The sequence below is a fragment of the Leucopleurus acutus genome (genome assembly GCF_964270905.1).
Source record: "Leucopleurus acutus genome assembly, chromosome: 17".
Classification (NCBI taxonomy): domain Eukaryota; kingdom Metazoa; phylum Chordata; class Mammalia; order Artiodactyla; family Delphinidae; genus Leucopleurus; species Leucopleurus acutus.
This window is the reverse complement of record NC_139159.1, coordinates 5,393,289-5,465,377: the sequence shown is the minus strand read 5'-3', so window position 1 is coordinate 5,465,377 and position 72,089 is coordinate 5,393,289. Positions and strand designations below refer to the sequence as shown.

Below are 72,089 nucleotides of genomic sequence, written 5' to 3'. Positions count from 1 at the left end.
CTGGACAACAGAAACACAGTCTAGGGATAAGCAGAAAAGGGGAGGAGGTGTTCAAAGGAAGGAGAAATCAAGCAAGGTCAGGGGAGGCTTGGGGGTCAGGGCTGTGAGTGGGCACTGCCGCTGACCCGTGGACAGCCCGAAGGTGATGGGAGGAGCCCGTGTGGCCAGAGCTAGCACGATGCTGTCATTATCTATAATTCTGAGTCCTGGTAACTGGAGGGTCCTCGTTTCCTCAGTGCCCAGAGGGTGGAGGCATGCAGGTTTGAATGTAGAAGCTAGCTGATTGTCAGGGATGGAGGGATGTCACACAGAGTGTGTCCCAAGACAGGAAGCAGGGAGGAGAGTGATGGCAGTGTGGGTTTTAAGAGCGTGTCCCAGTATATATTATTCATCTCCCTCATGTATCTCCCCTATAAAATATACATGTGTTTCTAATGCTGAACTCTTTCGGAGTAGTCCAGGATGCAAACCGTGGCAGCAGATGGGAGCGCCAGCTTCTGGTCATGCTATGAGGCTCTTGTCTGGGACCCTTGGATTACATTCTGGGTCCCAGCACCATCCTGGTCCCCAGCCAGGCATTCTGGTGACTGTCAGTGTGCTGGACATCACTACAGGGAAGCAGACGTACACTGAGGAGCTGTGACCATCCTTACACTGTCGCCCCAAAGGCAGAGTGAGGTTACAGTAACTGAGAGCCCTCATCCAGGCCACATCGTGCTCTCAAAGCCCACGTTTTCCCCATCAAACCACCTGGTACAGGGCAGGAATTAGTGACACAGTGTCGTGGGGAGGGCATGTCTGTAAATCACAGTGGATGCCTGAGAGTGGGCAGGGAGAGGATGGGTCAGAGCCCAGGGCACCCAGCAGGGGCACCAGGAGGAAGGAGCGTGAGAAGGAAGCTGGCAGGTGGCAATACTGAGACTTCCAGCCTCCGGCTGACACAGGCTCTCTCCCTCCAGCTTCCTTCCTGCTCGTCTGCCCTTGGAGAGCTGAGTTAAAGGACATTCAAGTTCTCATTAAGGTCATACTTTTATCCAAGCAGGGATATTGACATCTTCAAATACCTAAAAATCCCTCTTCCAGGTCACAGGTGATGTCAGTGACAAAACAAAACTGAGGACCCTCGACTCCCAGGGTCATACATCCATCTCCAACCATATTTCCCCTGAAGATTCTAAAGGGTCATCATTCATCAGAACAGTGAACTCACTGAGGGTAATTTGTTATATCGTTCACCAAGTCAGAGGCCAAGTGTGTTAATACTTTTTTAAAAAATTGAAATATAGTTAATTTACAATGTTGTGTTAGTTTCAGGTGTACATCAAAGTGGTTCCGTTATATACACATATATTTTCAGATTCTCTTCCATTATAAGTTATTACAAGATACTGAGTATAGTTCCCTGTGCTATACAGTAGGTCCTTGTTGTTTATCTATTTTATATATAGTAGTGCGTACCTGGTTTTCTTTTTAATATTTATTTATTTATTTTATTTGTGGGTTGCACCAGGTCTTAGTTGCGGCACGCAGGATCTTTCACTGCAGCACACAGGCTCTCTAGTTGTGGTGCACAGGCTCAGTAGATGCGGTGTGTAGGCTTATTTGCCTCGAGGCATGTGGGATCTTAGTTCCCCGATCAAGGATTGAACCAGTGTCCCCTGCATTGCAAGATGGAGTCTCAACCACTGGACCACCAGGGGAGTCCCTGTATCTGTTAATCCCAAACTCCTAATTTATACCTCCCCCCCACTCTTTCCCCTTTGGTAACCATAAGTTGGTTTTCTATGTCTGTGAGTCTATTTCTGTTTTGTAAATAAGTTTATTAGTACCATTTTTTTAGATTCCACATATAAGGGATATCATATGATATTTGTCTTTCTCTGTCTGGCTTACTTCACTTAGTATGATACTGTCTAGGTCCATCCATTTTGCTGCAAATATTTTTTTCAAGGCTGAATAAATCCCTGTTGGCTTTTTGAAGTGAAGATAAGAATGCAAACCCAGTAGTGAGGGAAAATTTAAGACCGAGGCAATATTAATAAATCTTAATTGTTTTATTATTCATATTGATAAAGCAAGCGAAGGCCATAAGGAAAAATACTGCAGGAGCCATTGTGCTGTTTTGTGCCAGTCTGTGTAAAAGTTGTCGCTTTGGGCTTTCTGGTCGCTTTCAGTATTTAGCTACACATCCGTGATGTCTCAACAAAACCAATGTCTGCCTCAGACTTGGCCTTTAAAGTGATTTTCCAGGTTATTTCAATGTGTCTCTCAGGAGGAGTGTAATGGTGCCTAACCCGAGGTTATCCTTCAGTTCATCAGTGCAAGTTTTTAAATTCAATTCCTCTCTCCCCTTCACTCCCTACCCCACAAACTCCTGACCAGTGTTTTCAAAATATATAGGATTTTTCCTGGAGGAGAAGCAACGTTCTTGGAATGTAAATGAGAACTAAATGTCAAGCTTTAAAAATGACAGTATGTCTTCTCAAATATGAAACAAGGGGCATTTCCAACAGAACATTTTTCTTCTCTTGACCTTCAGTTCCACGACCTACTGGAGGTCATTTCATTTAAAGCCCTCGGAAGAGAAAGTGGTTACATTTTTGCAGACCTGCATGCCCAGGAGCTAGAGAGGGAGACAGGCAACTCACCTAATCTTCTCCTCAGAAACTGCTCCAAAGAGCTCTTGAATGATTGTGAAGACAACTTAACAGGAGATTATGCTTAAAGAATGTGTATACATGTATAATTGAATCACTTTCCTGTACAGCAGTAATTAACACGACATTGTAAATCAACTATGCATCAATTAAAAAATTAAACAGTAGATTATGCTTCCTTACAATGAAGTACAGTAATAACTGCTCAATTCTTAGAATTCCAGTCCTCATATTTTTCCTGAAGGAGAGCATACAAAATACAAAAATGAGGAATAATGATGCAGTTTTAATAAAACAACAAATAGATCTCTCTCCTAATTTGACTACTTAAAATTATAAATTGGATATTATATGTAATCACAAGAGAAAACGTATACTGCTTGGTGTTAGTTTTGTCATATTATATGACAAAATTTCATTGTCAGTTACTCACTTGGCATTTTGCCCTGACCAATTAAAGCAATCACTTCATTAAAGAATATACTGTTAAAGAAACAAACGATAAGGGCAGGGTGGTCATTTTTCATTTTTCTAGTGTTTATTCTTGGTTAAATCTACTAGTTTTACTGAATGAGCCACTTAAAATGACCAAAAGAGAGAAGCAGTATTTATTTTACCAACTACTCATAGATCATTTGAGTTTTAAAAGATACTCATTAAAAGGTGTATATGGTGCGTGTGCATGTGTGTGCTCGTAGGCGGCTGTGCGTGTGTGCATGTGTGTATGTGTGTTTGCATGTGTGTGTATACACAACTTGGGGGTAGTGTCTGATTAGTGGTTGCACTTCTAAATATAGGAAGCTCTCCAAGTTCTCCTGGGACCCTTCTAGTCTCCACAGACAGAGAGATTGCTTACCACTTGGCCTAAACCAGGTATAAGAATGATTTGCTCTACAGTGGGCAAATGATCTGCAGTAAAATAAAAATAACAGTATCGACTATTAAGACAGTTGTCATAGGTCGTGTATATTTAAAAGTTAGTTTCTGGACACATACTAACAGCAGTAATATTAGCTACTCACCCAGGGTGAACATATTTCAATAAACAGCAATGATGATAAGACAGTATCATAATTATGTACAAGGAATGAATGGGTGAACAAGGCAACTAAAATCCTGCACTCTTATTTGTTGTAAATTCTCTGAAAATAAGGACAGGGTCAGTCTCAACTCCGGGCCAAGTCTCAACTCCTACCCCAAACTGAAGTACCGAAACATTTTGGTAGCAGTAGGAGATCATTGGTTATCTTTAAGGAAATGTTAACTCCTCGCCAGATACAATTCCTTACAAGGTCTGAGAGCACATTCCAGAAGGCTATGATTGTAAGAGGATCTCTTTATGACCAAGACCACCTTAGCTGTCATCACAGCTCTTTCTGTGAAGGTCTGAGCATGGGCCGTGTCTGGTGGTGGTCAAGCATTCTTGTGGGCTTTACTGAGCACGTAAATCTCTCACACTATCTTCCTGCACTTGGCAATGAGAAAAGAACACCTCAAATGTCCTCTTCTGTCACAGCTCTACTCACTGTTCTATGAACTGCCAAGAGGACGTGTAATTACCCAAGCTTAGCAGATGCTGACTGATGGCAAAAAGGGCAGGAGCCCATCTCAGATAATGTTGGCTTAGCTGCTACTCTGCTATCTTATACCAGGAACACTTCAGAATTTTTTTCCCTATCCTTCTCTTTGTTTGGGTAACCCAGTTTTGCTCTAACTGTTGTAACTTGACAAGAGCCAGGAAGAGAGCTACCGCAAAGACTACAACAGAACAGAAATGTGAGCGTTTTGGTCTTCATCCTAGAGAAAGAGTAACTGCACAGATTCACTTGTTGCCTCTACAGAGAAACGAGTTATTTCACTGCTATGAAATGTGAGTAACCGTAACTAACACAGTATTAACCTGGCTACTACAGAACTGCAGAACTGCAATGCAGAACTGCAGTTTAGGTGTGGTTTGTTATACAGCAAAAGCTAATTGATAAAAGCAGTAGCATTTTCTTCAGGTAAAATGCTTGAAGGTAAATATACTGCCATATGCTAAATTATATTCTTCATAAACTGCTTAACTTCTCACTAGTGTAACTCGTTCATAAATTTTAGTAATAAACTTTCCTGAGAATATAGAATATATATGCATGTTAAATGTGAAGAGGGTAGAATATTGGGAATTCAGATGAGATACATTTCTGAAAAGCCAACGTGATAAGATACATAGAAGTTGAAATTTATTAATATAAAATATGATGTCCTATATCTTTGGCTATATTTACAGCACAGATATAACATGTCTTCTTGTGTCTTGACTGAAGCATTTGAGGATAAACATTTAGGCCAATTTTTCCCCTCAGTGCAGAGGAGATAAGGGAAAAACACAAGGACATGTCAAGGTCACCTTGAGGACACCATTGGATACTATATCAGTGAAAGCTGCCTAACTGGGCAAGGCTGGGAAGGTGAGCAGACTGACAGAGTGGCCCTCTTGCCCACAATCTGTAGGGAATCCAGGCTGACAGAACTCTGTCATCTCCAGCATGTGGTATCATTATCCCTTGCCCCTAACATCCAATTCAGTCCTACATCCCTTGTCTATTTCACTGGGCTAGAGGGGGAAGGAGCGTGAAGGATCTTGTGTAGGAGATACTCATGTAGCTTTGAACTAGCTCAGACAACAGCTTGTACTCAGTTACCTGGCTATCCAACTTTAACGGAGGCTGGGAACTCTAGTCTGACTATGTGTTAGGAAGAAAGAAACGTGGAACTTGTCAAGTAGTCAGCCTTTCCCACCGCAGCATCTCATAGGTGTGCACACTTGCCCAGCACTCCTTCCCATCCTCATCTTCTGAGGACCCACTGCTTTCCCTGCTCCAATCTTTCACTTTATTTATTTTTTATTTTTGCGGCACGCGGGCCCCTCACCGCTGCGGCCTCTCCTGTTGCAGAGCACAGGCTCCAGACGCGCAGGCCCAGCAGCCATGGCTCACGGGCCCAGCCGCTCCGCGGCACGCGGGAACCTCCCAGACCAGGGCACGAACCTGCATCCCCTGCATCGGCAGGCGGACCCTCAACCACTGCTCCACCAGGGGAGCGCCAATCTTTCACTTTGAGTGAGTCACTGCCATTAGCGTGCAGGAGGCTGCATTACTCAGTTGCAGAGAAAACTGTTGCAGATTAGAAATTGTTCAGGTCCATTAACTCAGAGAGTTTTATTCAGTGCAAATCAATAGTGGATATGACTGCAAACAAGCAAAAAAAAATCATTGATATCAACATGACATCCAGAATGAGAGAGATGTGACACTTGTTCTTCACCGATTATCTCAAACATAAAATATTTCATTCAGTTGTTTGTATCACATTTGCAAAAGGATAAGGTGGATCACAGAACAAAGCCATAGGAGAAGAGATAAAAGAACTGGAGTTATTCAGGTAGAAGAGCAAAGAAGGATGAAGGAAGAGGCTATCATTGCCTTTAAATGCATATTTTCAAAAATCAGCTTTTTCTGACTACAAAACTACCAAAGAGAGAAAAGAAACTTCATCCATATTCCCACCACCCCAAGACAAGCACTATTAACATTACTTTTTATATCAATCCTTCTGGACTATTTTCCATGCATAATCTCTGAAGATATTCTTGCATTTTATCTATTTCTCTAACTTTCGCATGCTTTGGTCAATTATACGGGCATAGCGTTTGACCATGGTTTTAAAAAGTCTTCACAAACACGTTTTCTAAGAACACATACTGTTTCACTGTGAAGATATTTTATAGACACTTACTGCTGAAGACTTAGATTGCTTCCAAGTTTTCACTATTTTAAATATCACCTGAATGCATCTTCGTGTGCAGAAGCCTTTTTCCAATCCAGTTAATCAAAGTACTGTCTAAAAAGTTTCTTCCTACATATGCTATATTGTTTTTTAATATTTTTCTCCCACTGGTAAATGGGAGGCTAGGAACCCATGTGTCATCAAACCTTCTCTAGCATTTGGTGTTGTCTAAAAAGTATTTTCCGATGGAGAGAGAAAATTCATATCTTATTTTGTTTAATCTGCCCGGGTCCCTGCATCCCCTCCACAGCTTGATGAATGCTCGTGGGGCTGAGCATATGCTTGTAAACTTCCCCTAAAGAGCTCCCCTGTAACAGATACTGTGCTGCCTTCTTCTACTAACACGCCCTACCTGGTGCCCAGCGTGAGGCAAACACAACTTGTCTTGGTTGTGGACCCTCCCAAGGTGGAGGAGGTGGGAGACATCCCCACTGAGGATGGTGACAAGTTATCTGTATGGCGCTGGCTTGTTGATAGCCATGAGAGGTATGTGGCCTGAAGTCCATAGACTGTGGAAACCCTGGTAAGGGATACAAAGTCCCCTGCAATTCTATCCCCTGCAATTCTATCCCTTGACTCGATTCAGAGTTGGTAAATCCTTCTGAGCCCTAAGGATAAAAAGGAAGAGAAAAAAGAATTTCCATATCATTCCCAGGCAACCTTTGGAGTGGCTAGAGCAGTCTAACCACTTAGACCTGAAGCCTTACGTTAGGCAGTGTAACCCAAGGACCTTCTGCGGGAAAACAAGTATGAGTAGAGTGAGACAGCACATAGAAAGAGAACTGCACTCCTCTGAGTGTATTATACCCAATACCTGGAGGAATTGAAGATAGTTCGTTTTAATGATGAAGTACTTAGATCAATGCAGTTGATGGAGACCCCATATTAGAAAATAGGAGGTGATAAATGCAGGACCCTCAGTTGCTGAAAGAATTTTCTAAACTGACTAATAAAATAATTAGGGGCTCTGGGGAATCTTGTTCACATTATCAATCCGAGGATACTTCTCCAAGTATCCAACCTACAGAATCTAATGGGTTTAACATGCAAATTTTGATCATTTGCAGTTCACTGGGAGCCCATTAGCTCTTTAGGGAAGCTGCTTTTTAAGCAGTGACACAGGGATCCAGGCTGAGTTTACCTGAGGCTGTAGCTTCTCAACTGTGGCCAAGCCAATCAACATGGAAGGGAAAGTGGGAGACAGAGGAGGCACAGGGCTCTCTGACATTTAATGGCCAGGATGACATAGTTCACTTCCTCCCATTTCCCGCTTACCAGTATCAGCTCGTGGTACCATCCCAACTGCAAAGGAAACTAGGAAATGGAGGCTGGTCCTGAGTGTGTAATAAGCATTAAATATCTCTGCTGTAACATTTTTATAGGTTAGGAGGAGCGAGAAGAGATACTCTGCCATAAGAAAGTCAAATTTGGTAATGTTAGACTTGGGTACCTAACACCCATATTCTGTGCAACATTAATCCGGGATACAGAAGAAAAAAAAATGGACCTGTTTGCATATCAGTAGCTAGAATTATGACCTTTTGATAGCTGCTCTCTAAGCTCAGTTACATCCATTTGTATCTCCTATTATAAATGATAAATTTTATTGGTTTTCCTAATCTCCTTTATTTTATGTAGAGAGCTTTAACAGTCATTAAGGCTGATTATAAATGTACTTGTTAAAGTTTTCAATCCAATTCAAGCATGAAGTGGGGTTTATGATATTTCTACCACAAATCTCATTATTAAGTGATTGTTTCTTCCATCCAACATTCTTGTTTTCCCTGTTAGTTTTAATTAAAAACCCATTTGAACCACAACCATAGCCTGACTAATATAATACATCAAAAGCTCTACGCTCCATGAGAAATGCAAGAATCAACTCTCCAGAGAGCCTCATGCTCCTGTCATAACACGGTGCTTTTTATGAGCAGTACTTAAGAATTCAGGGAGAAGATTCATGGAGCTCATTCATCAATTCACATTTAATCATATCGCTATAATTTTAGAAGTGTGCATGTGGTTCTTAAAGTGGGTGATGAGCTTTCAGTGAAAATTATTTGGGCTACTTTCAAGACAAATTGTGAGTATAAGGCAATGACCCTTAAACAACACCCAACTGGCATGATAATAAATTAATATTATGTCAAGTAAATGATGCAATTAACTATTACTTGCCTTCTTTTCTCTGAGAAACTTTTCTCAACTGTACTTGAAGAGCTTTTAGTTTGCTCAAATTTAAACAGAAGATTTCAACTCTTCAAGAATAAGAGCATGTCTAACAACCTATCTGGGAACGGTTGTGAAGTACTCCATTATTGTTTATATTTATTATATGCATGTATATATAATGCCCCTCGAACTGGAAAGTCACATTTTGGTATCTGTAAGAAAAGCAATAGACTTAATATATTTAACCCAGTGGTAAATCGCAGGGTCTTTCAAGGTCATGTAGTTGACCCTTGTACTCACTGTGTCATTCCTTCTATGTTGCCACCAGGTAGCCACCTGGCTTCTGCTGGACCGCCTTTAACCAACAGGGGTCCATGATGCCTCTAAGCTACGCACTGTTAGAGATAATTGTTGGACAGAAGCTCACCTTCTTTTGAACAAAAACTTATCTTTATATAACTTCTTCCCAACTGATCTTAATTGTACTATAATATAGTAGTAATATTATATTACATATATAATATTCTATAGTAATATAATATCTCTCCCCCTGACAGCTATGATGTCTGCCTTTAATCTTCATCTAGTCTGAAGCCCGAATATAATTAAATGCCGCAAACATTAACATGAGATGGTCTGGCCACTCCCTCCTAAACAGACTGTCCTCTGCATTAGTGACCCGCAGCTGGTGATGGGTACACACACCGGTTGGGGTGGAGAGAGGACTCAGGGTTGCCTGAGAGGTGAGGAGGGTTTTTTCCCCGTGTGGTTCCCTCCCTCCAAGATTTATCCCTGAGGAGAAATGCCCTTTCTTCTGTCCAGGAATGACTGCTGAGTGAATCCCCATAATTAATGGAGTTGGGGGAAAAGATTTACTTAAAATGTATTCTGCAACTTGTTAACACACTCTTCTAATATGATGCCCAGATTTTAGTACAGAACTCCAGGTGTAGTTTGATCATTACAAAATATAATAAAGCTACTCTCTCCCACATTATTTTCTACCTGTAGTAATTTAGCTATGACCTGAGTTTTCTCAGGCCTTACAAACCTATACATATAAATGGTTTCTTAGTCATAGTAAAAATACACTGTACTCAATACTCTGTAATGACCTATATGGGAAAAGAATCTAAAAAAGAGGGAATATGTGTATATGTATAGCTGATTCACTTTGCTGTACAGCAGAAACTAACACAACATTGTAAACCAACTATACTCCAATAAAAATTTTTTAAAAATAAAATGGGGCTTCCCTGGTGGCACAGTGGTTGAGAGTCCACCTGCCGATGCAGGGGACATGGGTTCGTGCCCCGGTCCAGGAGGATCCCACATGCTGTGAAGTGGCTGGGCCCGTGAGCCATGGCCGCTGAGCCTGCGCGTCCGGAGCCTGTGCTCCGCAGCGGGAGAGGCCACGGCAGTGAGAGGCCCGCGTACCGCAAAAAAAAAACCTCCAAGACAGTGAGAAAACTTATGTCTCACCTCCTGTTGCATGTGGTCAATGCCCCCTCTTTTTTTCCAGGCACCAGGCATCATGTCATCAACTGACAATCACTGTTGATCTGGCCAGGTCTGGGCCAGGTCTTGAGGATGTTACAAAGGAAGATGAGGTTACAAGCCTTTGAGAACTAACTGTCAACTGAAAAAAAACAAAAATGCACAACCTAAAAGTTGAGAGCTACGTTTTACTCACAGGACATTCTGAGGATTTCAAGTCCCTGACACAGCATCTCAGATAACTCTGAAAGACTCCTCAGAAGAGGCAAGGTGGTGGGGGGAGGGTGAAGCCAAGAGATATAGGAGTTCTTGCAACAAAGACCAGGTAGTTGGAACATCTAAAGATTACTGTTAATTAAGGGAAACCAGATATCTCAAGTTCAGGAATTTAGCGCTTTTCTGTATATGAGAGGATGCAAAGTCTGGGCTCACTGAAATCGTTCCTTTGACATGCACCTCAGCTCTCTGGGGCCAGTGTCCTGTGCTTTCACATCCTGAGTTTCCGCAGGGCTCACCTAGGGAGTGGCTGCAGTCTGATGGCTGCTAGATGGCAGGTATTCTTTCCTTCCTGCATTCCCTCAGGACTCACCTTTGGGGCGGCTGTAATGTGATGGCTTGACGGCTGCAACATCCTTTGTTTATGGATATGGTAGGCAACATTTTTCATTCACATAATCATCCCCAAAAATAAAACAAATGGCTTTAATTTAAAACACATTTAGTCAACAGCAGCCCTATGCCGGCTGGCGCAGCTCGATTAGGCTGGTCAGACCAGGCACAGGAAAGCAGGGCTGAGGAGCTGCCTCTGAGGCCAGAGCCCCGGAGGAGATTTGGTGGGAGCTGATGTCAACCCCTCCTCCAGTCTTCCTCAGCAGCCACAGGACAGTGACCTAAGGCCAGAGTCTTGGAAAGGGAGAGGGCATGGGGAGGGAAGGGTCTTGGAAAGGGAGAGGGCATGGGCAGCTGGCCCTGTCCCACAGGGGATCCTGGAGACTGCAAACACAGGGGCCTCCCTGTGTCAGCCAGTTCAGGGGCCAGGGGGGCCCAGCTGCCCCACCCAGGGTTCCCAGTCCACAGGGAAGGAACTTCTTTAGCCAGAAACAGCCCATGAAGTTGATGTCTGCCAAGAGCCTGTAGCAAGTGGAAGGAAGAAGGGTCAAACGTGGTCTTCACAGTGTTGAGAAATGCAGGTAATGAATGAGAATTCTTGGTGGCCAGAGTGTGTTTCTTTGATTGTGTGAGACTGGATCATGTTGGTGGAGAGTTATGAATATTATGCATAATTAGGAAGACAACGCAGTTCTAGAGTGAGTGGTAAAGGTGAAACACACCATAGAGAATTGGCTGATGGAGGAGGCTGGAGGGGAATGAGGGTCACCTGTATGGGGCCGTGGGGCTGCTGGGACTTGGGGCGCAGCGGAAGGGAAAATAGCTTCAGCAACTGAAAGAAACACCCCCTGTAACAATCTCACCCTCTTATTCCACGGAAACAAAACTGTGCTTTTCGTTTGCACCTTTGTTCCCTCTAGTCTCAGCCCAGGAGCTCTTTCCCGGACATCGCAGCTCTGGCTGAAGTCACCTTAAGCACTCAGTTAGGATGCCAGAGGAGCCCCTTTCCCAATTCTGGAGTGACCATTTGTCCCCTCCTTCCATGTGGCCATAGCCTGGCTGTGATTAATGTAGACAATTGGCTTCACTTTTAAATGATGCCCTAGTTTTTCTTATCCAGGTTCATCTCTGTAGGATGCCAAGTCACAAATCCACCAGACGGGGGGACTTTATCACCCGCATGATTGATACTCATTTGCCATGTGCTCCTTCGAAAGGAATACGGGGTGACCCATTCCCCAGTCATCTGCATTCTAAGTTGACTAAAGGAAGGGTTGTCTTTTCTCTCTTGACTCTTCTGTGTTTATTTTGACCTTCATAAGTCAGTGGGGAGAATGAGCTTGCAGATTGTGCAAGACAGGAATTGAAGATATTTCTTGCCCTCTTAAAACATTCCACCAGAGCAATCTTGTTGGGACATGCAGTATGGCATGCCCATGACCATGGCAGAAATGCCGATGTCAGCTCTACCCCCGCCCTACTTTGTCTCGAAAGGGTTACATTGGCATGATATGCACCATCTATTTCTTGACTTGGCCTGTTGGTCCTTCCTTCCTTCTCCCCTCCCTCCCTCCTTCCTTTCTTGCAAAAAATCAGTTTTACAATGTATAATTTATATACCATAAAATTCATTAATTTTAAGAGTTTGATTTGCTGAATTTTAACAAATGTATAGAATCAGGTAACCACTCCCACAATTAGAGAACACCTCTGTCACCTAGGGGTCTCTTGCAGTCAACTTCCTCCTGCTAGCCCACCCGTGGATGTGGGCAGTATAAAAAGAGCGTTGCGCCGTAAGGTCCCCTAGGGCTTCCTGTTCTTTATCTACAGTAATTGCATTCTGCCGGTCATTTCCTAATTGGTATCCTGGAGAATCAGGAATCCTGAAAATCTGTCTACCTTTCGCCCACTTCTTCAGAGGCACCCGCTGAACCCACCACTTTCATTGCCTAGCCCCATGTATATCAGAGATAAGTTTGCTCCATGTTTCCAAAGGTATGTCGCTCTAACTGACATCTCTTCAGAGGCTGAAAGACAGCAGTCTGAGCTTAAAGAGAAAGAGAGGCACATCTGAAATTATATCAAGTAAACTCCACCTCCTCCCTTGCTTCCTATTACCCTTTGACCTGATTTGGATAAGGTTTTATATCTGAGAGATGATTACCCCTATTCTACTAACCGACGGGAAGAGGAACAAATAAGAGTTGAGAACAACTCAACTCAACTCAACTCAACAACTCTTCCCTGAGAACAAGGCCCAGGGAAGAATCGGGGGACAGGCAATGGCCGTGTAAATGTTGGCATGGGGAGGCGAACAAAACACATAATAAATTCTTTGTGGAGTATGCGTTAAGCGCAGTGCTGCGTTCTGGGACACCAACCCAGAATAGGCTGTGGGTCTTGCCCACAAGGAGCTTACAGTCCAGCAGGGGAGGCAGGCAGGTCACCAGGCAGTGATGATACGATGAAATGCACGAAATGACAGAGGCACCCCGTTTGCTATAGGAGCAAGCGCACAGAGCATGAAGTCCAGGGACGCCTCCTGGGCACCGTGACAGCTAAGACCAGGCTTGAAGAACATGCAGAGTATAAAACCCAAGAATTTGTTTCTCAGGGCTGTTCATGGTAGTAAGCGACTCATAGTGTAGAAATTGGAAAATATTTAAAATTAAGTCATATCATTCAGAAGCGCTCAAGAAGTGAGAAAAAATTTTAAGTGCGATCTGAATCAGATTATGTGCAAATCTAAAGTGATTTAATTTAAATTCTAAAAGACATGGCAGGTGGGGCAGAAGGAGATCGTGCCCTGTAATGGCGCAGGCACTGTGGCAGGGGCTGGGAAGCCAGGCTCTGCATTTAGGGGTCGATGCTCTTGCTGCCTTCCCAAGGAGGGAAGACCTTGTAACTTCGTACTGGTGTATGAGGATGTTAAAATGTTACTTGAGGGACTGTAGTAGATGGGTCATGACGGCTATAGCTGTCCACGGCCCTCCGCAAAGGGAGGCATCGGGCCATTGTTCTTCAAGTAACTATGGCTTTTATCAAGTGTGGGGATGTCAAATGAAAGTAATCTTGCTACCTTGGCTAAAATGACTCAACTAGTGCCAAGTACACCCACGTAGAGGCATTACAGAGCTACACCATGAGAAATAACTTGGCATGAAACACTGCTAGTATGAGTGGCCCCTTCAGGCTGGTGTGAACATGAGGCAGGCAAGAAAAGGTGGATCACTGGAGCTGCCTTTGTATTCTACAGGACTGTGAGTCATCCTTGAAGTACTCTGTGATCCGCTGAATATTCCAGTTTTAGAAGTACTGAGACACAGAATGACTGTAAGTTGCTGCGAGGGTCCTGGGGTTCCTCACGACTACAGATATTCTTACATAAACCCTTATCACCGAGAGCAATCTGGGTGTGTCTCACCTTTTCTAACTACAAAAGCCTTGAGGACAGGCAGGGTGAATGGGGCTCTAGGGTAAAGACAGATGAGCAAGAGACTTAGTTCTGCTAATACGATAGGTGATTCTGGAAGACACTCTGTAGCAGAATATAGTATCATTGGTAAGTTCGCGCTGCAGAAAAATGTCTTTTCTATTTGCTTTGGGATTTAGATGAAGAAATCAAGTTGTGAAAATTGGCTTTATGACTTAATTGACGATGTGGGGATATTGACTGTCAAAAGAGGTGAAGGGTCTGAGATTTCACCCTACCGGCAGCTAGTAAGTTAGCCTGCCAGTTTCATGGAAGCTGGCGGAGAACATGAGACTCCTGGCTCAGAGACAAAACAATTGCAGCATTCAGAGTGTCAGCATTCCCACTTGTTTCTCAAGCCCCAATTCCCACGGGGTGACACTTAGAGGGTCAAGACTCCTGCACGCATGCATAGCGGCTTGCCTAACAGGAGAGGAAGTTTGAACTTAGGGACCCTGAATCTTTTATAATTGGTAGTAAGGGTGCCTGCCATTATTTTTGTAGAGGAAACAAATAATAATGTACAGGAAACAAATGTGTCCTTCTCCCTGGAGGGAGATTCCATCTCTGTCTTTCCAAGCTCTTTGCTGTACAATCATCCTTGCAAAGATAAATCCTTGAAAAGGGAGTCAGTGCCTCTGCTGGAAAGACAAACAGAAAACACAGAGACTCACAGAGAACTGTCTCCCAACAGTGACCCATGAATAGAATCATGAAATTGATTCAGAGGGTTTAAAACCACAGAAGGATATTTCAGGTCATAGGGTAAGCACTGTTTAGTGAAGCTCTCTTTTGTTATAGCTATAAAGTGAAAAAAAACTTTTTTAACTTTTTTTTCATTGGCAAAAAGTTTGAGACACATAGGCTAAGATATTAAATTATAGAGTTCTTACATTCTGGGTGACGTGACTTGGCTTCAATTATACTAATCTGTGCAATAGTAATGTGTATTACGTTGGGGTTCTTCTGTAACATAAATTTTGAACACAGTTCCATAGACTATATATTCTAATCATATTTGATAAACACATTCAAATACTATTTTTTGCAAATCAGAACATTCCAGGTACTAAATATTTTTTTAACTAGATGGGTTGGGGTTTGTTTTTTTTTTTGAGTTTTTTGACGTGGACCATTTTTAAAGTCTTTATTGAATTTGTTACAATATTGCTTCCATTTATGTTTTGGGTTTTTGGCCACGAGGCATGTGGGATCTTAGCTTCCCGACTAGGGATCGAACCCACACCCCCTGCATTGGAAGGTGAAGTCTTAAGCACTGGACCGCCAGGGGAGTCCCAACTAAATGGAGTTTTAAGAAGATAACTTTACCTTATTTAGGTTTTGGGTTGATAATGGGCAAAATGTGTAATATGAGCTCAGACTACCTACAGAAGAAAATATAATGTTGGACATTTTACGTTATGAACTGAACCGATGCTTTGCCAGCACTGGATTTAATAAAGAACACACACAAAAATTAACAAATATTTGACTTCTCAACAGCTCCAAAGCTAATATTTATTTCAGCTTACCTGTATCCTTGTGAAACGGATGTTTTGAAAAGACAAAATGAATGTTGGGTCTTTAATGTATCTGCTAAATTCAATATTTGAAAAAAAAACACTTTACACAATAGACAAAATTTTGTTAAAAATCCAGTTTCATAAATATTTACTGAGTTCATACATGCAAAAGGTCTGAGTTAGGTCAACAGATATAAAGATACGTAAGATACCTACCTGGCTTCATGTTGATCATATGGATTATAATTTCAAGGGGTAGAAATTATATCCAGTTTTCTATTGTACATACCTACAACACTGCCTCTATTTTAAATAAGTTTTAACTATTATTGTTGCTAAGATCAGGGCTGCAGTAAGGGTTATAATGCTAACATATTACTTTATACGAAATGAAAAACTTACTCATTTAGTTGAGTATTTCTAAATCTTGGGGGAAATCAGTTTTAAGAATGGACATAAATCATGTTTCAGAAACTGACCATCCACAATCTTAACATATGCAAGACACTGTCCCAAGAAGAGTATGATTTACCAAAGAGAGAACTTTAGTGGCAGAAGCAAACACCATATCACTGGATCTACTAGAAAACAGAATTATTGATTTTATAGGATTGAATCATTTAAGGGAAGAATATACAAATAATACTCTTTTTGGAAGTTTAATACTTAAACGTGAAGAAATGCCATCAGTTTGTTGTTTTGTTTTGCTTCCTCAGAAAAGTAGTAAAACCTCTGTTCCCCAGGGTTCACCTGGCCTGAACTTTTAACTAATTTAATTGTCCCCATAAAATGCACTTTTATACAAAAAAAGAAAAATACAAGGAAACTAACTGGCAGAAACTTACCACAAACACGCTAAGTTTCTCCAAGGTAAGTGTGGGGGTCAGGAGGCATTCAGACAAACCAAAATATGCCCATCATTTAAGACGTTAATAACGTTTCATAAACGGGTCTGACTTATTTCACACACAATGCAGAGCAGAAGGCGAGGTGGTACTTGTAGGAAGAAGGCAGTAACAACACCCAGGCGTTTGGGAGAGCTCCTTGTCCGACGTCCTCAGGACTGTAGCAAGTCGGTTAACTGAGAAAACTCAAAGTGGGGAATTACAGAACAGATTAGACATCTTAGACGCTAAGAAGATGTAAATATATCATCATTTGTCTATCTTTTAGTATAAGGCAGGGCTTTCTTTGCTAGCACTTGTTGCAGTGTCAACTATATGGGCGATGCATCGTCCACGGGATGACCAGATCGGTTTCTTTAAGTCCAGCAATCTGATTTCAGCATCAGTTTGAACTTCCACAATTCTTTTTCTTCACAATCAGATTTTGCTCCAACACCTAATTTGATGGAAATTTTTGTTTTTGGTGACTCGCCTTAATCAAGATACTTAACGCTTTCAGCTTTATATTTATACTCGTGTTTGATTCTCTTATATGATATTTAATTTACGTGTAATTATAATAATAACCACAATGGCAAAACGGGGTTGAAATAAACAAAACTAACTCTTATGGTATATATAAAGTTTTACTAGTGGGAGTGAAAGGGGGCAGGTGCGCCAAGAGCACATACCCTTACTAGGTGTGAGCACATAGAGAGGAGTATGTGTGAAGCCAGTTAAGTGGAAGGTGGTTAAAGAAGTTTCTGCTCTAAGTCAATGTTCGTTGCCATCAGCACTTACACAGAAGAAATATTAGTTAGTCCTCATATTTTTCGACTCCTAGAGAAAAGATTATTTTTGAAAGATCAGTTTGCCTCAGTTCACAAACCTATTATCTTACATTTACTTTCATATAATTTTCATTAGTATGTATGCAGTTTTTCAAGCTTCTAGCAACTTGTTACTGAAACCGCAAGTTTCTTTCAATCAAATTCCTATGAAGTTTCAACAGAGGAATGCATAAAGAAGATGTGGTACATATATATAATGGAATATTACTCAGCCATAAAAAAGAATGAAATAATGCCATTTGCAGCAACATGGATGGACCTAGAGATTGTCATACTAAGTAAGTCAGACAGAGAAAGACAAATATCCCATATCGCTTACGTGCGGCATGTAGAGAAAAAGGGTACAAATGAACTTATCTACAAAACCGAAATAGAATTACAGATGTAGAAAATAAACTTATGGTTACCAGGGGGAAAGGGGGGCAGAGGGATAAATTGGAAGATTGGGATTGACATATACACACTACTATATATATAATAGATAATAAGGACCTACTGTATAGCACAGGGAACTCTACTCAATACTCTGTAATGACCTATATGGGAAAAGAATCTAAAAAAGAGTGGATATATGTATAACTGATTCACTTTGCTGTACAGCAGAAACTAACACAACATTGTAGATCAACTATACTCCAATAAAAATGTTTTTAAAAATTCCTATGAAGGTTCTAAGACAATATCGCTGTCCCGCGTGTAAATTGTTCTTCTTGTCATAAAGTTTCTCTTAAGGATTACATGCTGCCTTTTATCAATATCTATTACCAGTTGTTACCTGAATACTAAAGCACTTGGAACTACGATCTTTAAACTCACTTTCATTCTTTGCATGTGCCTTGTCATCTTCTCTCTCAAGTCTTAATCCCTTTCCTGCAGTATAAATGCCTCAGAGCTTTAAACATCTCTGTGTCTCACGAAGGCTTTGTAGAGTGCCACAGTGAGCATAGCCCAGTATTCCTTTCCACTATCCTTGGAATATACTATTGATTATTTTTACAAACCTCAGCCAGACTTTCCAATAATGCTTTTAATATTTTCATAACTACTATGCAACTCACATCTTTTGCTGATCTCATGGTGCAGTTTGAGGTGATTCGGTTGAGCTGAATGAAGCCTTCACTTCAACCCCGGTTTTTATATTTATCCCTGGATTTGGTAACCATAATTACCCTGTGTGACCTTCACTTTCAGCTGTCTTTGGAAAGCAGCATTGCTTAATTGTGAAGTTGCTCCCCAAAGCTGACAAAGACAGTGCCAGTTCCTTAAGATTTGGTGCCGTCAACACTCCAGGAACTGTTCCTACATTGATTTGTATTTGTACGTGACTTTGTGCTGTGATTATAAGCGAGGAAGCCAAGCAATCAATAGTCTTTGTTTATTGTATCTGTATAACCACAAGCAATTTCTACAGGTGCTCTGAACTCAGAGGAAGTGGTAAGAGTCAGCTGTCTCTAACAACTTGCTCGGCAATGAATGTTCATAATCCATTCTGTATACCTGAAGTTTTTAAGGTCGTTAATATTAAAGCTCATTTAAAACCAATGACTTCTGGCTGTGAACAGTAAAACCGGCTACATTTTAAGTTGATTTTGTGTAAATATTCTAACACTTAAAACGATACTGCTCACCTTAATATTCACTTTCAAGATGGAGGATAAACTTACTAACGATTATAATACTTATTAAAATTTAGTAAGCACTCATATTATTGCTAAAATCAGTGGCATAGTAGAAGGCAGTTACTTCTGCTAAATGCTTCTGCAAGTACATTTGAAGGGCCTACATTGACCCAGAGATTACATACTCTAGATCGACGGGCCATCGTGAGACAACCTTTATATTGCAGGCCATTCCTCTGCCCCCTCAGCCTCTGGAAGGTACTGTATGGGTAAGGTGGATGTGGCAGTGAGGCAAGCCCGGAGTGTTTTCTCACATCGTGAAAGCCCAGAATCAAGGTAAGTTCTTCATCTGCCTACTGGATGGTTTATTCTGGGGGGGGGGTGAAGGGAAACGGAAAAATCTATGCAGACGGACAGATATAAATGCATAAACGTTTAGACTGGGGTGCCGAAAGAATAAAAAGCCAAGTAAAATTCCTCCCATCCCCGCCCAACTCCCGCTCCGCCTGGAAGAGCGCCGAAAGGCGATTTAAAGCTGCAGCCTCTGCCTACACAAGCGCCGACGGAAAAAAAGCATAGGTTTCTCTTAAAATGGATTGCAACGTCCTCCGTTCCTCAATAATCAGAGTGACGGGACGTCTAGACTGTCCCTATGGCTCTATTTCAGATATACGCTGTCGTTCAAAGAGAGATTTAATTTAAATTTCCACACGGCACTCAGCATCCTTCCGTGCCTGGGAAGTAGCTCCGCCATATCCCGGAGCGATCTGCAAACCCAAACACAGCCGTCCGACCGGAATCACTGAGGCGCCGCCCACCAACACGACCCGGAGCTACCGGCCGGCCGCCCCGCCTCCGGTCGCCCCGCCCAGGGGGTTGGGGCTGGCTCACCCCGCCCCTCACCAGCGCCCCGCCCCCTTGCGTAACCCGGATACACACCCACGCTCCCCTTTCACCTCACGGCAGTTGGCTAACGTGTAAGCCAGGCGCGCGGGCCGGCTGAGTAAGTGGGAGCGCGCCGCCCCGGGAATCGGGCGTGCGGAAAGGCGGCGAGGGGATTCTTGGAGCGGCTCGGCCTTTCCCGGGAGCGAGCGATGGGGCGCGCGGGCGCCGGCGAGCGGGCGCCGGTGTAGTCCGCGCGCTGCCCGACCCGGGAGCGCGGGCAGGCCTGTGAGGGCTGCCGCCCCGAGGGCCCGGCCTCCCGCCATGGCCCCCATGGGCATCCGCCTGTCCCCGCTGGGGGTGGCCGTGTTCTGCCTGCTGGGGCTCGGCGTGCTCTACCACCTCTACTCGGGCTTCCTGGCCGGCCGCCTCAGCCTCTTCGGCCTGGGCGGCGAGCCGAGCGGCGGGGCGGCGGGGCCCGCGGCCTCGGCCGACGGGGGCACGGTGGATCTGCGCGAGATGCTGGCCGTGTCGGTGCTGGCGGCCGTGCGCGGCGGCGACGAAGTGCGGCGCGTCCGCGAGAGCAACGTCCTCCACGAGAAGTCCAAGGGGAAGACGCGCGAGGGGGCCGACGACAAGATGACCAGCGGGGACGTGCTGTCCAACCGCAAGATGTTCTACCTGCTCAAGACCGCCTTCCCCAACGTGCAGGTGGGCGTCGCGAGCCGGCGCTGGGGCGGGGGGCGGAGCGGGGGCCGGGGCGCGGGTCCCGGCGCGTCGACTCCTGCAGCAGCCCCAGGCGTTCCGGCTCTGGCTCCGATTTCGCAGATCCGGAGATGCAGAAGCAAAGGTTTAGGTGCTCAAGGTCATAACAGAGAGTTCTTGGAAGAGCTGGGTGAGGTCGCGGGGCGTCCGACTCGGGGCGCGTGACCTTCTGGCCCCTCCCCAGGTGTGCGCGCCCGCTTGGCACCTGGGATCTGGAGCTTTGGCTTCTGGGTGGGCCCTGCTCTCCGAAGGCAGAGAAAGTTAACTTCGCTCCCTGCCGCAGGCTCTTCTGTCGAATGAAAGGGTTGGACTAGCACCCCCAAGGCCCTCTAGCCTCCTTTCATCTAATTGCTGGAAGGGTCGTAACTGTAAAAGACATGTTTTCTGGCGGACCTGCTAGGAACCAGCTGAAGGCCACGGTAGACGTCTTGCGGCAGAGCTCTGGGTGTGCAGGACATGTGTGGCTGGTGCGCCCACGATTTACTTTAGCTGTGGTCTCATCAGGACCCTCTTACTGGCATATATTTGGGGGGCCCTTCAAGGAAGTGTTTCGAAGTATATTTCCCAGCAACTTCAGCCTTCTATCCCTTATTTACTCCAAAGAGTAAGGATTGAAGAACGTTTCTGGGAAGGAATTGACACTTTCTTAGGGAAATCCAGACATTTTGGATTTGTTATTAATACTTTAAATTTCAGCGCTGTTGAATGAATAAAGCTTTTTAAAATGCATTACAATCCAGAGGAAGAGCCACCGTAGTGTGGCGGTACTTTCTACGTTTTAGCTCACCTAACAGTAGATTTTGGCGACGGGGAAGAAAAATTGTTTCCAGTGGAATTTTATTGATTAGATAAACAGTGAAACGTAAACCCCAGCTTCTTTGGAAGGTATCTGACCTTTTACTGTTGTTCTTGTAAGACTTAGGAGTATTGTCATTGTAGAATTACATATCTTGTTTAACCCTCTTTCCACTCTGTTATATTACTGCTTTTTCTTATTTTGGTCTTTTTTTCTTACTTTTTTTTTTTTTTTTTTTGTCTTTTTAAAAATTTCTTTGCAGTGGGAAGGAACTTGGGCTCTGGTATCACGAGCTGCTGGATACCTGATGTAATTGACCTGATAGTTCCCAAACAAAACATAGAACACTTCAGGTTTTTCTTTTGCCCTACTGTGCTTTATCGTCACAAATAATACTTATCTTGTGTTGCTTCTGGGTGTAAGATGTGCTTGTAAAATTTCTTTTTCACTTCTCCGAAGCACATGGTGTTCCCTAAGAGTTTGTGGAAAAAAACGGGAATTTCAGAGAAGTTGATATATGCTAGTTATAAACAATAGTGATAGTAACCACTTACTGAGTGTATTTTAGGTGTCCAGATCCTGGCTACATAGGACTTGGCTTGATCCTCACAGCAACTGTAAGAAGTAAATTTGATTTTCCCACTTTCCACGTGGGAGACCTGAGACTCATGACACTCCTCTAAAATTTAAAATTGTAGAAGCTTAAAGGCAATAATAGTGAAATATAGCAGAGAGTTGACTTTTTAAAAAACGCCAGGACAAAAATATTCTCAAATATTGGATGTGTATATCCATATGTACACGTGTGTTCAAATGTGAACTCCACCCCACTGCACGTCTATCAAAACTTCTGCCTTGGGTAACTTCCGCAGGATTCTGCATTTGCTTTCTCCCTTCTTAACAAACGCTGGGGGAGTAGCTGCCACGGGTGATGAGCTGCATCTCATTAAAACACAGAAACTAAGCTTTTTACAGACGGTGAAGTCTGCTTTATGTAAAGTAACTTTTTGTTTTCTTGTGACTGAATGTTTGCATGTACGTCTTTTGCGTGTCTTTTTGTGTTCGTGTTGGATGGTGATTAGTGGAATAGAGGAGGTTATGTTCACTTAACACAATGTCACAGTAGGATGGTGTCATGATGAGCTGTCTCCTTTTGTCAGTAAGTTGTTAGACTAGAGGCCAGATGTTACTGCCATCTAGGTAGTGACTCAGCCCTACATTCTTTCCTGTCTCCTTCCCTTCCTCCAACACCTAGAAGTACAGTCTTAAATGTCTAGTTGTTTTTGAAGCTGCACCTGAAATTTTTTGGTGAGGATCTTAAGTCGAATCCCACTCAGTTTATGTCCCCATGGAAAATTAGCATTGAGAAACCACAGATCCTCTCTTCTTTTATCCTGGTGCCCTATGCAAATGGAGAGAGGTCCCTTTCTCCCATGACGTCCCTGTCTGGAGTCAGAGGCTTGAGCTCACCTCTCTTAATTGTTCACTCCTTAGTAAGAGGATATTGCAGGTGGCACTCACTCTCAACTGGACAATTTTGCCCCCAGGGGACAGTTGGCAATGTCTGGAGATTTTTGGTTGTCACAGCTGGGGGCAGAATGCTATTGGCATCTAGTAGGTAGAGGATAAACATCCCATAATGCACAGAACAGTCCCCCTTAATGAAGAATTATCTGGCCTAATTTCTCAATTGGTGCCGAGGTTGAGAAGCCCTGCTCTAAAGCAGTGCATGTTGGACTTCTCTGGTGTTCCAGTGGTTAAGACTCCCCTCTTCCGGCGCTTCTACTGCAGGGAACCCAGCTTTGACCCCAGGTGGGGAACTAATATCCCACATGCTGCCCGGCGTGGCCAAAAAAAAAAAAAGGTGCATATGCTGTCCTAAGAAAACTCAAGTTTGGCCTAGGATCTCTGGATTCCCTTTTGCCTTCAGTCTTTCTCACGTTTGGGATCTTGGGAGAGTTCTCAGGGCAGCCTTTCTCCTCTTCCTAAACACATTGGCAATGCTTGATTTCATGGTGTGAAAATAATAGTAACTGCAGCCATTTGTATGCCACTGTCTCTCATTGTATGCTTGTGGATAATGATGAAAATGAAGGCTGACGATAGTTTTCTGGAGTGGATTTGCACTACAGAACACATTTAGATTTATAGTTTTGGTTTAATGTACAGGGAACTCTCTTTTTAAGGGGCTCCTGTCCTTAATTTGTTAAAAGTTTTTGATAGTGATTTATTTGAAGATAAAGCATGATACTTCAAGCTGGTAGGAGTCTTGGGTCTGTGCCTTTCTTGACCTCAGGGATGAGAGACTCTTCTCTCTCAACAGGAGTACTCACTGGAAAAGTTTGAGGAGTGCTAATATAGTGCAAAGAACACTTGCCTTAACGTCTTGTCCTGTCACCAGGCTAGGTGATCCTGGCCAGTCATTTAACTTCTTTGGGCGACAGTTTCCTCTTCTATAAAATTGAGATAACTAGTAATTTGATAATTAGTACAGACATAAGCATCACAGACAGAGAAAAACCAAGTTCAAAGGAGCAGGTGGTATAGAGGTGGTAGTGTAGTAAATTCAAGTAGCCTGATGAACTTGAAACAGATGCACATGGAAGACTTACTGTGGAAGAAACTAGGAAGGTAGGCAGAGGCTAGATCCTGTGCTAATCTCAAAGAAGTTTGAACCTGATCTTTAGTTTAATCCTAGAGTACTAAAAGAAGGCCAGACTTACCTGACTTTTCTTGAAGCCTACATGATGCCATACTTAGTTTGGGCTTTGGGCATTGAGAGGTGAGTGAGACCAGTTAGGAGACTGTTTAAATAGACTTTGTGAGAGATGAGGACCCAAACTCAGGCAATGGGAAAGCTATACTCAGCTTGTTTTACCAACCAACATTTATTTAGTCCTCGGTAAGTGGCAAACCCCGAATTAAGCTTTTTCTTACCATTATTAATTTACTCTTGACAACAACGTAGGAGGTTAAGTGCTATTACCTCCATTTTGCAGATAAATAAATTGAGGCTTGGAGAGGCTAAATAATTTGCCAAAGGTTACACAGGTAGAAAATCATCTTAGGCTCACAGAGATTCACTTAATGGTCTGGGAATTATCTCAGGTCTGTATAATTTTGTATATAAGGCAGCATAGGAGTAGCAAATAAAGTGTACTCTTATCTACAGTTTTTTAAAGGTTGGAAGGGCTCATGGTGTAGATGCTTAGAGAATGGTTTGGAGGGGGTAGACCAGTTAGGAGACTTTCTCAAGTGAGAGATGATGCATTTTGAATTGGGGGTCATGGTTGTAGAGAGGAGGATATATGTGGAAGGATATGAGAGAATTTCTAGGGATGTGTGTCAAAAATGACTTCTGTTTCTGGCTTTCACAGTTGGCGTTTTGCTGGTGGTGAAGGGCAGTGGAGGATGACAAGTGCAAGAGGGCACATCGTGAATATGCCGTCTTAGGCTTGTTAAGTTAGAGGTGCCTTTGAAAGGTCCAAGGGGCCTTGTTAAAGTGGTTGTTGAATATATGGGTCTTAAGCTCTGAAGAGACATTTGAATTAGAAATATAAATTTGTGAGTCATCAATGTTGTAATGTTAACTGAAACCAGTTTTGGACAGGGGTGCTTCGGGAGAGAATATAGTGTGAAAGGGAAGATCAGGGCCTAGGACCAAGAATAACGAAAACTGAAAATCATCATTTAGTAAGAATACTAGCAGCCAGCTTTTATGAAGTGCTTACTCTGTGTTAAGCACTGTACTGTTCATTTGTTTTGCCTATTGTATTTCATTGATTCACCCAAAGAACCCTATAGGAAGGTGTATGTATCACCCACTTTTAGCAATAAGGTAACTGCAGCTCAGAAAGATTAAGTGACTAGCCTAGGTAAGTCACATACCCAGTAAAAGGAGGAGCTGGAATGTAACTCAGGCAATCTGATGTAGAACACATACTCTTTATAATGGCTCTGTGTGCAGGTCATTGGTAAATTGGATGAGAGTTCTCTTGGTGTCTTGATGAGAAGGAAGCAAAATTTAAAAAGATGGGAAGTAAGGAAATGGAGACATTAAGTAAAGACAAGTCTTTCGAGAAATTGGGCTCTAAGGAACTTGGCTAGGGTATTATGTGGGACTAAGAGAAGGTTCTGTGGATTTTTTGTTTCATATGTTTGTTTTTAAAGTGTGAGACACCAGAGCATGTTTATTTATAGGGGTATATTTGAGAGGTAATAGCTGGCAGTAAAAGGCTTCTGTACGTAAAAGGAGAAGAAGACAGCTAGAGAGCTATATATATCCATTTAGAAAATAGTTACTGAATGCCTACTGAAAGCACAGTGTGAAGCGTTATATCTAAAAACTTATTAGGATATAATGATTTAGGGAGAAATGCAGTAACTGCTACCTTCTTAAGGCACTAACCAAAAGTTTCTTTGACCCCAGAGTAACTGAACTGTCATATGAATGGCACTAATTGTATTTTAGGGTCTTGATTTCTTATTCTTCAATTCCTTGGTGAGGACTGAGACAGATAGGCAGTAGTGATGAGAGTAGATTGAGTGGAAGGTCTTACAGGGAAGAAATGAAGCTGCATTGATGAAGAATAATGTTGTCAATCAAGAAGTATTTATGTAGCACCTACTGTGCCAGGCCCTGGTTTGGGCACTGGGGATAGAGCTATAGTAATGAAGGAAACTGGGTCCTTGAACTCACAGAACTTATGTTCTAGTGAGTCAAGATAGATAGTAAACGTATAAACACATACGTCAGATACTAATGAGGGCTTTGAAGAGAATAAGATTTTGTTGGGAGAGGGGTGGGGTGGGGTGGGGCCCTGCTCTGGCCATGGTGGTCAGGGAAGGCCACTCTGGGGCCCTGTTTAGGGGCTGAGAACTGAATGACGAGAAGCAGGCAGACCATCATGCAGAGGTTTGGGGAGAGTGTAGATGAACAGAAGAGTACAGGTGCAAAGGCCCTGAGGCCAGAGGATCAGACGAGGGCAAGTGAGTCTGGAGTGTAGTAAATAAGGGCGCAAATAGAGAAAGGTTACTGGAGCCAGATCATCCCAGACTTAACCTTGTAGGTGATGGTAAGGAGTCTGGATTTTATCTCAATGTAATGAGAAACCATTGGAAGGTTTTAAGCAGGGAGTGACATGATGTGATTTAGGAAGATGTCAGGTTGCTGGGTTGAGAAGTGAAGCTTCAGAAAGGCAGTAATTGATCTCTTTTATTCACTATTATATTCCCTTGCCCAAAGCAGTTTAGAATATGTAGTCATTAAATTGTTGTTGAATGAATGAATGAATCAGTGAATGCACGATTGGAGGCAGAGCAATCAAAGGCTATTTTTGGAATCCAAGTGAGAGACAGAGGGTGGTTGAAACTAGGGTATGTTTCTTGGTATACATAGTGACAGATATTTAGAATCGAGAGCTAGAATTTCCAGGGCTTACTGGCTGGTGGAATGTGGAAAATAATTGAGGAAGACTTACTGGTTTTGACTTTAACAACTGTTGGTAAGGCTGTTTACAATGGTGGGAGTGTTTATTAAATTTGTAGGTGTGGAGTGGTAGTAGCAGGTAACAAATAGCTGTTGTGCAAAAACAGATCAGGTAATTGTGCTGATGTTCTTATTCTCTTACTCTGTTTGTTTCTCCCTTACCTGACTCTCAGTGAAAATCTCTTCAAATAAAGTTCTGTAACTTGTTAGCACATATTCAGTTGAAAGAATATGGAGAAGCTGATGAACTCCAAACAAAAATCTTAATCATTAAGGCACAGTGATAGGGCTTTCCTGGTGGTCCAGTGGTTAAGAATCCACCTTCCAAGGCATGGGACGCGGGTTCGATCCCTGGTCAGGGACTAAGATCCCACATGCCACAGGGAAACTAAGCCCACGCGCTGCAGCTACCGAGCCTGCACGCCACAGCTAGAGAAGCCCGTGTGCTGCAACTACAGAGCCTGTGTGCTCTGGAGCCCGCATGCCACAACTAGAGAGAAACCCATGCATAGCAACAAAGAGCCCATGTGCCGCAATGAAAGATCCTGTGTGCCACAACTAAGACCCGACACAGCCAAAAATAAATAAATTAATTAAAAAAAAAAAGGCACAGTTGTTGCCACTCAGACTTGGCACTACCGTTTTTGTAAAACTGGAGTGATCAAGACCCAGGAACTGCTTCTCTTTTCTTGGTGTCACATCCATTATTTGTTTTAAGTTTATTCTGGTTTTTGCATGTTCTTACTGCTGCATTCATTCACTGAGGTGGCCTAGCATTGTCATTAAGAGCATGGGCTCTCTACCCAAAATACTTTAGAGTGATATTTGCAAGATGGTAGTATAGGAATTCTCTATTGTCATTCCCTCATAGAACATTGATTTTGGCAGTCACCCACGGACAAGAGTTTCTTTGTGGGAGGCTGGGAGTCCAGCAGAGAAGTTTCAGCACATTACTGAGACAAAAAAATCCAAAAATAGATGCATTGAAGAGGGTAAAAGGAACATTTTCACTTTTCTTACGTTGCCCCTCTGTCAAGGTAACACAGCTCAGTGCCAGGAGAGAGAGACCCCTTCAGCCTGTGATTTCACCCACAGGAGTGTGTGAGTGAGTGCCTGGCTTTTCTAGCCATGCAAGACACTGGCCAAAAGGCCTACTTTTTTTTCACCTCACCTAGATTACTGAGGTGATCTGCAAGTCTGAGGGGTTGGGAGAAACTGTGGGAGCACCTAAGTCAGGACTCAACTCATCAAACGGATGCTACTAACCTCTTTGCAAATGCCGTCAGGAAGCCTGCCCATAAGCCACTGGGGACTCCTTACCTGCAAACCCCCCCAAGTGGCCTGTGAACACCCCCAACAATACATGCCTCACCTATACCACCACCCGCTTTGGCCTGATTTTGGCACATGCTCCCACAGACCATGAGATTAAGCCTTTGCAGATGGCTAGTGAACAAATGCAGGAAGTCACCATGACTCTGGGATGGGGAAAAGGCTCACAGACTTGAGCATTTCAGGACACCACCCTAGAGAAAACAAATGAGAAGCTCTCGGCACTTGGCCTGGCTTTAGGGGATTGAGATAAAACAAACTGTAACAAGGGATGAAGAAGGTCAATCTGTAATGATAAAAGGGTCATTTCATTAGGAGGATATAACAGTTGTAAATACCTGTGCACACAACATCAGAGCATCTGAATATATTAAGCAAATATAGATCTGAAGCTAGAAAGAGAGCAATGCACAATAGTAGGGACTTCAGTACCCCACTTTCAGTTACAGATCATCCAGACAGATCATCAAGAAAGAAATAATAGACTTGCGCCATAGATTGAATGGACCTATCATACATATACAGAACATTTCATCAGCAGCAGAATAATACACATTCTTCTCAAACTCACATAGGATATTATCCAGGATAGATCTCATATTAGGCCAGAAAACAAGTCTTAACAAATTGAAGAATATTGAAATCATATCAAGCATCTTTTGTGACCACAATGATGTAAAACTAGAAGTCAGTAACAGAAGGAAAGCTGGAAAATTTACGAATATTGAAAACTAAACAACACTCAGAAAAAGTCAAAAGGGGAATGAAAAAAAAAATCTTGAAGTAAACAAAAGTGGAAGCACAACATACCAAAGCTTATGGGATGAAGCAAAAGCAGTTCCAAGGGGGAAATTTATACGAAAAAAGAAAAAAGCCTACATTAAGAAAAAAGAAAAATCTCAAACAACCTAACTCACACCTCAAGGAACTAGGAAAAGAAGAACAAACTAAGCCCAAAATTAGCAGCAGGAAGGAAATAATAAAGATCAGAGCAGAAATAAGAGACTAGAAAAGCAATAGAAAATATGAACTGAGATCTGGTGTTTTTGAAAAGGTAAAATTGACAAACCTTTAGTGAGACTAAGGTAAGAGAATACTCAAATACATAAAATCAGTAATGAAAGCATAGACATTACACCTGATACTGCAAAATACAAAGGATCATAACAGACTACTGTGAACAGTTATATGCCAACAAATTGGATAACCTAGAAGAAATGGATAAATACCTTAAAACAAAAACCTACCAAGACTGAACTAGGAAAAAATAGAATATCTGAACAGATCTGTAATTAGTAAGATTAAATCATTAGTCAAAAGTCTCCCAACAAAGAAAATCCAAGGACCAGATGACTTCTTCAGTGAATTCAACCAAACATTTAATGAAGAATTAATTCCAGTCCTTCCCAAATTCTTCCAAAAAATTGAAGAAGTAGCAACACTCCCAGCATTACCCTGATACCAAAGTCATACAAAGACACTACAAGAAAAGAGCATTACAGGCCAACATCCCTGATGAATATACATGTAAAAATTCTCAACAAAATACTAGCAAACTGAATTCAACAGCACATTTAAAGGATTAAACACCATGATCAAGTAGAATTTACCCCTGGGATGTAAGGACAGTTTAACATATGCAAATCAGTCAAGGTGATATACCACTTGAACAGAATGAAAGATAAAAATCGTATGATTCAACATACTTCCATGATAAAAACTCTCAACAAATTAAGTATAGGAGGACTATACCTCAACATAATAAAGGCCATATATGACAGGACCACAGCTAATTTACTCAGTGGTGAAAAGCTTTTAGTTTTCCCTGTAAGATCAGAAACAAGACAAAGATGCTCACTTTTACAACATCCATTCAACATAGTACTGGAAGTCCTGGCCAGAGCAATTAGGTAAGTAAAACAAATAAAATGCATCCAAATCAGAAAGGAAGAAGTAAAATTGTCTCTGCAGATGAGCCAATCTAACATATAGAACAACCTTAAGACTCCACCAAAATACTTTTGAAGTAATAAACAAATTCAGTAAAGTTGCAGGATACAAAATCAACATGCAAAAATCAGTTATATTTCTGTACACTAACAACAGTGAACTATCTGAAAGAGAAATTAAGAAAACAATCCCATTTACAATAACATCAAAAACAATAAAATATGAATAAATTTAACCAAGGCAGTGAAAGACCTGTATACTGAAAACTGAAAGACATTGATGAAAGAAATTGAAGAAGATACAAATAAATGGAAAGAGATTGCTTGTTCTTGGATTGGGAAAATTAATATTGTTAAAATATCTGTACTCCCCAAAGCAGTCTTCAGATTCAGTGCAATCCTTATCAAAATTCCAATGGCATTTTTCAGAGAACTAGAACAAACAATCCTAAAATTCATACGGAACCACAAAAGACCTGAGTAGCCAAGCAAGAACAAAGCTGGAGGCATCACACTTTCTGATTTCAAATTATATTACAAAGCTATAGTAATCAAAACAATATGACAGTGGCATAAAACATACACATAGACCAATGGAATTTAATATAGAGTTCAGAAATAATCCAGTGCATATACGTCCAGCTAATCTTTGACCAGGTGCCAAGAACACACCATGGGGAAAAGATAGACTCTTCAATAAATGGTGCTGGGAATGCTGGTTATCCATATGCAAAAGAATGAAACTGAACCTTTATCTTACACCACGCAACAAAAATTAACTCAAAATACACTGAGGATTTAAGTGTGACACCTAAAACCTAAAATTCCTTAGCATGGTCTTAGCAATGATTTTTTTTGGAAAAGGCACCAAAAAGCATGGAAAACAAAAGCAAAGATAAACAAGTGGGACAACATCAAACTAAAAAGCTTTTTGCACAGGAAAGGAGACAGTCAAGTAAATGAAAAGGCAACCTATGGAATGGCAGAAAGTATTTGCAAACCATATATATGATAAGGGGTTAATGTCTAAAACATGTAAGGAAGTCACTCAGCTCAGTAGCAAAAAATAAATAATTCAGTTAAAAAATGGGCAAAGGACCCAAATAGACATTTTTCCGAAGAAGACATGTAATTAGCCATCTGATATATGAAAAGGTGCTCAACGTCACTAATCATTAGAAAAATACAAATCAAAACCACAATGAGACATGAATTCACACCTGTTAGGATTGCTTTTATCAAATAGACAAGAGATAAGTGTTGGCAAGGATGTGGAGAAAAGGGAGCTCTTACCTTTCATACTGTTGGTGGGAATGTAAATTGGTACAGCCATTATGGAAAACAGTGTGGAGGTTCTTCAAAAAAAATTTAAAATAGAACTGCTATATGATCCAGCAGTCTCATTTCTGGATATATATCTGAATGAAATGAAATCAGTATCTGGAGGAAATACCTGTACTCGCAAGTGCATTGTAACAATATTCGTCATAGTTAAGATATGGAAACAACGGGTAGATACGTGTCCATCTATGCATGAATGAATAAAGAAAATGTGATGCACACACACACCTAAAGTGGAATACTATTCAACTTTCAAAAAGAAGGACGTCTTGCCATTTGGGACAACATAGATGAACCTGAAGGGAACTCTGCTAAGTGAAATAAACCAGACAGAGAAAGTAAAATATTGTATCACATTTATATGTAACCGCAATGAGAAGCCCACGCACCGCAGTGAAGAGTAGCCCCTGCTCGCCACAACTAGAGAAAGCCCGTGCACAGCAATGAAGACCCAACGCAGCCAAATTTAAATAAATAAATAAATTTATTTTTTAATAAAGCAACTTTCGGGCTTCCCTGGTGGTGCAGTGGTTGAGAGTCCGCCTGCCGATGCAGGGGACGCGGGTACGTGCCCCGGTCCGGGAAGATCCCACATGCCGCGGAGCGGCTGGGCCCGTGAGCCATGGCCGCTGAGCCTGCGCGTCCGGACCCTGTGCTCCGCAACGGGAGAGGCCACGGCAGTCAGAGGCCCGCGTACCACAAAAAAAAAAAAAAAAAGCAACTTTCAATTATAACTAAGATGAATAAGTTCTGAGGATCTAGTGTGCAGCAAGGTGACTGTGGTTTATATTACTGAATTATATACATGAAATTTGCTTCAAGAGTAGATCTTAAGTGTTTTCACCACAAAAGAAAAAAGTGAATACATGATGTGGTAGATACGTCAGTTTACTTAATTGTGGTACTTACTCCACAATGTATGTGTATATCACCTCATCATGTTGTACACTTTAAATACATTCAGCTTTGTCAATTATACCTCAGTGAAGCTGGGGGAAAAAGCCAAAATATGTCAAGGAAAGTCACCCCACCATGATATTTATATATGTATATATATATACACACACATACATATATATATATCTCATATATGTATCATGATATATCATATATATATATTTTTCCTTTTCCCCAAAATGGATTGTTCTGTTTCCGAGAAGGGGTTTAAAAAAGTGTAGGGATTTTGATTGAAGTTGCTTTAAATCTGCAGTTTACAGATGGGAGAATTGACATCTTTATCATTGTTTTTAAGTCATATTGTTTTTAAGGCATAATTTTAAGTCTGTTGTCACTTTTCTCTTTCTGACTCATAGTTACTTGTGTTCAGTGTTCCATAATATTGTCAGTCCATTTTCACACTTTTAGATCTGTTATTTTTCCTAAATATTATCAAGTTTTAAATAGCTTGTTTCCTTGATGTTTAGTTTCTTTTTATATTTCTCTATGTTTAGATTCTCTGTCCTGCTTACACAACAAGCTAATTTCGAATATTAGATTGGAAAGCACTGGAAGACAATGTCGCTGGAATTTCTTACATATTTTCATTTTTCATTGGCATTCCTTGAAATAAAAATATTTATCTACTTTCAATTTATGGGATTTTGTCTGAATTGTTTTTCTCTATTCTGTTTTTTCCAGGTAGTGATTTTTTTCTAACTTTAAAACTTTTCTAACTGTCAATTCTTTTTAATGCAGATAAATACTGAGGAACACGTGGACGCAGCTGATCAGGAGGTTATCTTATGGGATCGTAAGATTCCTGAGGACATCCTAACGGAAATAGCCACTCCTCAGGAAGTGCCAGCGGAGAGTGTTACTGTCTGGATTGACCCACTTGATGCTACACAGGAATATACTGGTAATTTTAAATTAAAGTTGATCTCAGACTTCATGTTGCCATTATGTATCGGAGAACCAGAACAAGGGCAGGTGGTGTATTCCTGGTGGTAAGTACTTTACCAGCCTGACACAACTTTTCCAATTAGATTTTAAGATGGAGAGCTGGATTAAAGCACTGTGGTATGCAACTTCTGGAGTGGATCAATTATTCTCAACCTTTTTTTTCCCTCAGATCACTGTATTATGGCATCCTCCTCTCACTGTGTCACTGATTCTTTAGTGAAGGGAAGTTTCTAGCAGTCACAGCAACAAAATAGTTCCTATCGGACCCCAGTTTATTGAAGTGTTGATTTACATATTGATTTACTTATTGAGGTGCTCGTTATTGAGGTATTTATTTATATAGCCAGAATACAATATTCACTTGTGATTTTTGGAATTTAGGTTTTATTCCATATGCATCTGTTCTTGGAATTCAAGATAGTAAATCCTAGGCACCCAGGGAGCAAGTAAACAGCAAAACAGAATTACTTCTCCCACCTCCTATTGCTGTTCTTTTCACCTAGTCCTAGCTCCTGTTTCACTTCTGTGGATCTTCTCTCAGTCCTTATTTCTTACACAGAGATATATAATGTTCTGTGTTTGCTTTGTTCTCTTGGTGCGTAAAAGTTGATTGCTTGTATATCTGTTCTTCTAAACGGTACGTTCTCTGAATCTGGAGGCTTCTGCTTTTTCACCTTCGCAGTCTAGCGCTTAAGTACGGAACTTGGCCCAAAACAGACACTCAGTAGAGAACTATTTGGAGAACAGGGAGAAGACACTAGGTGTGTATATCTGATAGTAACTGAAACTATAAAACAATATTTTGCAGAAATAGTAGAAATATGGAATATTGAGGGGTTTGTTTGTAAAGAGTTTTTCCTAGAGTGCAGTTGATTTGATGATATAATAATGATGATATTTAGTGAGCACATCCCTTGCACAGGGACTATTCTAAATGCTTTTTAAAATTCTAAATGCTTTAAAAATTGAATTTTTAAATTCAATCCTAAAATTATTTTAATAATAATTTTTATTATTGGATTTTTTTTTTTTCTTGTAGAGGATCTTCGAAAGTATGTTACTACTATGGTGTGTGTGGCTGTAAATGGTAAACCTGTGCTAGGAGTAATACATAAGCCATTTTCTGAATATACAGGTAAGAAATATGCTAGAGCTTCCAAGAGTTAACGTTATTAAACCATTTGTCTGTAGTATTTACTGTCCTGTTGGAATCTCAGCTGTAGCTCAGTAATTGTTAAAGTCAGTCCCCTACCCTATCTCACCCCATCACTGGATACAGTGAGGATTTTATTGTTGGTACTAATAATATATGGCAAAGCAGAGCTTTCTAAACCTTGTTTAGAGAACAGAAACTGTGTTAAATGAAGATGAACGATTCTTAGTGTGTCGGGGAATACAACTGGGCATGGACTCCCCAGCAGCTGAGCTCCTCTCTGCTTCTATCATGCTGTTGCTGGGGATAAGGTCCAGGGCTCTTACACATTGGATTCTGTGTACATTCTGAGATCCACGTGAAGTGGACTTAGCCCAACCTGTTGTCATATCAGGAAATGAGCTTGATATTGCGGTGGTTAAGGGCAGTCCCAGTCTCAGCATTACAGTTGGGTTGTATCACTGTGAAAGTCTTACTAATCAGGCCAATCCCTCTGTAGGTCTGGACGCCCTTCCGAGCTCCTTTAGACCCTTGCTTCCCCACTTTCTTGATGTAGTATGTTTGTTAGCTTCCTGCAGGTGACAGGTCAGATCCATGACAGTCGTGTTGGGAGGGGGAATATGGAAGGCCATGCCAAAGAGCTTGCCATTCAGCTCAGGAATGACCTTGCCCAAAGCCTTGTCAGAGCTAATGAATCCTGGGATGACATTTTGGGATCTGCACTTTGCCAGAGAGGCTAGTCATGGTCTTCCAGATATCAGTGATGGTGTGCACTCTGGGTTACAAGTCCACGATGACACCATGAATTTTCAGGGTGGTGAAGTGGAGGGAAACAATTAGTGGTATAAGCAGTATTGCTGACAGTCTGAAGGGAATCCTCATACTTTTAATTGGTAACTCCCGTCAAAAACTTGAGGCTAGGATTATGGCCCTTTTGACTCCAGTGTTCTCTAAGATGATAAAGTTCTTTTTTTTTTTTTTTTTTTTTTTTTTTTTTTTGCGGTACGCGGGCCTCTCACTGTTGTGGCCTCTCCCGTTGCGGAGCACAGGCTCCGGACACGCAGGCTCAGTGGCCATAGCTCACGGGCCCAGCTGCTCCACGGCATGTGGGATCTTCCCGGACCAGGGCACGAACCCATGTCCCCTGCATCGGCAGGCGGACTCTCAACCACTGCGCCACCAGGGAAGCCCGATGATGAAGTTCTTGATGGGGACAGTATCTACTTTGCCAGTATTGAAAGCAGCCCTGATGACCAGTTATAGTAGGCTGAATAATGTCTCCTTCAAATTCACATCCATCCCTGTATTAGTTTTCTAGAGCTGCCATTAAAAATCCCATAAACAGTGTGTCTTTAAACAGCAGATATATAGTCTGTCACAGGTTTGGAGGCTAGAAGTCCAAAAGCAAGGTGTGGGCAGAGCCATGCTCTCTGAAACCTACAGGGAAAAATCCTTCCATATCTTTCTCTTAGCTTCTGGTAGTTTGCTAGCAATCCCCGGGGTTTCTTGGTATAAATCCAGTCTCTGCCTCTGTCATCGGTGTGTGTTGTGTCTCCCTGCGTGTCTGTGTCTGTGTGTCTTTTCTTATAAAGACACCAGTCATGGTAGATTAAGAGCCTACCCTACTCCAGCATGACTTCATCTTAACTAATTACATCTGCTAGTAACTTATGATCCTGTTTTCAAATAGAGGCAGGTTCTGATGTGCTGGGGGTCAGGACTTCAGCATATCTTTCGGGGGAAAACAGTTCAACTCATAACAACCCAGAACTTCAGAATGTGACCTTTCTTGGAAATAAGGTCCTGGCAGATGTAATTAAGGTAAATATCAGCATGAGCTCGTCCTGCATTAGGGTGGGCCCTTAAGCCAATGCGAGCATCCTTAGAAGAAACAGAGAGCACGCAGACATACCAGGGGTAAGACGATGTGTTAGGAGGCAGGGCCTGGAGTGATGCGTCCAAGCCGGGGGACACCAAAGACTGCTGGCAGCCACAAGAAGCTAGGAGAGAGGCGCAGAACAGACTCTCCCTTCGAGCTTCCAGAAGGAACAAACCCTGCCACCTTCGGGATTTTGGACTTGCTGGCCTCCAGACTGTGAGAAAATAAATTTCTCTCATTGTAAGCCACCAAGTTTGTGGTAATGTGTTATGGCAGCCCTAGGAAGCTAACACAGTGGGCATCCGTATAGTTTTATCGTTTACTCCAGCCTCATCCATTGTGCCTCATTGGTGTGGCTGACACTGCATAAAAATGCTGTCTGTCAAGTGGAGAGAAATAGAGACAAAGTTAATTTTTTATTACTCTAGATTATTTGCTTTGCAGAATAACCTTGTACTCGAATTCTAGCTGCTCTGAGATAGGCTAAACATATATGTGAGGATTGGCTCTGCATTTCAAAACGAAATCTGCTTTGTGTATCTGACCTTTTAACTCCTTTTCATAATTCAGGTCATTTTTTTCAATTGACAGTTTGATGAGCTACAGAAGCTTCATGCCATTACTGTGGTAGTGTGCCTTAAGATTAATTATATAACTGCTTAATGGTTTATGGATTGCTTTCACATATTTCATTTAATCCTTACCAAACTAGTTATTATACAGGTTAGACTTCTAGCTGAAGCTGTGTAATAATCTGCACCAAAATACAGGAGATTGAACAAAACAGTTTATTTCTCTCTTCTCCAGCAGCCTGTATGTCAGCAGACCATGGCAGCTCCCTGGTACCAAATTCTCACACAAATTCTCTTGCTGTTTTGCTGTACTAAAGTTAGTTGCCCTCATCTGCATGACTGAGGATGGCTTACTGCTTCATCCACTTTCCAGCAGTGGAGAGGGCTAGAAGGCAGACGCGGAAGATGTTTCCCACTAAGGGTTTGACCTGTAAGTTGTACACATCACTTCAGCTCACATCCATTGATCAAAACATAGCTGGAATCCAGCCACAAGGGAGGTGAAGAAATGTAGTCTTTATTTTCAGTGGCTATCCAAGCTGAAATTCAGGGGCTCTGTCCCTCAGGGAACACAGGGAGAGTGGCGTGTAATGTAGCAGTACTGCTACACTTTGTCCAGCTCCTGAGGGAGGGACACGGTTACTACTAGCATCGCACTTACAGGTGAGAAAATGAGACTTAGAAATTTGATATGTTCCTCAAGATCATCCAGCTAAAGCAGAGGAGTCCACCCCAGGAATTCCATGCAAATGGTATATCACACCGCTTTCGGAATAATAACTCCATGAGTCCTCACGTGTGTGGTGTTTACAAGTTTATGTTCTCGCATTTGAACCTTTCGATAACTCTGGGGGACAAAGAAAAATGTTGTCTTTCTTGTAGATGAGAAAAGGACCTTAGGCAGCTCTCATCGAGAAAACCATACAGTTTAAAATGTTACTGTAAGAGCCATCCACTCCTTATTAGTATCTTACATTTGTTTAGTATTTTCACAGTTAGTGAAGTGTATTGACATAAATTCATTTCAGTCTCAAAGTAACTCTGGAAAGAATATAAAATAGGAAATAGGTGACTTTCTTTTAATAAAAAAGAGAAAACAGGCACATAAAGGTTGTGTACAGGGCTTAAGTCTTTGAGATCCTCTCATTCTTCTGACAGCGTCCCTCATGCCTGTTTCTGTCAGTTAGGACTGCCTTTAGCTGCGTATAAAATAAATCGTCTTTGCAGTGCTTAGACAAGTAAGGGCTTTATTTTTCTCACCTAATTAAGGCGGCCCCAGGGTGGGAGCGATTCGGTGGCTTCTGACCCTCCTAAATGCCTGACTCCTCTTTCTGCTCTTTCTTCCTAGAAGGTGGCATTTTGTGTGCTTGCCCCCAAATGGGCGATCCCGGTTACCATGGCTCTATTCCAGGCAGGAAGAAAGGGCAAAGAAGAGGGGCAAAGAGCTATCTTAGATATTCTATTTGGAAAGACTGACTTTGAAGCCCTCCGCTTCATCTCATTGGCCAGATGTCACGTGGCGCGCTTAGCTGCCAACAGAGCCTGCTGCCCAAAGAGAATTAGAAGTGGGATAGAGAAAATGCAGAGGAAGTTGATATCAGAGAGGCCGATAGGTCCTGGTCTCCACATCTGTTCATGTTAGGAGGGAGAATGGCGATAATAAAACCTCCATTTTTAAAAACCTTTATTCCATCAGAATATACGATATACCCCCCTCATAGGCTTAGGAACATAAGGTGCTTCTAGTCAGCAAACATTCCAAAAGAATCAATACGCCCTTAATTAGGTGTGGGTTGACCTTCCATTCCTGGATCGAAGGTTTGTTTGGCTTGTGCCCTCTTTGGGACTATTGTTTTCACATCCAGACTGTATATTGATGTTGGCAGAGTACAAACTGTCAAGTATTGTGTATTTACCAGAATTTAGCTACACTTGACCATAATGGGAGCTAGATATTATTGTTGGTGGCAACAGTTAGAACAAAGCTGATCAAAATTCTTCTCAGACTTAATTAGAATTAATTCACTGAGTGAAATACTTAAAGCAAGAGATACTAGAATAGTACATATTTTAATGAAGTAACATATAAGTAGGTGTAGTATAGCCACTCAGTGGAAATTTGTAGCTATTAAAATAAGTGATAATGTCTGAAGTATGTGTAGAAAAGTACCAACCACTTTCTATTTCCTACTGGACTTTTTGTTAGCATGTCTTATAGACTAAACATATTCTGTTGGCTGCTGTTTTAGCTTATCACTGCTACCTTATCATCAACATCAATCGCTTATATTTATTTAAGCACCTACTGTATTTTTTTAAGGGGCTTGAAATAATTTTGTCCATATAAATGTTATGACTGAATGTCTTGAGTTTATGTGATCTGAAATATATATTTTTAATATTAAATTAGTAATTCTTATCTAAAATTACTCTTGTACTATCTACTGAGATATAGTCTTTATTCTCTTACACAATACTGACCTCTAGAGATACAGCATTGTAAATTCACTTCTTAATAAAACTTTTTGATCATCTCTAAAAAGAATTTAGAGGATTTTTTTGCTTCTCATTTCTTATTTTACTTTTATTACGAATAATTCAAAAACCCAATTATAATGAATTTTCATGTACTCCATCCAGATTTAACAGTTGATAACATTTTTATATATTTGCTTTTATTTATTTATTCATTTATTTATTTATTTGCCTAGGTACTTCAGAGAAAATTACAAGGATCATGACATTTTACCCCTATATATTTCAATATGCATGTCTAAAAAGAACATGTTTCTAAACAAGAACAGTACTATTAATATAATAATAAAATTAAGAAATATTCCATAATTGACCCAATAATCACATTTCCCCCAATTGTTCCTAAATTGGATTTTACAACCTGTTACCTCAGACCAAAATCCAGTCAAGGACAAGCATTTCTTTTGGTTGTTCGGTTGCTATGTTAAATTCTTCTAATCTAGATCCTAGAACAGCCCCCAGTCCCCCTTGTCTCCAGACATTGACTTGTTGAGATCAGGCCCCTTGTCATAAAATGTCCTGCCTCTTGGATTCTTCTCATTATTTTCCCAGGCTGTTGTTTAACTTGTTTATTTTTCGTCTTCTTTTTCTTATAAAGTGTAACAGATCTGGAGGCTTGATTGGATTAAGGTTAAATATTTTTCTCAAGAACACATTTTAGGTACTCTTCATGTACTTCCTACTGCATCACATTATGTTACATATGTGTCATCTCACTATTAATGATGTTAATAAGATGGTTAAGGTGTCATGACCAGACTTCTCAGTTATAAAATTATGGTGATTCTCTTGGTATCAGCAGGTAATCTAGAGAGAGATTTTGGCATCATTTGAAATCAGGATTCCATTAAACCTTCCATATAATAGTTTTAAGATCTATTTAAGATGTAAAATGGTATTTTCAATTCTGTTGTTTTTTTCTACGTATGTCAGCTGAAGTTCTGTAGAGAAAGTTCTCCATCAACTTGGGGTTATTTATTTACTGTAAAACATGGTTTCTACTCAAAGACACTGTACTCTTTTCCTTTACCAATTTTTCAAGTTAGGGTTAGGGTAAAAACCACCTCCCGTGCAAACAGATGTTATTCTGGGGCAAGAGTAGGCATTCTCTCTCTCTCTTTAATATCCGTATCTCCTGGATTTTTATATATTCAATGTGATTCAAACTACAGTTATTATTTTTTAAGTTTAATTTGTTCTTCTGTTGTTGCATTTTTTAGTAACACTTTAATATATACTTTTCTCTTTAAATAACCACTATATAGTCATCTTCTTCAGGTATTACCTATTGGTTCTCTCCTAGCAGCAGCAATTAAATTAGCTTAGTTTAGCCTTCTTGACCAACTATCCCCATGTTAGTCAATCATATTTTTTTGATGTTTATCTTTCTACTCCACTATTCAAATCTTCAGATTTAAATGGTGTCCTTCAACTCTCAGTAATCAACTATGAGGTAACATTTCTACACCTTTTTCCTATCTTTGTCTTTCTCTTAAATCCACAGTTACACTTATTCAGTGCTTACCAGCAGTACTTCCGCTGAGAGTTCCTCAGTCATCCTTTGGTTGGATAAAGCCTGTCCTCTAATAGATTACTTTAGAAGAGCTAGCTCATGAATGCCAAATTACCTGAGTTCTTACATGGGAAAAGCTTTTTCTATAGCGTTGACACTTGGAAAGACCACTTGGCTAGTTATAAAATATATGTATTTTAAAACTGTACTTGTTTCCTAGGGAAGTTATAACAAATTACCACAGACTGGGTGGCTTAAAACAATAGAACTATATTCTCACATTTCTGGAGGCCAGAAGTCTGATCTCAAGTGGTTGACAGTGTCACACTCAAGAGAAGACTCCTTCCTTGCCTCTTCCAGCTTCTGGTGGCTCCAGGCATTCCTTGGTCTGCCTTGGTTTGTAGACACTTCCCTCCAATTCATGTCTCCTTCTTCACATTCTCTTTGTCTCTGTATTTCTGCATTTCCTCTTCTTATAAGGATACCAGTCATTAAATTTAGGGTCCACTCTAATCCATTATGACCTCAGCTTTACATCTGCAAAGACCCTATTTCCAAATGAGGTCACATTCTGACGGCTCAGCGTAGACCTGAACTTTGGTAGGATGTTATTCAACCCACTATACACCGTTTTTTCTTGGTTAAATGGTATAAACTCTTGAACTGGTGTGACATCTGTGTAGGCATGTGTTGAATCTTGACAAAAAGGCTTATAACCTGATTTTCTGTTCTTTGTAAGTAGCTTGGTCTTTTTGCCTGGAATGCCAAAGAACATTATCTTTAGAGTCTCATAAAAGAACTATGACTTATCTCAGATGCAGAGTTGGCATTCTGGGCAGTTGTCTCCGTATTATGTCTCAGTGTGGACATTTAGGTTCTCTTCATTTCAAGGACATTTTCTTGAATCATAATTTTAAAGATTAGTTCTGTTTCATTTTGTTTTTCTGTTTCATGGACTCCTAATGTATGTATGCTGACTCTTCTTTCATTGGCTTCCATATGGATCACTTTTACTCTGGTCCCTTTTATGTGTTTACTTGTCTCATTTATTTTTTGTTTTTCTTATTGCTTTCTATGCTTTGGGGCATTTCTATTGTCCCTTGTGTATCCTGTGATTTAGTACTAAGCCTTTAATGATTTTGTCCTTTTGTTTGTTTGTTTGTTTTTGCGGTATGCGGGCCTCTCACTGTTGTGGCCTCTCCCGTTGCGGAGCACAGGCTCCGGACGCGCAGGCTCAGTGGCCATGGCTCACGGGCCCAGCCGCTCCGTGGCATGTGGGATCCTCCCAGACTGGGGCACGAACCCGTGTCCCCTGCATCGGCAGGCGGACTCTCAACCACTGTGCCACCAGGGAAGCCCTGTCCTTTTTTTTTTCTTCAGTTTATTTCCTGTTTTATATGAGTTCCCATTTCATATCTTCCTATTGTTTATTTACCTCTTCTGATTTGTTCTTTTTTATTTGTTCCATAGCATTCTTTTTATTTTTTTGTTGCTTGTTTATTTTTAACTGTGTTGCAGTGTTGCATTATAGTCTTAACTCTGCTTTGTAGAAATTTTCAAGTAGCCTGAAATGTTTTAGTCGTCATTCCTTATGTTTTTTTCTTTTTCAATAGACATTGCAGTTCTATATTTCTTATTTCTATTTGATCCAGTTTCTGTGGAATTGGGGGAAGGGTGGTAGCAGGACAGAGGTTTGGGTAATTCTTGGTTTACGAGCTTTCTTTAATGTTAGTGTGAGGAAGGCATTGTCTTTATTAGTAGGCCTCTTTTTTTGTTGTTTTCACATTTTTTCTTTCTTGTTTGACCCTTTCTTGTTTCAATAGGGCCCTTACCTTCAACCCCGTCCTTCTTTTTAGTCCTCTTTGCCGTCTTCCAAATTGTCTCGCTTAGAGAAACGTCCTAACAGATGTTGTTCTTCATCCAGTATGCTCTTGAGACTTCCCTCTTGTGTCTGTGTCTTCCCCAAGCCTCCTTTACCCACTGCTTTGTTGCCAAGTCTCAGGCCTCCTTTCAGTAGTGCTCATTTTAGATGGGACCTTTCCTTCTGGGGAGGGATTCTGGCTATTGCTGTCTGAGTTTGCCACCACTTCCATGAAGCTCCTGCCGTGTTCCCTATACAGGGTCAGCTGCGGTACTTACTCTGCTGATCTTTGGTATTTACTCCCCTTCTTTCTGATAAATCTGTGTTTATAGCTATCCTCTGTCTCCTACTTATTCTTTAGGTATTAGTTAACTCTGTTTTTGTTCTCTTTGTTGCTGTGTGTGGTTTTGGAAAGACATGGGAGAAGAATCTGAGAGACTGCCGTCAGCTTGGGGAACTCAGAAACCTAGACTCTGTTCATTTAAAAAATTTTTTTCTGCAGCCAGGAGTAAGTGGTAACGTAGCTGCCTACATTGCTAGCTGTGGTGGACTATATTTTATCTCACAGTGAGTGACTACTAGAATAGTAATCTCATTGAGATATTTATGAGGAAGTTTGTTTTCTTGTATAGTTTGGTAGTCAGTAAAGAAAACTTCGAAACCAAGAAAAACATTTCAAGCCATCTCTGCAATCTCCTCGTCTTAAAAATTTCTGGTCTACTTTGAAATCTAGTGCTTTTTCTTTTTATACTCTCTGATGTAGCAGGTATGTAAACCTAACTCACTTACCTCTTTGGCTGTTTTATATTTATAAAGCTCATTAGGAAATTGAGCCAATGTACAAATAATTGAAACCATGAATATATCAGACGAAAAGGTAGTATAGAAGAAAAGTCATTTTTAAATTTTGAATTATGTCGTAGGTTGCCGCAGGTTGTGTTGCCCAGGAATCAGACTTTGGGGTGGAGATTAGAGTGCAGGATGTTTACTAGAGAGTGCTCTCGGGATCAGATTTGTGGAAGGGAGGGAGGGAGGTAGGAGAAGTTGAGTTGCAGCATGGTCCCAGTGAAGACTCAGCAGTGCCCTACGGGGAGCTCTGGAGCCCGGGCTTTCTTAAGCCGAGGAGTTAATAGTCACTGTTTCTGGTTGGGCAGGATTGCATAGCCTCTTTTAGTTTTGTTTTAATATGTGACTATTGTAAAAAAAATAAACGTGTTACTCTTGTACTCAGAAAATGAAAGCTTCCTGTTTTGGAAAAAAGTATGAGTAATTCTTTGGAAGAAGTTTTTTTTCAGTCACTCTTGGTACTTTGAGTTCTGGTTTTAAAAACTTCAGTGCCATTACTGGCTGTTACATTTTCTTTCCAGCTTGGGCGATGGTAGACCATGGGTCAAATGTGAAAGCCCGCGCTTCTTACAACGAGAAGACCCCGAGGATCGTCGTGTCTCGCTCACATTCAGGAATGGTCAAGCAGGTTGCTCTTCAGACTTTCGGAAACCAGACCACAATCATCCCGGCGGGTGGTGCTGGTATGTTCCTGCTCCCCTGCGGTGCCTGTGCAGTGTTCCCTGTGGGGCCAAGGCCATGTCAGGAGGCACACTTGGTTGTCCCATCCTTGGGAAGAAAGTGAGAATGGACAGTGGGCTTTCAAGACAGGCATGGTCTCCTACTTGGTGATCTCGAGAGTGGGATTCAGTCATACGTGCCTCCTTGGTAGAGACAGTCTCACAATAGAAACAGTCTCACAATGGTGATTTCTGTTCCTCGAATACTACAAAAGCATATTTCTGACATTGATGGTTGTTATTATATATGATCTGATGGTGAAATAATTGTGCTATTAGTTTAACTGTAAGAATAGCAAGGAGAGGAAGAAAGATCCAGCACATCACGACGCTTTATTTAGCAGCAGGGTGCCAGGAATCATCAGAAGTGTTACTAGAACGGCCAACCCCTTGGTCACTGTTAACGCCCCTGAACTCCTCAGCTTTCGTGTCTGGGAGGAGCCACAGAGTCTAGTGCCCATCCAGCTTAATGCAGATCCTGTATTATTGCATTCCCTATGTTCTAGCTCAGGGTCAGCTGACTTTTTCTGAAAGGCCCAATAGTAAATATTTCAGGCTTTGTGAGTCACATGATCTCTTTTGCATACTATTATTTGATTTTTTTTAACCGTGCTTTAAAAATACCAAAAAAAAAAAAAACAAAAAAAACCATCTATAGCTTGAGGGCTGCACAAAAGCAGGCCGTGGCCCAGACTTAGTTCCTGGGCCATTTGCCCACCTTGTTTTGAGTGTTGTTTAATATGGCAGAAGTGTTGTAATTCAAACAAATAGCAAATTATAGTCGGAAACATTTGTGTTTGAAAACCTTTTCAGCAGAGTAATAAAGGGAAAAGTAGTGCTTTTAACCTCTAAGCCTAACAGTTTTCGTTTGCTGCTGACCTATGCGTGTCTTTCTTAACATGGCTTTATTGTTTTCTTACAGACTCTCAGTTTGGTTAGGAAAGGTGGTATCCAAAATGCCCAGTAGGAATGGGATAAACTAGATTTTAGACCCAGTTTCTTCTGGGTTTGTTTTATTTTATTTTTAAAATTCTGCCTCATTACAAAAAAGACTTAAGACAGTAGCATTATTTTGTGCTTTCGTCTTTCAAATCCAGCCTTCCTGGAGACTCAAGGGAAACCTGTGGGTGTTTAGCTTTAGTTTAATAGTCCATAGGAGACGATTCATGTTGAAGGTATCACCCCGTAGAAGACAAGCACAAAGTGGATTTAAATTTAAAATATTATAGGCATATATTTGTTTGTATTTGAGAACAGCTTAATAAATTACTTTGCAGTATTTTTTTTTGGCTCATTTGGGTTTAATGTCTGCACTATTACTTAAAAAAAAAACTTTTTAAAAATAAGTTTAGACTTAGCAGTGGCAAAGATAGTACAGAGATCTCCTGCACACCCTGTGCTGTTATTTTGACAATGTACTCAAAACAGTAAGCTCCTTTCTTCAAATCTTTCAGACAATAACCTAAATTCTGTGTTTATCTTGTAGGTTATAAAGTTTTAGCACTCTTGGATGTGCCTGATAAGAGTCAAGAAAAAGCTGATCTATATATCCATGTGACATATATCAAAAAGTGGGATATATGTGCTGGCAACGCCATCTTAAAAGCCCTTGGGGGGCATATGACTACCCTGAGTGGGGAAGAAATCAGTTACACGGGTTCCGACGGCATTGAAGGAGGGCTCCTCGCCAGCATCAGAATGAACCACCAAGCTCTGGTCAGAAAACTCCCCAGTCTAGAGAAGACAGGACATAAATAAGCCACGCTGGTCACAGGTCACCGCTCCTCCAGAGCTGAACGGTCAGCCTGGAACGCTGGAGGCTTCAAGGCATTGGTGGAGACTGCATGGTTAAGGCCATCCTGAACTTTTTAAAGTATTTATGAAGCATCAGAGACTTATTTTCCCTGTAATAGGATGCAAGATCAGGGAGAATGGGTTGCTTCCTGTCTCAAGTATTGTCTTTATTTTTGAGACTATTTTCGTACAGTTGTCATACACAAGGCGCATATATATATATTTGTGAATTAAAATCTATAGTCGAGTCTACATTGTTACGAGTCACCATTTTCACACAATATCATGAATCTTCACTGTTAGTACTTTCATATAGAATTGGGCTGAAGAAAGGATTGATTTTGTGTAGATGTTTAATATTACTTTACAATTATATCTCATTGAAAATAAAATAATTGGGGGTTTTTACCCCTAGTTCAGATGGAAAGCACAAGAAGCTACAAATTCATTAATATGCAACAAATTCTCTATCACTTACTGAATATTTCTTATGGATTAAAATAGAAAAAGCTTAAATTGTTTTTTTTCTTTGAAATTTTAATAACAGGTTCACCAGCTAGTAGCGAGTATAGATATATGATGGTTGCGTTGTAACTGTAATTTCTGTGTGTGTGTGTTTTGTTTTGTTTTTATAAAGAAAAGTGTGTTTGTACCTATGGGTTCAACATTTCTGCCATCTTGCTGGTAGTTTTCATTTGCCCTGTGGATGGTGCATGGTTCCATCCTTTCCCTCTTGACCAGCATTTAGTCTTTAACTTGTAAGGTTTGGATTAAGGTTTCAGGGTTAGCATTAGAATTTGGTATATTTTCTCATTAGGGATAAAATATGCTGTATAAGGCATTATAAAAATATAAATGATCCTCTTATTAACTGAAAGTTATTTGACATTATGTGAATTGAGCTAGCTTTTATTATTTTCAAAAGCCTTGTTATAGTACTTTTTAAAAAATTTGCCAGGTTTGTGTATAGAGATTCTCTCATTATCAAGAATAAGTTAAGGTTGCTTTTGCCGTGGTTAGTTTTACCATTAATAAATGGATCTAACCTAACCAAACTAAGTATTAACTTTTGAGATAATTTGTATCTTCCCTTCAGATTAAAAAAATAACGATTGGAGTTACTTTTTGTTGAATTTTTTTCCTATTCAAGTGTGCAGAATCTGGTTGGAAGAAAGGTTGTGACATATTCACTGTGTCACTGTAATTTGAACCTTGCTTTGTAGGATATCTTCCATTGGGATGTCTGATTTCTCTGAATGTGATAGCTGGAAATTTCAGGTAAACAGTAGCATTATTTCACGTGACTTTGCTATGGTTTTATTCCATAACACTGATAAGGAGAGGCATTTCTTGTGGTTTCATGGTTTCTTTTCTTTATATCTTTCTTCCTTCCTCTCTCTCTCTTTCTCTCTCTTTCTTTTTCTCTTTAGATTTTTTAACCCTAAATCAACTTTCCATTTATTTTCCTATCTTGGAGGTAAAGTTGACCAAAAGATGGGCATCCTCACCTGGTGGAATGTGCTCACAACATTAGGTTTGCAAATTACACTGTCCAAGGTCCTTATTCCTCACTGGGGAATTGGACCTAGTGTGATACACACATTACCACCCAGTCTCTAGCAACTGGTCACCAATCTGGTAGGGTAATGGGCCTTGATAGGTAGGGTTTTGTTCATGAAAATTCATTCAAAGTTTTGGTAGTTGGAACACTTGATATTTAAACAGGACTTAGGAATTCTGAGCAGAATATTAGAGACTGCATCTTTTTTTTGCAACGAGATGAGGAAATCCTTTTTCTCAGGAGGGATGGCAAAGGCATATGCTGTTTCCAGAGTCCTGTAGTACAAACATTTGTTTTCATTGTAATGTGTCAAACTTAGGGAAGAGGGACTAGCATATTAGGAAATGGGACTAGTTCATATTAGCAAGCACGGTGCTTTGGTTTTATTTTTAATTTTGTTAAACCACATGTAGATGATGGCTTTGTGAAGGGCTTTGTTGTGTGCAACAATTAAGATATTGGCCGACAGTTCAACTCATTGTGTTTGTGAGTTGTTGGGTCTAGTGTAGTACCAATGATTTTTAAGTGCTTTTATAAAAATTTCATTTTAAAACATTTTGTTTCTAAAAGTCAGTATACATTATAGAACTAATGTAAGTACAAAGAACAGTATTTATATTTATTTATGTAAGACATTATTGTGCCAGGACATACCAGTAAAACACCTTCATGAATAAGTGAGACAGATAATATCTCCCAAGAATGACATAAATACAGTTATTTCTAAAACGTTTACTGTTAGTGATCCTCACCTCCCCAGTTCCTTGTCTCCCTTTCCCTCATCTTGACATTGATAACCTCAGGATCCATCCACTGTCCCCTTCCTCAGCCCCTCTTTGTCTCTACCTTGTTCCCTATCACCCTAGCCTGTTGATTAATGTTCTCCTTTTATTTCTGTTTCTCTTTCTTCACCAGTATACTCCTCCCCAGCACTTAATCCCCGAATTGTCTCATAGACCTACATCTCCACGATTGGTTGCTGAAATCTTAGGGCAGAACGGAGACTCTAGTAAAGTTCCGATGGAGAGAGTCGTCCTGGCAGAGTCCTAGCTGAAAATTACTTTTCAAAGACTCCTCAAAAAGTAAAGGAAAATCACCTTCAAAACCACAAAGTGACTGTCAAGTATAACCCAAGTCCTCTGTCTTTACAGAGCGTTTCTTCTGACCCATCCTTCAAAGAATGAAAATGCAGAAAATACAAGAGTTGGCTGTGCTCTGCCTGCTGGAGAGAACTTGCTTTCTCTATGAGTTTTCATATTGTATCCCTATTTCGGTTGAGAGTATCAGCGCCTACAAGATGGGTCATGTTTGTCTTTGTTATTCAATTGTCCCCTTTCCCCAATTTTAGAGTTTTTCTTTGATCCTAAATATTGAATTGTTTATGGCTGTATAATGAAGTAACAAGCGTCTTGGTCTGTGTGTTTTAAATAGTAATTGTGCAAATTCTTCCTGTTTTCTGGGTGCTTCCTTTGAATATTGTGCAAATTGAGTCAGAGGCAGTGGGAGGGGCAGTGACTAAGAAAAGACTAGGGAAGAAGGAAGCCCAGGGGAAGGGTAGCCAAGGGAGGATGCCAAGCAGGCATCCCTGTCTCAGATGTTTAATTCAGAAGTTGGATTTTACTCGGGCTTGGAAGGTGACAGCTGTCTCTCCTAGCTTAAACATAAGTAAAGAAAGCTGGAGTGCCACCCCCTGTTCCTCAGAAAAGGAAATATCCAGCTTGCCTCTCCTTGATAACAGCTTGAAAATGGCCTTCTGGAGACAAGCTCTGGCAGGTTTAAAACAGGAACTGTTTGGAATCTAGTTGCAACTACTTCTCCTGGCTGTGTGGTGGCTGCTTGTGGACAGAAGCAGTGATTTTTCAGTTTAGATCTTGGTTGAATTTAAGGCTTATTTAATTATTTTCAGCATATGCCTACAAAAGTCTGCCTTGTAACTGTTGTGTAAAATAAACCTATGGTTTCATTTTTATCCTAAAAACAAGTTGTGCCTTAACAACAGGGCATTGTATGTTAATAAGGGAAAACAAAATTCTTTTTAATAGATGGGGAAAACAGGAACTTTTGCCATTAAAATTTAAGTTCTTTTAATGTTTTTAATGTTAGAGTTGGGGAAAATTCATTAAAGTTAAATAAAATTAATATAAAATTATTTTTGCATATACAACTAAAGTGCATTTTTATAAGAACTGGCATCTTGATGTATATAGGTCTGAAATGATACTTCATCCTTTGGTTTTTAATTTGAATTAATAAGACCATGATAGATTTTTTTTTTTTAATTTTACCCTTAAACTATTTCAGTGTGCTATTATATCTGTTCTAGTACTCTGAGTCACTTTGGTTCTAACAACTATTTATGGTATCATGTCAAGAATTTCTTAATGTTAAAAAATACTGTATGTCTGTGACATAAACCAGAATGGTTCGTAGATCGGGGAGGGTTCGGATTAGCATTTAGTAAGAGGGCAAGAAGAACTGAACTTTGTACTTCAAAAGGAGGTTTTGGTTTTATGAGGTGCTGGTCATAATAAGTTGTTTATTTTTATTTCGTCAAAGCCTGGCAGGTGTTTGCATTCCAGTTTACCATAAAGGCTTACAGGGAAGCTTCTTTTTTAAAAATTATTTTTTAAAATGAGTGATGAATTAATTCTGTGGGAAAATGAGATTTATAAATATTAGTTTTCCTTTAAGATAAAATAATATAACCCAAACTTTCAGAAGTTAAGGATGATGAATAATATTACAACTTGTTGTGTATTGTGTTTGTAAGGGTTCCCTAAAGTATTAAAATTCAGGTAATTTGTGTAAATTGCAAAAGCAGAAACTGTGATGTTTGATTAGTAGTATGTTGCATTAGAATTCTTTTTGAGGTGTATGTTATACATATAGTAAACTATTTTTCAGACTTGTTCATCCTGTATTTTTTTAAAATAGGAGATACAGCACCCCAAGTCATCTTTAGATCAGTCTGCAAAGAGTTCATCTGTCTCCCCAAATTATCTCTTCTAAGCCCTCTTCGTCATCTATGTTCAGTTAAGTTGGAAATGTTTATAGACTTTAATTTGTGTGTAAAATATGGACTTCAATTTCCATTGTGCCCTTGCATCCACCCTTGGCAGTAGCCAAAACTATCTTTATAGTCTAACGGGAGAGACTGTGTTCTGCCATGATGAACTGTGGTGCTGCCAGTGGGTTTTTTTCCTCTTTTGATGGTTTTACTTAAGCTACTAAATGGATATACACAAGCAGTTGAGTTTACACTAACACTATGAAATGGTATTTCCCGTCTATGTCCCTGCCTCTTCAAACTTGGATGTGGTGGGTTTTTTTTTTTAATCATTTTGACTTCCTAGTCAATCTCTTATAATGGGCTAATGATGACAGGGATTAAAATAAAACTAAATACCTTTGAATACCCCTTCCCCTCTCACACACTGAAAGCTGTGGAGGAACTAGACCATTTCCGGTTGCCAAGACATGCTTAGACACCAGAGTTTTCTTTGCTTGGCATGCTATCCCCTGCCTCACCCACACCACCTAATTTAAGCGGGTCCCAACTTAAGCCTCCTTCCAGGTTTTTGAGCAGGCTTTTGGGCATCTCACCCGTAGCCCTCACTTCTACACGTGCTGTTGTAAACTTCTTAAGGACAGGGGTGACGTCTTGGTGATTTCTGTACTTCCACCTCAGCCTCGGCAGCTACCCCAGTGTCTGGAACAAATTAGGTGCTTAATGTCTGTCGAACTAAATGGAATAAAGGGTTTCTACTAGCGTCAGCGTTTCTCGTGCCTCAGTTGTGTAAGCTGGTTGTTTGTTTTCCTCTGCAAATATTTATGTTTTATCACCCACACACCCTAAATTATTTTTTAAAGTTTTGTTTTCTTTCCTTCAGATACTACCCCATGGCCAAATAGCTCTAGAAAATGTGGTTGCCTCCGATGAAATGATCATCCCAAACCCCGCCCCTGGATACACTTTGCCAAACTGAACTTTGAGTTTTCTGAATAAATTGGTCGTGTCTGAAAGACGGTGTGCTGCATCTACTTTTTTTCCTTTTCTAAAAAAAATTTTGCCGTGATGAAATATACATAACAAATTTACCGTTTCAACCATTTTTAAGTGTACAATTGGGTGGCATTTACATTCACAGTGTTGTGCAAATATCACCACTATCCATTTGAAGAACCTGTTCAGCCCAAACAGAAACCCTGTGCCCTTTGGACAGTCACTCCCCATTCCCCACTCCTGGTACCAACTATACTGCTGTCTGTCTCTGAATGCTTCTGCTTTTTTTTTTTTTAACAGCTTTATTGGAGTATAATTGCTTTACAATGATGTGTTAGTTACTGCTTTATAACAAAGTGAATCAGATATACATATATCCCCATATCCCCTCCCTCTTGTGTCTCCCTCCTACCCTCCCTATCCCACCTCTCTAGGTGGTCACAGAGCACTGAGCTGATCTCCCTGTGCTATGCGGCTGCTTCCCACTAGCTATCTATTTTACGTTTGGTAGTGTATATATGTCCATGCCACTCTCTCAGTTCGTCCCAGCTTACCCTTCCCCCTCCCCATATCCTCAAGTCCATTCTCTATGTCTACATCTTTATTCCTGTCCTGACCCTAGGTTCTTCAGAACCTTTTTTTTTTTTAGATTCCATATATATGTGTTAGCATACGGTATTTGCTTTTATCATTCTGACTGACTTCGCTTTGTGTGACAGACTCTATGTCCATCCACCTCACTACAAATAACTCAATTTCGTTTCTTTTTATGGCTGAGTAATATTCCATTGTATATATGTGCCACATCTTCTTTATCCATTCCTCTATCGATGGACGACACTTAGGTTGCTTCCATGTCCTGGCAATTGTAAATAGTGCTGCAATGAACATTGTGTTACATGACTTTTTGAATTATGGTTTTCTCAGGGTATATGCCCAGTAGTGGGATTGCGAGGTTGTATTTTAGTTTTTTAAGGAACCTCCATACTGTTCTCTGATAGTGGTTGTATCAATCTACATTCCCACCAACAGTGCAAGAGGGTTCCCTTTTCTCCACACCCTCTCCAGCATTTATTGTTTGTAGATTTTTTGATGATGGCCATTCTGACTGGTGTGAGGTGATACCTCACTGCAGTTTTGATTCGCATTTCTCTAATGATTAGTGATGTTGAGCATCCTTTCATGTGTTTGCTGGCAATCTGTATATCTTCTCTGGAGAAATGTCTATTTAGGTCTTCTGCCCATTTTTGGATTGGGTTGTTTGTTGTTTTGATATTGAGCTGCATGAGCTGCTTGTAAATTTTGGAGATTAATCCTTTGTCAGTTGCTTCACTTGCAAATATTTTCTCCCATTCTGAGGGTTGTCTTTTGGTCTTGTTTATGGTTTCCTTTGCTGTGCAAAAGCTTTGAAGTTTCATTAGGTCCCATTTGTTTATTTTGGTTTTTATTTCCATTTCTCTAGGAGGTGGGTCAAAAAGGATCTTGCTGTGATTTATGTCATAGAGTGGTCTGCCTATGTTTTCCTCTAAGAGTTTTATAGCGTCTGGCCTTACATTTAGGTCTTTAAGCCATTTTTAGTTTATTTTTGTGTATGGTGTTATGGAGTGTTCTAATTTCATTCTTTTACATGTAGCTGTCCAGTTTTCCCAGCACCACTTATTGAAGAGGCTGTCTTTTCTCCATTGTATATTCTTGCGTCCTTTATCAGAAATAAAGTGACCATATGTGCATGGGTTTATCTCTGGGCTTTCTGTCCTGTTCCATTGATCTATATTTCTGTTTTTATGCCAGTACCATACTGTCTTGATTACTGTAGCTTTGTAGTATAGTCTGAAGTCAGGGAGCCTGATTCCTCCAGCTCCGTGTTTCTTTCTTAGGATTACTTTGGCTATTCGGGGTCTTTGGTGTTTCCACACAAATTGTGAAATTTTTTGTTCTAGTTCTGTGAAAAATGCCATTGGTGGTTTAATAAGGATTGCACTGAATCTGTAGATTGCTTTGGGTACTATAGTCATTTTCATAATTTTGATTCTTCCAATCCAAAAACATGGTATATCTCTCCATCTGTTTGTATCATCTTTAATTTCTTTCATCAGTGTCATAGTTTTCTACATACAGGTCTGTTGTCTCCTTACGTAGGTTTATTCCTTGATATTTTATTCTTTTTGTTGCAATGGTAAATGGGAGTGTTTCCTTAATTTCTCTTTCAGATTTTTCACATTATTGTATAGGAATGCAAGAGATCTCTGCATTAATTTTTTATGCTGCTACTTTACCAAATTCATTGATTAGCTCTAGTAGTTTTCTGGTAGCATCTTTAGGATTCTCTATGTATAGTATCATGACATCTGCAAACAGTGACAGCTTTACTTCTTCTTTTCCGATTTGGATTCCTTTTATTTCTTTTTCTTCTCTGATTGCTGTGGCTAAAACTTCCAAAACTATGTTGAATAATAGTGGTGAGAGTGGAGAACCTTGTCTTGTTCCTGATCTTAGAGAAAATGGTTTCAGTTTTTCACCATTGAGAACAATGTTGGCTGTGGGTTTGTCATATATAGCCTTTATTATGTTGAGGTAAGTTTCCTCTATGCCTACTTTCCAGAGGGTTTTTATCCTAAATGGGTGCTGAATTTTGTCAAAGCATTTTCTGCATCTATTGAGATGATCATATGGTTTTTCTCCTTCAATTTGTTGATATGGTGTATCACGTTGATTGATTTGCATATATTGAAGAATCCATGCATTCCTGGGATAAACCCCACTTGATCATGGTGTATGATCCTTTTAATGTGCTGTTGGATTCTGTTTGCTAGTATTTTGTTGAGGATTTTTGCATCTATGTTCATCAGTGATATTGGCCTGTAGTTTTCTTTCTTTGTGACGTCCTTGTCTGGTTTTGGTATCAGGGTTATGGTGGCCTCGTAGACTGAGTTTGGGAGTGTTCCTCCCTCTGCTCTATTTTGGAAGAGTTTCAGAAGGATAGGTGTTAGCTCTTCTCTAAATGTTTGATAGAATTTGCCTGTGAAGCCATCTGGCCCTGAGCTTTTGTTTGTTGGAAGATTTTTAATCACAGTCTCAATTTCAGTGCTTGTGATTGGTCTGTTTATATTTCCTATTTCTTCCTGGTTCAGTTTTGGAAGGTTGTGCTTTTCTAAGAATTTGTCCGTTTCTTCCACGTTGTCCATTTTATTGGCATATAGTTGCTTGTAGTAATCTCTCATGATCCTTTGTATTTCTGCAGTGTCAGTCACTATTTCTACTTTTTCATTTCTAATTCTATGGATTTGAGTCTTCCCCCTTTTTTCTTGATGAGTCTGGCTAATGATTTATCAATTTTGTTTATCTTCTCAAAGAACCACCTTTTAGTTTTATTGATCTTTGCCATTGTTTCCTTCATTTCTTTTTCATTTATTTCTGATCTGATCTTTATGTTTTCTTTCCTTCTGCTAACTTTGGGGTTTTTTTGTTCTTCTTTCTCTAATTGCTTTAGATGTAAGGTTAGGTTGTTTATTTGAGATGTTTCTTGTTTCTTGAGGTAGGATTGTATTGCTATAAACTTTCCTCTTAGAACTGCTTTTGCTGCATCCCATAGGTTTTGGGTCACGTGTTGTCATTGTCATTTGTTTCTAGGTATTTTTTGATTTCCTCTTTTATTTCTTCAGTGATCTCTTGGTTATTTAGTAGTGTATTGTTTAGCTTCCATGTGCTTGTATTTTTTACAGATTTTCTTCCTATAATTGATTTCAAGTCTCATAGCGTTGTGGTCAGGAAAGATACTTGATACGATTGCAATTTCTTAAATATACCAAGGCTTGATTTGTGACCCAAGATATGATCTATCCTGGAGAATGTCCATGAGCACTTGAGAAGAATGTATATTCTGTTGTTTCTGGATGGAATGTCCTGTAAATATCAATTCAGTCCATCTTGTTTAATATATCATTTAAAGCTTGTGTTTCCTTATTTATTTTCATTTTGGATGATCTGTCCATGGGTGAAAGTGGGGTGTTAAGTGCCCTACTATGATTGTGTTACTGTCAGTTTCCCCTTTTATGGCTGTAAGCATTTGCCTTATGTATTGAGGTGCTCCTATGTTGGGTGCATAAATATATACAATTGTTGTATCCTCTTCTTGGATCAATCCCTTGATCATTATGTAGTGTCCTTCTTTGTCTCTTGTAATAGTCTTTATTTTAAAGTCTGTCTTGTCTGATATGAGAATTGCTCCTCCAGCTTTTTTTTGATTTCCATTTGCATGAAATATCTTTTTCCATCCCCTCACTTTCAGTGTGTATGTGTCCCTAGATCTGAAGTGGGTCTCTTGTAGACAGCATATATATGGGTCTTGTTTTTGTATCCTTTCAGCCAGTGTATTTCTTTTGTTGGAGCATTTAATTCATTTACATTTAATGTAGTTATCAATATGTATGTTCCTATTACCATTTTCTTAATTGTTTTGGGTTTGTTATTGTAGGTCTTTTCCTTCTCTTGTGTTTCCTGCCTAGAGAAGTTCCTTTAGGATTTCTTATAAAGCTGGCTTGGTGGTGCTGAATTCTCTTAGCTTTTGCTTGTCTGTAAAGGTTTTAATTTCTCCGTCGAATCTGAATGAGATCCTTGCTGGGTAGAGTAATCTTGGTTGTAGGTTTTTCCCTTTCATCACTTTAAATATGTCCTGCCCCTCCTTTCTGGCTTGCAGAGTTTCTGCTGAAAGATCAGCTGTTAACCTTATTGGGATTCCCTTGTATGTCATTTGTTGTTTTTCCCTTGCTACTTTTAATATTTTTTCTTTGTATTTAATTTTTGATAGTTTGATTAATGTGTCTTGGCATGTTTCTCCTTGGATTTATCCTGTGTGGGACTCTCTATGCATCCTGGACTTGATTGACTGTTTCCTTTCAACTATAATCTTATTAGGGAAGTTTTCAACTATAATCTCTTTAAATACTTTCTCAGTCTCTTTCTTTTTCTCTTCTTCTTCTGGATCCCCTATAATTCGAATGTTGGTGCATTTAATATTGTCCCAGAAGTCTCTGAGGCTGTCCTCAATTCTTTTCATTCTTTTTTCTTTATTCTGCTCTGTGGTAGTTATTTCCACTATTTTATCTTCCAGGTCACTTATCCATTCTTCTGCCTCAGTTATTCTGCTACTGATTCCTTACAGAGAATTTTTAATTTAATTTATTGTGTTGTTCATCATTGTTTGTTTGCTCTTTAGTTCTTCTTGGTCCTTGTTAAACGTTTCTTGTATCTTCTCCATTCTATTTCCAAGATTAAGATCATCTTTACTATCATTACTCTGAATTCTTTTTCAGGTAGACTGCCTATTTCCTCTTCATTTGTTTGGTCTGGTGGGTTTTTATCTTGCTTCTTCATCTGCTGTGTGTTTCTCTGTCTTCTCCTTTTGCTTAGCTTTCTGTGTTTGGGGTCTCCTTTTCACAGGCTGCAGGTTTGTAGTTCCCGTTGTTTTTGATGTGTGCCCCCAGTGGGTAAGGTTGGTTCAGTGGGTTGTGTAGGCTTCCTCGTGGAGAGGACTGGTGCCTGTGTTCTGGTGGATGAGGCTGGATCTTGTCTTTCTGGTGGGCAGGACCATGTCCGGTGGTGTGTTTTGGGGTGTCTGTGAGCGTATTATGATTTTAGAGAGCCTCTCTGCTAATGGGTGGTGTTGTGTTCCTGTCTTGCTAGTTGTTTGGCATGGGGTGTCCAGCACTGTAGCTTGCTGGTCATTGAGTGGAGCTGGGTCTTAGCATTGAGATGGAGATCTCTGGGAGAGCTTTCGCCGTTTGATATTACATGGAGCCGGGAGGTCTCTGGTGGACCAATGTCCTGAACTCAGCTCTCCCACCTCAGAGGTGCAGGCCTGACATCTGGCCAGAGCACCGAGACCCTGTCAGCCACACGGCTCTTGAAGGAAAAGCATGAAGGTTGCTTTGGAGGCTTTTGAAGAGGGGAGCACAGGATGAAACCTAAACAACCCCACAGAAGCGCCCTTACGACATTTTGCCGGAGTGGCCTCTGGACCTTGCCGTTCCGGGAGGCCCCGAGGCCACAGCAGAAATGAGAGTGCAGGCCTGTCTAAGCAGGCCCCAGGGCGGCCCAGAACAAACTCATTCTAGTTCCTCCTTCCACTTGCTTCCCTCTCCTACACGCCAGCCTAGCAGACGCCAGCTTCAGCTGGACCACAACCAACCGGAAATGGTTCAAGAAGCCCCCCTGAATGCTTCTGTTCTAGAACTCTTTAATTTTATGGGACTCTGTCTTCTCTCTCACCATTTACACAAAAATCATCTGTTTGAGAATAGGTGTACGTAACAAACATACCTCTAGGAAAACTATCAATTGAATATTCGATTGTTTTAAGTAAGATGGAGGGAGGCTAGAAAAAGAGAGAAAGAAGAAGAGAACAAAATTGTAGAAAAGTAGTAATAGGAAAAGTATGATGAGAAAGATACTCAGGGTGTTTGTTTTCCTCAAGCCTTGTAGATGATAAAAAGATGTTATCCACCCGCTTTGAGATGTTCTCATTTTTAATCTGGTTTCTTCTGAGTATGAATAAAGCAGGCTTCAGGAGCACAGGCCCTTTTCATTCTATCCCTGGCAAACTGCTTGACTGTCCTTACTGACAGCTGCTTTTTGTTCCCTTATTTTAATTTCTTTAGCTACACTTTTAAAATATAATTCTACACTTGAAAAATGCTTTTTTTTCTGAAAAGCATGATTTTTCTCTGAAAAGCATGATTTTTCTGAAATTTTGCTTGTTAAATTTCCTGAGGATTTCTTGAAAAAGTATTTGTCAGATTTGCAGATTAGCGTTTCCCGTTTGACAAAGCTGAGTGTACAAATGGCAGAGTCGGGGGATGTCTGGGCTTTGCTCTCGATCTGGTGAGCCCTGTCCCAGCTATGAATTTCTAGGTGGTGGATGTTCTGGAATTCTCTGCCACTCCTTCCACACCCACGTGGGCTCTCTAGGCTACAATTATATATACGAGGCAGAAAATACCTGTTTGAATACTAACCGAAGCAGATGGCTTCTGGACACTTAGAATTCGGAGATCCATGATTTTACACTGTCTGAGACCTCTGCTGTATTGGTTCATATTAGATATTCCATAAATATACCTTAATAATTGCATTTCTTATTATAAGTAGTTGGCTCAGGCAAGGGCAGTGAAGCAGGGTGTACTTTGTTTATCTAGCACCACCCCTCTTTTTGCGGGGGGCGTGTTAAATCACTGGAGAGATGAAATTTAAATCCCTGGCAACTACTTCAAATCCAAGACATCTAGCCAAAAAATATGAGGAATTTTCACAGTGGCTAGTAACCTTCATAGTACATTTTCATTTCATGGAATGTTACGGATCGCCTCTGGTATTTTTGTTGCTGTGCCTATTGCCAAACTGAGGTTCAGCTGTTTGCCACTCAAAAGCCAGTATTTCAAGAGGCAAGTGTCAGTAAAAAGGAAAGTCACTTTAATCAGAAAAGCTGGCAATCTCGGGAGAAGGCGGACTTGTGTTCTGAGACCAACTCCGAAGGTTCTACTCAGCCGTGAGAATGTTTAAAGGGAAAAATGGGGGGAAGAATCTCAGTGAATCACTGAGGCAGGAGGTTGGATTCTGCATCATTCTCCACGGCCTGCAGACTGGCTGACCCTCTTCAGATGTTATCTTGTCCGTGTGATCTGCCTGCAGGATTGCTAAGGGGGCCGCTGGGGGTAGAGAGCTAGTCATTTTTTACCTGCTTCATTCTTACTTCTTTTTAGCTAGGAAAATAATCAACAGGTTAGGCAAGGTATGGTGTAGCGTTCAGGAAAGCGTAAATCGGAATTAGTTTCGATTCTTAGTGATCTCATTCCTATAAGTAGGTTTTTAAGGTTAGAGGGGGCAGAAATGGGAAAACAAGAAAGGGACAGAAGAGCTGCTTTCGTGCCTATCATATATCCTGACATGAAAAAGAGATGTTCTGTTCCTGGAAAACCAGCGTAAGGCAGTAGCATCATCTCCTATCACCCTCTTCTCCTCCCAAAGTAGGAGAGAGGCCTTAGAGTCGAGCATGTTGCATTGGAAGGGGCTTTGTCATGGATTCTATGAAAACAAGTGGTACCTGAGAAAGTCAAGATCAAGGAAGGTAAGGTGATGAAAAGAGATCAAAGAGCACAGCAGATATTCAGCCGTCGTTTCAGGAAGGTAAGTTGGATGCATCACGTACAAAGGCAGGGAATCAGATTGTGTCTGGGAAGAGGGTTAGATAACGTAGATTGTATGGCATCTTTACATTTCTTGTTTCAACCTCACTGGAAGCCCAGAAGGGGAAGGCAGATATTCCCGTTTACAGGTGGTCTTCCTTAGGTGGCCAACATCTACCTCCCAAACTGCCTGTCAGGATTGAATTCTACGTGGCTGATCTGCTCTTGCTAGAAAATGTCTTTTTCCCTTTTCGGTTTCAGCGACCGCATTTTCTTCCGGTTTCCCTTCTGCCTCCTTGCGTACTTTTCATTTCTTTCCTGGGTCCTCTGCTGCTAGCCGTCGCTTCAACATTTACTTCCAGAGGTTCCATTCTTGAGCTTTTATTCATCATACTCAGCGTATTCTCCCAGGGCCATTTTCCACTATTACCTATGTGGCAATGACCCCTAATTCGTATCTCCCAGTTTGAATTTCTTCAACACCCTGGACCCATATTTCAAAATGCCTATCTTTAACTGAAACTCATCATGTTCAAACCTGTATGTAGTACGTTTTTTTCCTCTGACTGTTTTAAGATGTCCTCTCTATCATGGAATTGCATTCCTTTGATGGTGATGTACCTTGGTGTGGTCTTTCTGTTTATCCTGTTTGAGGTATAATGACCTTTTAAATATGTGATTGGATACTTTTGAAAAACGTATGCTCATTATGTCTTCAAATAATATTCAGCCCTCCCATCTCTCCTTCTGAGATTGCAGTTACTTTAATGTTAGATTGTTTAATATTGCCCAGGGACCACGGAGATTCTGTTCATTTTTTTCTTTTTTTGGCCACACCATGCAGCATGTGGGATTTTAGTTCCCCAGTCAGTGATTGAACATGTGCCCCCTGCAGTGGAAGCACGGAGTCTTAACTACTGGACTTAACTACTGGAAAGTCTCTGTTCATTACTTCTTCAGTCTTCTTCCCATTGTGCTTCAATTTCCGCAGTTTTTATTGTCACATCTCCCACTTCTATTGCCTTTGCAGTTATTACACTTGCAAGAGCTATTACTCTTGAAGTAGCTAATCTATTATTAAGTCTATCCAGGGAATTTTTTATTCTGAGTGATTTTTAGCTCTAAAGTTTCCCATTGGTTATTTTTTATACTTTCCATCTGTCTCCTCATTTTATTCATGTTTTATTTTTGAACATATTTATAATGTCTGTTTTAAAGTCTTATCTGATAATTCCAACAACACTGTCATTTCTGGGTCTTTTCCATTGGTTTATATTTTCTTCTAATTATAAGTATTATTTTCGTCATTCTTTGCATGTTTCAGTACCTTTTGATTTTAAGAAAATAAATATCTTGAGCAATGAAAGAATTTTTTCAACACAATTTTAAATTAGTGTAAGAGCGTATGCATTTTCTGGAAGACATAATATTTACTCTAATTTATTTTTAGTTATCTTGTTGAATATCAATATTTTATCATTTGGTTGTTGAAAAAATCAGAAAATTTTGAGACAATAAAGCATGGTCTACAGCTATAGTAGTCTCTTCATTGTCTTTTTTCTTTTAACACTATGACTGATCAAGAGAGTTATAATGAATTAAAATGGATGATTATTGTTTTGAGAATTGCTATGTACTTTTGAGATTATGCATATGTAGTCTAATCAAAATTTCAGGATTACTATGATACACATGATTTAAACTATGTAGTCACTGGAGCGTAAGAAATTTTATATCCTAGTCTTTTGTTTCCTGAAGGTGAACCTCCCCTCTCTTTATAATTTGCATGAATTTGAGTGGCATATTGAATTTAAAAGCTATTTATATGGTAATAAGCAGAATAAGAGTCAAGTTTGTGCCTGAGCTCCATCACTTGTGAAGGCAATAAAAAGTGTTTTCAGCCAGAAAAGAATAAATTTATTTTTGCCCAGAAAGAGCACCAGTTTTCATCTTCAGTTCACTCAGAGACAATGTTTAATAACTCCAGCAGTTTGTTGAGTATCGAAATCCTGAAAAAAAATCTCCAAGCAAGTCAAGAAGGTTGAAGGTCTACTTCTTGAGAGAAAAGTCTCGGGCTTAAATGGAGAAAGAGATTAGTAAAGGCTGGAATGCACTGGATGCAAGAGAAGATGTTTAAGACAGCAAATAACTAACATAAGGGCTTCCCTGGTGGCACAGTGGTTGAGAGTCCGCCTGCCGATGCAGGGGACACGGGTTCGTGCCCCGGTCCGGGAAGATCCCACATGCCGCAGAGCGGCTGGGCCCGTGAGCCATGGCTGCTGAGCCTGCACATCTGGAGCCTGTGCTCCGCAACGGGAGAGGCCACAACAGTGGCGGGCCCGCGGACCGCAAAAAAAAAAAAAAAAAAAAAACTAACATAAAAGTCAACAAAAAAATTTAAGACATTGTGACTTCCAGGCAGCAAGACAAAAAGTAGCTGACACCAACCACTTGCTACACAGCACAGTGTGCCAGGGCCTTTCCCTTCTGGGAGGGAAACTGCTTCCTGTCCCTCCCCTTGTGAGCACTGGATCTGTTCTCAAATGCTCACACGAGGTGCATGATCTAGATGTAGATATGCAGCAATAATTAGGAGTGATTCAGTTTGGGACAGCTTGAAAATAACAACTCTCAGAAGACTACTTCCTACCCTATGAAACGAGAACTCCACAAGCTTTAGGTAATGTATGTTAATCATGGACAACAGCCATAAGTGCTGTTTGGAGGGGCTCTAATTGTAAGTTATTATCCCATCTCTCAAAGAACTGTTAAAACAACAACGACACTTTGTGGCAGGTACAGCAGCCCAGAGAGATTTTTCTTCTTTGGGGAGGCAGTGTGGTGCAGTGGTGAGCCCAGGCCCAGGAATCAGATGACCTCATTCACATCTAGTTGAGTGCCCTTGGGCAAATGACTTATCCTCTATGTGCTTCCGTTTTCTTATCTGCAAAATGAGAATAATGATAATATTTCCCCATAAGGCTAATCACAAGAAATAAAGTCCCTGATTAAGATTAGCTACTTCAGATTAGCTATTAGCTTAGCTAATAGCTAAGATTTCACTTTCCGAACCTGTGATCTTCTGTTTCTCTTGGAGGGTTCTCTTTGTGACCTTCCCTTCTTTAGAATCCGTGTTCAGCATCATATTGTCACAGAAGGGGAGGTTTTATTTCCTTGCCTTTTGGAGAGCAAAGATCCCTTCTCACGGGGTACAAGCTGGCTGCCCACTTGGAAGAGATATGCATGCTCTTATGCTTTCTGTACAGGGGGATTAAACACCCTTCCTGTCTTCTGAAGCCCCAGGTTTATTTAATCATTTCACACAAATCATCATAGAAGCCACACACATTTGAGAAAAGCACTGAGTGATTAATAATTATACAAAATCCTAATCTATATACCTAATTGAAGAGGTTGTCAGGAATTGTTTGTAGGTAGAATTACCTGTGTCCCTGTTTGCTCAGAACAATCCTTGTTAATGCCTGTTGTCTGGGCATCTCATTCAGTCAAGTATTTGTCCCAGGATTTTATTTTTTATACGTATGTATAAAAAATATGTATATATGTATATAGTATCTATATATATGTATATGCTTATGTATGTCTATATATCAGTATATATAAAATAAGAAATTTGTTTTTATATATACTTAGAAATAAAAATTTAAAAACGAATAATAAAAAAATAATAAAATAAGGAACTTGTGATAGGGATTTGACCTTACATAATTGTGAGAGTTGGTTAAACAGTCTCTCTAAAGTCTTTGTGCTGACGCCAAGTAACAGGGTCCAGTCCTATCCAAGTCACAGCATCAAAATCTGAAAACTCACAAGAGCATCCTTAGCATAAACCTTTATTTAAAAACACCAGAGGCAAAAGGAGGATTGGAGGCAGCAGTTAAGGAAGAAGAGTGGAATGTTTTCCGAGGCTGCAGCGGGAGGGGTTCAGCAGAGGTGTAACTAGTTTGGGAGACAGTTGATCAAGGGCGGTTCTCTAGGGGGGACGGGATTGTTCTCCTGGATGGATGGTTACCGTTCCAGCAATTTGGGTTTTATCTGGTGAGGACCAGCTGTGGGGCAAGGACATGCAGGGGCTGCATGAAAACCTCTCAGTCCTTGTCTCCCCTGAAAAGACACCCACTCACTGAGGGCGAGGATGCATCTCCTCTTGTTTGTGTTTGAGTGACCAGCGCGGTGCCTGATGCAGAAGTGGGGCTCTGTGAAGGTGTGTTGCCCTAAAATAACCTGAAGAGAGACAAGGAGGGTGCTGGAGAACAGAGGAAACAATTAAAAAGGAAGGTCACCAAGAAGCAGGAGTGTCTGTAGTAGGATGAGACAGACTTGACTTCAGAAAGGAGAAGACGTCCTTCTTTTCTCTGCGACAGGGCAGCAGAGAAGAATTCACGTCAGAATAAAAGTATCTAGTGTAAAGCATAAAGAAAACTTCCTTGGCATTTCTATTTCTTTTTTTTTTTTTTTTTTTTTTTTTTTTTTTTTGCTGTACGCAGGCCTCTCACCGTTGTGGCCTCTCCCTTTGCAGAGCACAGGCTCCGGACGCGCAGGCTCAGCGGCCATGGCTCATGGGCCCAGCCGCTCCGTGGCATGTGGGATCCTCCCGGACCGGGGCACGAACCCGCGTCCCCTGCATCGGCAGGCGGACTCTCAACCACTGCGCCACCAGGGAAGCCCCATTTCTATTTCTTGTGGAAGTGGGTGTAGGGGGAAAGAGTTTAGCGACGACCATAACGATGCTATTTGAAAAGCTGGGGAGAAGGGTGTCTTTGGGAGGATACAGCAGAGACCACCTGCAGAAGCCCTGATTTTTGTTTGGGAAAGTCCTGCTAAAGGAGATTTTTCCTATGTATATTCCTATCCTGTAAGGAGCTGTTGGTACCTAGACGTGCCGAATTATGGCTTGCTGTCATAATGTGCAAGGCCGTCATCACAGAGGTCAGAGAATATCAATAATATTGGTACAACCATTATGGAGAACAGTATGGAGGTTCCTTAAAAAACTAAATACAGAGCTACCACATGATCCAGCAATCCCACTCCTGGGCATATATCTGGATAAAACCATAATTCAAAAAGATACATGCACCCCAATGTTCATTGCAGCACTATTTACAATAGTCAGGATTGGAAGCAACCTAAAAGTCCATTGAGAGATGAATGGATAAAGAAGATGTGGTACATATATACAATGGAATAATACTCAGTCATAAAAAGTAACGAAATTGGGTCATTTGTAGAGACGTGGATGGATCTAGAGACTGTCATACAGAGTGAAGTAAGTCAGAAAGAGTAAAACAAATATCATATGATATTGCTAATATGTGGAATCTAAAAAAATGGTACAACTGAACTTATTTATAAAACAGAAATAGAGCCACAGATGTAGAAAACAAACTTATGGTTACAGGAGGGAAAATGGGGGAGGGATAAATTGGGAGATTGAAACTGACATATACACACTACTATATATAAAATAGATAACTAATAAGGACCTACTGTATAGCACAGGGAACTCTACTCAATACTCTGTAATGACCTATACGGGAATAGAATCTAAAAGAGTGGATATACGTGTATGTATAACTGATTCATTTTACTGTACACCTGAAACTAACACAACATTGTAAATCAACTATATTCCAATTTAAAAAACACATTTCCCTGTAAAAAAAAATAATAATATGGAAAAGTTGCCTTAGAATTTGCAGTCAAGAATCAATGTACAAAAATGTAAACATTTATAACTGAGCTCCACTTAGGACATCTTTTTCTGGTTGACGGAGAAAATAGTTCAACTTGTGAGAAACTGAATTTACAAATGAATAGTGGTCAGATCACGCTTAAAAATAGAAACTGTGACCCACAACCTGCAGCAACTGGACCAGGAGTCAACCCTTCATCTACAAGCAACAGCCCAGGACACCAGTGTCTATGAGTCAGACTTGCAGGACGCCAGACCCTTATCTCTAGGGACAATCAGGAAACTAGAAAATAACTTGCAACGATCAGCCCAAAATGTCCAGGACTTTAATAACGGACAGCTTCCCTAAGGTTTGTGCCCTCTTCCAACTTAGGATGAGCCAGAGAAAGTCAAGTATACACCGCTAACCAATCACTAGAAGACCCAGCTTCTAGTCAGCCTGCCTACAGCTTCCCCAGGCCAACAGCCTCCAATGAGGGCATCCCTGCCTGGAGCCTTCCCCTTTTCACTCTAAAACTTACGTGCTGCTCTGCCTGACTTTGAGTCGCTGCCCCAACACAAGTGATGGCGGCCAGAAGAAACAGCGTTTGCTTTGCTTTTTTCATTTGCTTTGTCTTCTCTTAGTTCCCTACTTGCCAACACAACACAGTACTGTCACTTCTGATACAGGACTGGGGCAGGTTAGGGTCCATACGCTGTCACGCTCAAGACATCTCCCCTTCTCTTGTGCCTTTGGCTGTTTGCTGAGGTGGTCCAGGTTCCCAGAAGTTTCCCTTACTGTCTGGGCATTGGAGATGGGCATCTGGTCTGAGAACCATTCTCTGCCACACTCTGGTCTCTACTGAGGCACCTCATGCCATGGTCTTTGGGTGATGGCCTTTGTTCTTGCTGCGTCTGTGCCTGAAGTGGCCTGATCCCCCCCCCACGACCCCCACCGGTGGACTCTGGCTGTCAGAGTCTACATGCTCTGCACTCCCCTGTTCTGACCGTGTCTTTGGGTTCACCAGCCTTCTGAGTACTTCTGTGTCCCTGTGGAGGCTTGTGGGACTCTCAGCATCTTTCCCCTCACCTTGCTGGTGTGCAAGGGACTCTGGGAGGCTGTGCTTGGGCCCATTCATCTATACAGATATTTGTTTTGATCCCTTACTGCCCAGAGCTCTGGATCACTTCCTCCGTTCCTCTGCCATGAACACTTCCTCTGTTTATGGCTTCACCTTCATGGTAGAAGCAGAAACTCTTGTTCCAAGTTTTGTTTTGTTTTGCTTGGTATTTTTTTGTTGTTGTTCGTTTTTTGTTTGTCGCCAACAGGACATTGATAAGTGGCTTAGACTCTGCGAAGCTCACACGTGGCTCCAGCCTGGAGACCAGTGGTGTGAAGCAGGCAGTATGGGCTGCATAGTTAATAGAGAATGACGATGAAACACCCAGTTTGCAGGGTCAGCAGTGGCAAAGCTCGGAAAGGTAACGTTTGATGTAACGTGAGATTCTCTGCCCTTCCTGAGATTCCAGGAGCTCCCTGTTCTCCTCTGATCATTTCTTTTTAGGTTGAAGCTAGCTAAGCTGCGTTCATTTATTCACAGCTAAGGACCCTATCAGATACTTCTGCAACCGTTGTTAATCTGTCATTCAGGACCCCGTGGCCCCAACAAATGGGCCAGATCAGACATGAATTGCTAAGGGGCACATCCTGAGAAGGAAGACACCTTGGGCAAAGCATATAAGTTCAAGGAGAAACAGTTCCATGATGGTAAGAGGTGACCCAAGCACAATTCTGTTGGACTGGAGCAAGTAATGGCAGTCGACAGCCAGAGCTCATTTGGAGAACGTGTGTGCTTTCCTCAGAGCCTCAGGAATATCCCTTGGGTTTTTACAGGCACACAGGGCGGGGCTGCAGCTGTGCTATCTGAGTATGAAAGTACAGGATGGAGCTCCCTGATCTGAAGCCCTTGAGGAGTTTCAGGCCCCAGGAGCCACTATGTTGAGTACTGCTTTGTGCCCGGCACTATTCTGAGTACCAGGCATTATCCATCTCATGTAATCTTCTCTGCAGCCTTCAGAAGTACACCCTCACTGTGTAGATATGAACATGGAGGCTTAGCGATATTAAGGTCAAAGTCACATAACCGCTAAGTTTGGAACCATGACACAGAAATGGAGGAAAAGGGAGGGTGGCAGAGATATCAAAGCTCCTGCTTTGAAAAGAAACCCATGTTGCATTTTTTCAGCTAAGAATATCTCTTTTCATTGCAAAGAGGAACATGTCAATGAAATAAAGGCTCTAATAGGGCTGCAAAGCAGCCCCCGCCACTCATCTGAAAGGAAGGTGATGTAGGAGAGAATGGGACTTTGCTCCCTTAGTCAGTGGCCACAGAACATGTTATTTCCTGAAAAGCTGTTTTTCCTTCCAGTCTTAGGGACTAGTGATCACCCAGCTGTGTCCACCTCTGTTCATAAACAACTCCCAAAGCCAAACCTCACCCTTGGTAGCCTGTAGCAATGTTGCTGAGTGAGATTGGATGGGTTTTTTGGTGTTTTTTTGAAATCTTAACATCTTTGTTTGGAGTATAATTGCTTTACAATGGTGTATTAGTTTCTGCTGTATAACAAAGTGAATCAGCTATACATATACATATATCCCCATATCCCCTCCCTCTTGCGTCTCCCTCCCACCCTCCCTATCCCACCCCTCTAGGTGGTCACAAAGCACCGAGCTGATCTCCCTGTGCTATGCGGCTGCTTCCCACTAGCTATCTATTTTACACTTGGTAGTGTATATATGTCCACGCCACTCTCTCACTTCGTCCCATCTTACCCTTCCCCTACCCCATGTCCTCAAGTCCATTCTCTACGTCTGCATCTTTAGTGCTGCCCCTAGGTTCGTCAGAACCATCTTTTTCTTGATTCCGTATATATGTGTTAGCGTACGGTATTTGTCTTTCTCTTTCTGACTTACTTCACTCTGTATGACAGACTCTAGGTCCATCCACCTCACTACAGATAACTCAGTTTCGTTTCCTTTTATGGCTGGGTAGTACTCCGTTGTATATATGTGACTGGATGCGTTTCAGTGCACCTGCAGTATTCTTCGATTTTGCTGCTGCCCTGCAAGTTCTCTTATCCCCTCAGATGTCAGCCTATCCTCATCCAGGGCCACGTAGAAAGAGGAGGTGGGGATCTGTCTGTGGCAAGCGCTTCTCTGGCCTCATAAGTTTGCTGTTTTAGGGCAGTGGTTGCCAAGCAGGGCACCAGGATTGGCTGGGAACTTAGGTTTGCATCAGAAGCAGTGGTGCTGGAGTGGTCCAGCAATCTGTGTTTCATGCTGACGCCTGCTCACACCCGAGAAGCATCGGTTTGGAGTCCAGGTTAAATATAAACCCCAAGGTCATCTTCTTTTTCCTTTAATATGACAGCTTCATTGAGCTACTATTTACATGCCCATTTAGAGCACATAACGCAGTGGATTCTAGTATATCCACACAGCCGTACAACCACCAATACCATCGCCTCTAAAACATTACCATCACCCCCAAAAGAAGCCCTCTAGTGGCTCCTCCCCCATTTTCCCTTCAACCCCCCGCTCTCTCAGCTCGAGGCAATGGCACTGACTTTTTAATCTCTGTAGATTTGCCTATTCTGAACATTTCATATAAATGAGATCACACAATTCGCAGTCTTTTGTGACTAGCTTTTTTTCACTTAGCGTAATGTTTTCAAGACCTATCCATGCTGTAGGTGTAATTCATTCCTTCTTATGACTGAATAATACTCCATTGTATGGGTATGCCACATTTTCATCACCCATTCCTCAGCTGATGCATATTTGGGTTTTAATTTGGTTTTATATTAAAACTCTGTAGTGTAATCTCTTCCTCTCCTCATGGAAAAATATCTACATGTGGCAACTTTGTATGGACACACGTCAGTGTTCCGAATTAATATTTCAGTACCGAGTGGACCACAAGTAGTTATGAAGGTTCTAACTGCACAGCTTTCTCCCCTGACGGATTTAGAGTCTGTAAGGCTATTCTTAGCGCTACTATCACTGCCACCAAAACAGAAATGAATTGAATGTGTGGGATTTAATCTGATGCTTGTTTTCTGAGTTTCCGCTGTGGCCATCAGCAGGGGTAGCCCCATGGGTGCTGGGGGCTGGTGTCCAGCTGGTACCTAGCTCTGGGTCCTGAGCCAGTCTCACGTAGGGAGAGCTTGCATGTCACCTTTCCGGGCCTTGGGATTCCTGATCTTTCACGACACACTGGAAGTTCTTCAGACATTGTGGCCCCAAATGTTTGACTCAAATAGTGCAATAAGATCATGCCCGACTCCCCTGTTCAGTAGCGTGTCAACAAGGGGATTTGAAGACTGTGGGCAGGAGACGTATGTGCCTTACAGGTGGACAGGGAATTCTGAACTAAGACATATATACACCTGAAGGGGATGCCAGATGTCAGGGAGAAAATATTCAGAGGACTTTCCTCTCTCAGCAATGCATGGCTGCCATATGAAACTGATACGAAGCCAGGTGACTAGTCTCGCCACAGGTTGACATTATCCACAAAAAAGGCCACAAATGTATCTCTCCAACTGAAAAAAATATTAATTCCTAAGCAACAGATAATAAAGGATGCCTCCAAGAATTTATCGGTTATGGACGTGAAACTCAACGCAATATGTTTTTGCATTTTGGAGATTTATGTTCTTAGAGACAGCTGATACAGAAGTCAAATACATTAAATAAGCAAATTCATCATTGGATTTTTTAAAAAATAAATTTATTTATTTATTTATTTTAGGCTACGTCGGGTCTTCGTTGCTGCACATGGGCTTTCTCTAGTTTCGGAGCACGGGCTCTAGGCACATGGGCTTCAGTAGCTGTGGCACGTGGGATTAGTAGTCGTGGCGCACGGACTTAGTTGCTCCGCGGCATGTGGGATATTCCCGGACCGGGGCTCGAACCCGTGTCCCCTGCATTGGTAGGTGTATTATTAACCACTGCACCACCAGGGAATTCTTCTTACCTTCTTTTTTTTTTTTTTAATTTTTGAATTTTATTTAATTTATTTTTTTATACAGCAGGTTCTTATTAGTTATTCATTTTATACGTATTAGTGTATATATGTCAACCCCAATCTCCAATTCATCCCACCACCACCACCCTTCATAACTGGATTTTTTAAAATGCTTTTTATTGGTTCATATAAATAAATAATAGAGAACTCTATTCTACATCCTAATTTAAAAATTGGGAGGTAGACCATTATTTTTAAAAAGACTTCTAGAATTTGAGGATTTTGAAAGCACAGAACCGTTTTCAAAAGTCTCAGCTGCTTAATAACGGCAAGGACTATTTTCTTCCTCCCTTTTAAGTATTTTGGGTGGCTCTTATCAAGAATATCATTTCACAGTTTGCAAAGTGCTTCAACACGGATTCACGTTTTCCTGAAAGAGGGGTGATCCTGTGACCTCGCGACATTTCAGAGGTCACATCTGATTTTTAATTTTTTGCCACCTGCACAAATATGAATTTGTCTTTCTGGCACAGTGTGAAGCTTGAAGCAAATGGAGAGGAAACATGATTCACAGTGAATTCACTGGTGGAGTCCAGTACGTCACGTGGCCTCCATCTACTCTCTAGAACTTCTGGGCCTTCCTCCCAGCCAGTGCTGTTTGCCCTCCAATCATGCCTTGGGGATTAACATGAGAACATCAGGAAACAATGGATCACATCTTGTTGAACAGAGAGCAGAGTGGTTTCTTTCCCAAACCAGATTTCCAATTGTGAAACAAGATTTCCACAGCTCTGACGGGAGATCTTCCCAGATATGTCCTGGGTCACGTCTTATTTCACAGTAGGAATGCGAACAGCTTACATTTGCAAGTTTTTCTGTTTTCAGCGAATTCAGTTCTCTAGCTGGATTAAGATCTTTGGTTACATCCAATCTCCAGCTGGCAGAGGACCAGACCTAATTTTTCAAAGAGAACATTGTCATGGAAAATGTTTTCAACAGTGGATATAGTTTTTTCCAAAGCTGCTCTTGGTAGGTAAGCAGTGGAGTGCCATGGGACAGGAGGACAAAGGATCTTTCTCCAATACACTTTTTATTCTCTGGGGAAGAGATAAAACATTCTTCAAACAGTTGCTTTGGACCGCAAGCCAAATAGTCTTGGAAACCTCAGAGGATTAAAT

The 72,089-nt window shown here is 41.0% G+C and overlaps 1 protein-coding gene across 1 annotated transcript; it reads left to right on the top strand.

The window, feature by feature from the left end:
* The first annotated feature begins 20,106 nt into the window (after window positions 1–20,106).
* On the top strand, window positions 20,107–47,559 carry BPNT2 (3'(2'), 5'-bisphosphate nucleotidase 2). Its single transcript, XM_082858966.1, has 5 exons — window positions 20,107–20,708; window positions 33,364–33,526; window positions 34,610–34,705; window positions 44,451–44,612; window positions 46,135–47,559. The coding sequence occupies exons 1-5, from the start codon at window positions 20,322–20,324 to the stop codon at window positions 46,404–46,406; spliced, it is 1,080 nt and encodes a 359-aa protein (XP_082715092.1). The 5' UTR covers window positions 20,107–20,321; the 3' UTR covers window positions 46,407–47,559.
* Window positions 47,560–72,089: the final 24,530 nt, after the last annotated feature.

Excerpts from the sequence above, each read along its gene's own strand:
- BPNT2 (XM_082858966.1), top strand. The coding sequence starts at position 20,322 with ATGGCCCCCATGGGCATCCGCCTGTCCCCGCTGGGGGTGGCCGTGTTC. Across the intron at positions 20,709-33,363 it reads CCGCCTTCCCCAACGTGCAG|ATAAATACTGAGGAACACGT; the intron begins GTGGGCGTCGCG and ends TTTTTAATGCAG. Across the intron at positions 33,527-34,609 it reads TGCTACACAGGAATATACTG|AGGATCTTCGAAAGTATGTT; the intron begins GTAATTTTAAAT and ends TTTTTCTTGTAG.